Source organism: Sorghum bicolor, chromosome 6, assembly GCF_000003195.3.
Source record: "Sorghum bicolor cultivar BTx623 chromosome 6, Sorghum_bicolor_NCBIv3, whole genome shotgun sequence".
Lineage (NCBI taxonomy): Eukaryota > Viridiplantae > Streptophyta > Magnoliopsida > Poales > Poaceae > Sorghum > Sorghum bicolor.
The window spans coordinates 1,023,126-1,084,073 of record NC_012875.2 but is presented as its reverse complement, the minus strand read 5'-3'; the positions used below and the strand labels follow the sequence as shown (position 1 = coordinate 1,084,073).

Below are 60,948 nucleotides of genomic sequence, written 5' to 3'. Positions count from 1 at the left end.
ATGCAACATGTTTGTTTCTGTCTCCCATCTCTCTAATAATATTCAGACTAGAAATGGTGCTGGAATGGTCACTCAAGACACAACACATACAGCAGTAGTCCCTGGCTAGAAATGGTGTTGGAAAAAAGTACTTTCGGCAAGCCATGAATTCCATATAAATGACAATAGCACATAGGAAGTAGGAGCAATGTTTTTGTTTCAGTAACCACAAAAGGTCATTTCCTCCTCAAGTCTCCTTATCTGTGTACCCGGCCGGATGATCCCCTTTCTCCTTGTTCCGATCTCCATCTCCTAGGGACTATTGTATGCTACTTCATCTGAATCGAGTTATGGGTGAACCACTCTACATGCAACACACGCGTCGTAATAAAAGAATGAAACCAAAAAAAATTGTAAATTTAAGTAGAATTTGATCTCTTGCATTGCATGCTGTAAATGACACATATATATGGACAATTTTGGAAGATATATGCATGTGATGATCTTCGTCGTCTCCTAGCAACCTACAGCTACTATGCATGTTGACAGGTTTGGAGGATGCACCCATGCATATCCAATTGGAGATCGATCGACATTGATAGCCCCTGTATCCATCTCTCGTTTGCTGCTTATAAATACCACCACCTTTTGCATGGAGCGTCACACACCAGCAGCAACGACCAACGAGCTAGTAGTCATCACTCTCTCACACACACACACACGCTCACCATATAAACAAACAAGTCATGGCTTCCGCTGCACAGAAGAAGATGGCCGTTGTTTGCTTGATGCTGCTGGCCGTCGGCCTAATGGTCGATGCTACCGACAAGCCCACCAGCTGCACCGATTCGGTGAAGAATGATAGTCCTCCGGACAGCGACTGCATCTGCTCCAAGAACTGCGCATGTGCCGGTAAGTGCATCCTTATGGAGCCTGCCAGTGTTCAGTCCTGCTTTATCGACTGCGTCCTCAAAAACGACTGCATCTGCGAGGACAAGAAGAACGGCGCTGACCAGCCGCAGTGAACACTAAGAAATCTCAAGTGAGCATGCATGCGTGTGCCCTGCTGCCTGCCTATATATGCATGAATTAATATACATCTAATGCAGGCATGCTCCAACTTGAAGCAATAAACTTATTAAGTATGTGTTCGTCTGTAATAATGCATGCATCATGTGCATGCCGTGTCTTTGTCTGCTATACTTATGATTGTACTCGAAGTTTGTAATAAAGCGCCGCACATGACGGCTGGTATATATGTCTGTATGATGATCGAGCGAGTCTTCCTGTGTACCGCTTGTTTTATTTTCATATATAAAATGTGTGTGCTTGTGTGTCCAAGATAAATGTGATAAATGCAATATGATAATGGTATTACTAGAGAAAGTAGAGACTTAGCAATATGATAAACTCGTGATGATTCAGCTAGAGTGAAGGATTGCCAAGTCATTCCTAAATACTAAGTCTTATACACACTCAAGATTATAAACTCTCACTTATACCATAACCAACTCTGAATATAGCATAGGGAACATCAACTAGGGAGAATTGTGTGACCAGGTTTTACTTGTTCTGCATTCGGTGAGTGGACAACAGAGGACTTAACAGGTCTGTCACACCTGCGATCTACCATGTGACCCGCCATATAGTTAAATAATATCTAAGCACTATGCTTACATAATATGTACCACTGAACCCACTCGAGTACTGGATTAAGCACTCTACAAACATATGCATATACTCATCATCAACTATAACCATATCAAATATATAACTAGAGCAAACTAAGGTTTGATAGAAAATTGGACCACATAAATACATTATGAAATAAACAAAATCATTGTACTATATCCTTCATGCGATATAGTTATTAACTGTGTCAAATCTATTGTCGCTCATACAGGATATGTAAATTTGAGTTCGTAATTACTTATCTAAATCAGTAAATATGTTGGATGAGACGAATAGATTGTGCTAGCAAACTTCGCTGACTAATTTAAATCTATAGATTATTGTGGGTATGCCTCTCTATGATTTTTTATTATTAAAATGGCATAAACTAATTCCTAGTTGGCACGGCTTAGCTTCAATAGTATTACTCAAATAATAAGGGATAAAAATACCCTAATCCCTTAACATTTTCTTTTGTATTATTCATTTTTCTTTCCACTCTATTATTTCTTTGTCTTTTTCCTCATTGTGCCTGAGAGACTACAGTAGGAGGATGCTCTGGTGACTCTGTCCCAATAAGCCGCACCTCGGCCCCACGCCGGTGGCCGAACCATGGCCCCTCGCCAGTAGATATGCCATGGTCCCGTGTCAGTGGCAGCACCTCGACCTAGCGCCCCGGTAGGTGTACCCCAACCATGCACACCCTTTGCAGTGGTAGCATTGGCCCGCGTCCATAGCTCCATGTCTCCCTCGCCGGTCGGCTCTCACCGGCCCCACACCTCCCTCTTTCGATGGGCTCCCCATGGTGGGATCTCTCCACATAATCAGTTGCAACATAATATTGAAATAGAACAAAGTTATAACTATATGATATACAATGACAAATTACTAGTCTCAAGACGAATAGATCCAGAATCCCGAGCAAATTATCCAACTCTACTTGAATCTTGCTTCAAAGCCTATACTAAGAAATTGTAGAACTAGAGCTCTCTCTCTCTCTCTCTGTAATTAATCTCTAGAAACCCTAGTTTGTAGTCTTCTCTTGACAAATGACTTCCGGATCTATGCCTATTGCATATGCCTCCAGGGGTGTCAAGGTCAGATTTTATAGCCCGGTGGAGAAAACATTGGCCCTTAGATCAAACCGATTTAAGGAAAGGTGAAGATGCATCCTAAGAGGCGGTGGAAGAAGCTTCCATAAGTTAGCTATGTTTGGTCACAGGGAGGCCCGATCGGCACCATGGTGGGGCCCGCCGGTCCACATGGAAGCCCCTCAGGCTCTCCTCATGCAGTGTGTATTCTGGTGTCTTCTAGATCCTTCTAATCTAGATTTCATCGCGGTTAAGATTCGTTATATTTGATATTTTAAACCTTCCTCTTTTATATTCTAGCGTAACCCCATAGAAAAATATAATTCACCAGAACTTATGAAAATTATCAGTTAAAACTCCTAAGTTTCTTTTGGTGATTATTTATATACACAAAGTTAACAGTTTATAATATACAATACCTACCGTCAACACTGGGCTTGGTTATTCATGTATTTTATCTTTGAGTATGCAGAATCAACATCATAGAAATATCTTAAGCCAAAACCAATAGCAATCCAACCACTTATACATCACACAGTTTAACAGAGGGGATTAACACTGAACAAAGATATAGAGACCCAGTACCAAACCGAACACTTAACTAACATAGAGTTTAACACAACCTGGAGCCACTTAACTGACATAGAGTTTAACACAGCCAGAAACCATGTAGCAGACACAAAGTTTAACACTGACCCAACCCACTGGATAAAATGCACATATAGTGTAGAAAAATCTAAGAGAAAAATAAAAGGACGGCTGCCCGAAGGACCAAAAGTGCAACTCTAATTCTTCACTCTAAGCAATTTTAGAGGCTTCATTTCTTTGATTTCTTTTTCTGTGCAGCTCCTCTAGGAGCTGGTGGGTTAGCACCATCATCATCTTGAAGGTTAGGATCGTCATCACCAGGCTTCCTGTTCTTCTACGGTTGCTTCTTCACCACCTTGTTGTTGCCCTTTATATATGCTTCTTGTGATATAAGGCACCATCTTCAGCTATATTATTAGAAACATCATTAGCAAACTTCATAATTTCATTTGGAGCCACCATGTTAGATCTCTTCTTCTTTTGATTTAGTGATTCTTCAAATAAAAGACTATCTTCTATTTCATAGAGATCAGTACCCAACTTCTAGATCAAAGGAAGAGAAAGAGTAGGTGGGTTTGGGGTACAAGCCAAGCATTTCTTGCTACTGCAGGTGCTAGGTTTAAAGCCTTTGTTGGCTTCTTTGAGTCTCGGGCTTCTCCTTACTTCACTTTCAACCAATGTGATTTTCTTTTTTTCCTTTTTTGTAGAAGAACTTCCACTCAGCTGATCAACCACAACCGTTTGCTTAGAAGGTAGAGATGAACTATTGTGCTCATTACAAATGCAAAGAGGTGGATGGGTTGGACAGTGATCTATGACTTTGATAAGAGTGGTCTTCAAATTCTGATTGAAGAGGATCCAGCCTTCAGACTCACTAAAGTTTTTTGGCCACTTGTAATTTTTAGGTGAGAGAAGTAGGGATGTAAAACAGGGAGTCCATTGCACTAAAACTTTCACTTTTCTGCCCAGAGTGTTTTCTGAAACTAACAGCCAAAAGTTACTGCAGTCACCTTTGAGATAGTTCTGCTTCTATAAGAACACAGGTTCGGTTGATTGTTCATCCCTTATCAGAACAACACCAACATTCAAAAGGTTGTTTGCTGTATTTTCCGACTGTTGTACATCTGCTTCAGCTTGGTCAAAATCTTCCTCATCCATCAGCATGTGGAGTGGGATTTCCTCATCTATCATGGCCTCAACTGGGAAATTGAGCCATAGACATTGTACGCCCACTTTAATCTATTGTTGTTCTTGGTTTTTCAGGGGATCATATAACTCTAGACTAGTGTTGTGCTCAATCATTGGTATCACCTTTTCTTTAGCAATTTGCATAAAAACATTTAGTTCTAAGAAATTTCCCTTCATGTCACTAGGAGCCGCTACAGGATTAATGATTACTTCCTGCATATCAGGGTTCTACAATGTGTTGTTTAGATCAATCTCCAGGTTTTGTAAGTTCTAAGTAGGAAGGGTTGCTGAACCTAAGGAGCAGGCCATTCATTCCAAGCAATATTTTGAGCATTTTAGCAGCTAGGAAATCCCACTCAGCATTGGGATTGACCTCTTCCACATCCTGGTTATCAATCAGTAGGTTGGTCCACATCAACTTGAACATGGTTTCCACCTGCATTACCCTGTACAAACTGAAATTACTGGTTGTTTTGTTGGCCCTCATTTACAGTCCAGCCCCTAGTTTGACCCAAACCAAAAAAAATGAAATGGTGCAAGATGATGTGTTGTGGAGTTGGATCTTTAGGTGGAGGACCTCCAACAAAGTCATGACTCAATATTTCATACTGCATAGTTCAAGACTCTAAATCATTTACAGCCCCATCACAAAACATAATCCATTGAGGGACACCTCATAGATCAGCAACCCTGGCTCTAACAAGCAACCTAGTGAGACATCATCTATTGTTCACCCAGTTGTCTACTGTACCAAAAGAGCATATTACATCCTGAATGTCATCGGTTTCCCAATAATCTAAAGGAAAACCCATCAACATCAGCCAACATTCATAATTAAGGTTCATCATATGCTAGTTCCTCCCTTGGTTATGCCTAGTGAAAGTCACCTAAACATCTCCATCGATAAAGGGCTATTTATGTTTAGAGCATCTCTATCATTTGTAGTATTGAGATAAACAAGAGCTTGACCAAGATGACTTGGCTAAATATCTATGAAAGCAATGTTTCCTTCAAGAATTCTTCAAGCACTTCTCTAACATTAGGGAAGTGCAAGGCATTACTATGCAAAAGATGAATGTTGACAATGACCATAGTCTCGTTTCTCTACTGGAGCCTTGATCTTGCCACCGGTTGTACCATGGAGACTCTTCCAGGCACATTCAGCTGATGCATTCCATTGGGCATGAATGGAGCAGTGTCCACATGTTGGTAGGACATCTTAGTGCTAGCAGCTAGATGTGTGAGAGTTGTAGAGGTGGATGAACAAGCGATCTGGGGCTTTGATTAGCTTAATCATGCACTAGCACAGTTGAACTATGGTTTATATGTTTGAGAAAAACCTGATCAGATGATGTCTTCGAGTATATATGGGGTAGCTTTGAAGCTGAGCACACACCTCCTAAAGAAAGAGAACAAGAAACCAGTCCACCATAGAAATCGGAGGGGCAATCCAATTTACGATGATAGACTATATCCACGCCAAGGCTGGCTGAAGTGATTTCCCAGCATGAGAAGCTACAAGGTCACTAAAGGATTGAAATACCAAGGGCTTACTAGAGGAAGGCGCATTGGGCTGCCTAGGAATCTGGTAGAACCAAGAGGAGTAAGGGGACAAGGCCACTGAATCGCCTTTTGCCACCAATGGGGCTACTTGTTCCTAGCCAAGGTAGGCAAAGGACTTAATGTCATTATTGCAGCTGCTTCTTGCATGAGATGTAACCAAGCACCTTGAGCACCATGTTAGACCATGGAAGAGCCAGCTTGTTTGGAAACTAGCTTACAGATTGTAAGCATTCAAAGCAGAGATTCTAGGGGAGACAATTCTTTCAAAAACAGATTTTCTAGAAGAAAGCTTTGGGACACCATTGCCTAGCAGGATCAAATTGGCCCTAGAAAGAGGTGAGATCTTGATTGCATCAACAAAAGTGTGGCCATGATGGGTTTGAGCATTGCTTAGAGAGGAATGGCTAATAGAGGTCCAAGATGCAGATTCTTCGTGTTGAAGGCTAGGAACTAGTTATGTCAATTCGGCCCCTCCCCTCTCTAGAAGCTTGTGTGTGGCACACTCGAAAGAGATTAAACAACAAATGAAAACCCCACTTCCTAAGAACTAACAAAGAACATAAACACTCTGAGCGAGATCTAAGAGACATGAAAATGAATGGCCACCCCACCGATGGTGTCCTAAAGTAACAAACTAGCTATCTCATCCGAGAGGAGAAATTTGCATCACCGAAAGGAGACCACTAGAGGAAAGGAGCCAAGAGAGAGCTCAGGGCAAGAAGTTGGAACCACAAACTAGGGCAAAACCTCTTCCTCAATTTTTTGACCCGAAGGAAAAGATATATAGGCCTTGTAGAGCCATGGAGAAAGGCACAGGGGGCGGATTAGAAGGAGATCGAACCTCTGCAAACCATCACCCAAAGCAAGCACTATCAACAACCATACACCGATGGTTGAGGCCAGTAGTCAAAATACCTTAGTAGTCGAACCTTCAAGAGTAGCCAAGCACCAATACATAAGCCACTAGTACATGGCAGGCCTTTCTGAACTGGCCACCAGAACCACCAGAGCTGGTGTGGAAGGCTAGCATGTCCAACGGTGAGGCTTAGCGGATGACGTAGCCTAGAGAAATGCCAACGAGCTTAGGGCTGGGCTAGTGGGAGCAAAGAGTGGTGGTTTAGTCTAGCAGAAGCGACGAGGCGGGTGTATAGCCCGCCCATGGATGGGCAGTGTGCGCAGACAGCCAAAGGCGGCGGGGGCGGCCTGACGCCCAGCGTGAGAGAGTAGCATCTTAACACGAGGCACTAAGGACTCAATGTTCTTGGTGATTTTATTAACGGCCTCGACAGCAATGACCTTCTATATGGGACCCTGGGTGGCTAGATAACTTCAAAGAGATGAAGAAGGCAGCAAAGGATGTGATCAATGAGGACTCTCCAAATGAATTGGCAGTGTGCTGCTGCATTTTGATCTCCAGATGTTGATGTTGATGTCGAATGCTCATTTTGGATGGTATAATGATCTGTTATGTCTCCTTGCATGGTTCTCTGCTTCCTAATGGCAACGAAGAGCCTGCCAATACTTATCAAGTAGAGAAGTTGATTCAACGACTGACGTCGTGGGTTTAGAAGATCCATGCACGGCCGGTTCGGGACCGGCGCTGAGTCTGCCGGTACCTCGATATGGAGTATGGCCCCCGTCTCGATTGCACCTACGGTTCGGAAGGCCATATGGCGTGTTACAGCGAAGGAATCGAAACCTCTTGATCATGGCAGACTGGGCAAATTTTGGGAACCCGACTCCGATTCGGAGTGTGAAGATTTGGGAGAGGTCGAGCCCCCTGTACAAGGTGCTGAGCCATTCCGGCAACAAACGTCATGGAAGCAGCTGATCCAGAAGCAAGCGATGCCGATCAGGCAACACGCAGAAAGCTCCACTGATCGCAAAGCGCCGATCCCTGCTCCATCGCAATCACAATCTAAGACGGCCCGCCCGCCATGGAAGAACATGTGGAAGGGACCGCTGCCCCCGCGCCGCATCACTCCGACGCCTACAATCGGCGACTTCATCATGCCGAGGTTCATGCCCAGTGTTCCAGCCGGCCGGCTGCGCGGCCATACTTCCGGTCGTGGCCGCGGAGGACCAAATCGGCGCGCCGGGAGTGCTGTTGGACCGGCACCAACACGGCTAAGCCCAAGCGGCTTGGGCCCGGTTAGCGGGAAGATCTCAACCCGCCAGGCAAACTCGACCACCCACTCCAACGCCACAGAGCCGCCGCTGCCGAATCGACCTGCTACACAATCCACCGCGCCATCAAAACCTACTCAATCCACCGCGCCATCAAAACCTACCCGCCGTCTGATCTACACCGCAGCCTTCCTCGCCCCCGTACCCTCCTACCAGGAAGCACTCATGGCTGGGAACCAATCGCGCGGAAGGATGAACTTTGGTCGGGGAGCGCAGGACCGCCGCCGGGGTCGTGGTCGCGGACCCCCTCCCGAGGCCCATGGTCGCGGGCACGCCGATCACGTCCGAGGGCGTGGCACAAGGGGCGGGGGAGCGCACCCTGCGGGGGCAGATCGTGGAGCTCCCACTCACCAAGGTCCTGCGGCATCAGAGGGCTAGGGGCGCGACGCTGCTGCTGGTCGTGGGCGCGGGGGTGCCGCGATCGGTTTCCACGCTACCGCGGCTGAGGCTGCAGCAGAAGGCTCCGCTGGTCTCGCTGGCGCCCCTAGCGCTGGGGGTGCCGGACAGCGAACACATGGAGAACGCGGACAAGGGTCTGGAGCTAATACGAACATCCCCATCAACATCAATGATGACGAACAGGGCAAGCAAAAAAGAAAGCGCAAGAAACAGAGTGTGAAGCGGGAGTGTATCATTTGCACTGAGGAACACTTCACAAATCTATGCCCACTACTCAGAGGTCCTAAGCCATCTGTGGCTTACTGCGGTGCTGCAGAGGATGGTGGGGGCTTCTTCCAGATCCAAGCGGCAAGGAATAACCAGATTGTCATGCCCGTTCATTCTGCTGCAACAGCCCTTATCACGGTAGAGGCTGGTGAGGTCTTTGCTCATTTACTTCGGTCTGAATTGTCCAGGATTATTCTGGTACGTTGGGCCTGGGAAGTGCAGAAACAGGGACCCAAATCCTTTGTGGTACCGTTCCCAAGCAAGGAAGAGCTGGAACGGATGTTGGCGATCCGAACAATTACCACGAAGAACAAGGAGGGTACTATTATTTTTGATGAGTTCATCGATGATGTCCAACCCATCAGAGTGCTGGATCAGGTATGGGTCACAGTTACTAAAGTGCCCCGTTTGCTTCGCTCCTTTCTTCCTTTATGGGCTGTCGGTTCCATTATTGGGGCCACCCAGAAGGTTGATATGGCTCACCTCAGGACAACAGGTCAGGTACGCATCCTAGTGGCTGTTCGGGATACAAAAACGATCCCTAAATTTGCTGATGTCTGTGCTCTTAGCAGCATTTATCGGATCTTTTTTACCCCTGATGAAGTTATCCAGAAGGAAACTGGTCCAGTGGATGATGATGATGACCTGTTGAGTGATACTGATAAAGATGCCACTGGAGGAGACCGGGAAATGGCGGATGCGGAGGGACTGGACCCTCAGGCAAATGGAAAAAATAGTGATGGCACATCTGGCAAGACCCCACCTTCTACACAAGACTTGCCACCCCAGCAGCAGGCCGCTCTGACTCAACATGTGGAGGAGTGTTTGAACAGGGTCTGTCATCAGCTCTTAAAGGAGATTAGTGTTAAAGTAATGGTGGAGTCGGAGGACGGGGCAACAAAGTATACCCCGCTAACAGAAGAGGAGTTGGCAGCTTATAATAATCTTGTCTCATCCCCTAACAAGATTCACCATTCTTCTGTTTTTTTGTCCTCCTCCTCAGCGAACGTCGATGACAACGACATCTTCGACAAGGACGACTCCACCGGCCTGACCCTACTCGGCGTGGGGGGCTCTACAACAGCCACTTCCCCCCATGCCGTAGTTGGTTTGGCTGCTCTCCCAGCCGTTCAACCGACTGGGGAGCACGCTGCACCGACCCCGCCTGAGGAGCTCCCAGCCTCCCCACCGACCGGGGAGCACGCAGGGCCTACCTCGCCTCAGCCGACTCCGACAGAGGGCAAAGCTTCCCCACCCATGGACCCGACGCCTGCAGCAACCAAGCCAAAGGGGGCCGTCAAGGAGGGGGATGCGCCCTCTTCCCCCTTGCTGGTTGCTTCGCAACAGGAGGAGGGCACGCCGCTCGCTGCTCCCTCATCTCCTTCGCTGCCTGCTACGCTGGAGGAGGGGGGAATGTCGGACACGGCCCCACCAACGCCCGCGACCTGCTAACCGACGTCGCTAGCGGCTGTGTACGACACGGATTTATCAGTGTCGAGTTTGGGGGGCTCTACTTCACCTCCTGCCTCCCAACCCGATGTGGTGGAGGGCGTCAAGTCGCTGGCGTCCGAGCTGCTCATCCCCCCAGCGCCCACCGAGGAGGTCACTGCTCAGCTGCTTCCTGCTGCAGCAGCGGCACCCGTCGTGGGGGCCGACCTGCACCCTGCTGCAGTAGCGGCTTCCTCAGCAGCACCACCGTCTGCAACCTCCACACCGCCCGCGTCCCTGGCTTCCAAGATAGCTGTGCCGGCTGCACCCAACAAGGAGTTACGCCGGAGCACCAGGATCGCTGCGTTGAATGATGTGCACACGCTACACAAGGCCGAAGGGTTGGCGGCAAAGAAGAACCTCGAACTCCCAGGTAATTCTTTTGCTAGCTTTCCAATTTCAAAAATTTCGTCAAACCTTGGTAGGATAGGCATCAACTTAGATACCTCAGCTGTAGTGAGCATTAAAAACTTAGAGGTAGATAGGTTGGTTTTGTGTGCAAATGAAAAAAACGCTCTATCAAATCTAGACTCTCCAATTTTGAGAGTGATGATGAGCGAGAAAGCCAAATTGATGCGATTCTCAGCCACGCCTGTGGTAATTTAAATGAGAATTTGCTGGAGGACGAGAGTGATCAAATAATCGATCTGTCTCTACTCCCAAGGAAGAAAAAATTCAATAATGCCAAGAAAATTTTGAAAGACAAACTTCCTAAAAAACCAAAAACCCCTTCCAAAATTGTTATAAAATGAAGGGTGTCTTCTGGAATAGCAGAGGTCTGGGAGACTTGGCTAAGCATAGATATTTGGCTGAATTAGTTAAGGAAGAGCAGATTAATTTTATTGCTCTTTCTGAAACAGGGCGGGACTCTTTCCCAGATCACGTTCTTAAAAATCTTTGTGGAGGACATGATTTTCTTTGGCACACGATGGCACCCCACGGCAGGTCCGGAGGTATTTTGCTAGGTGTGGACTTGAATGTCTTTGACATTGGAGCTATTGTGGAGGGAGACTTTTATGTAAAATTCACCCTTAGTGTCAAATCAAATGACTTTAAATTTGTGCATATTCGGTCTATGGACCAGCACAACTCCAGCATAAGCGTGATTTCCTAGTTGAGATGGCTAACACATGCTCTAAAGAATCCCTACCATATATCATAGGAGGAGATTTTAATATAATCCGATGCCGTGAAGATAAAAGTACTGGGGACTTTGACCCTAAATGGCCAGATCTTTTTAATGCTATTATTGAATCTCTATATCTTAAGGAGATTACTATGGCTGGCCGCCAATACACTTGGACTGGCCCAGGGGATAACCCAACTTTTGAGAAGTTAGATAGAGTCCTAGTTACCACAGAAATGGAAATCATGTTTCCTTTAACCACAGTAGAACCAAGGGATGGGAACATTTCAGACCATACTCCCCTGGTATTTAATACAGGTGCTTCGACCCACCAGACCCACAATAGTCCTTTCAAATTTGAGAGAGGATGGTTGATAAGAGATGGATTTTATGATATGGTTGCAAATATTTGACAATCTCCATGCTCTGGGTCAACTCCCCTTGAAAGGTGGCAGTTTAAAATTCGTAGACTCCGCCAATATCTAAGGGGATGGGCGAAACACACAGCAGGGTCATATCGAAAAGAAAAAAAGACTCTGTTAGCTCTTTTAGAGAGAATTGATAAGAAAGCAGAGATCTCTCCTTTATCTGATCAAGAGATCAATCTGAAGCATTATCTAAAAGAGCGTCTGGTCAACCTTCTGAGAGAGGAGGAACTGAAATGGTACCAGAGAGCCAAAGTTAAAACCCTATTGGAAGGGGATGCTAACACTCGGTTCTTTCATTTAGTGGCCAACGGGAAACATCGCAAACAACACATTTATAAACTTGAGAATGATCAAGGTGCTGTGATAGGAGATGATAATCTCAAAAGACATATTACGACTTACTATAAAGATCTCTTTGGACAGCCGGAGAGTCTAGAGATTTCCCTTAGGGAAGACCAAATCCTGGATATTCCACAGATATCTCCGGAGGAAAATGAAATCCTCATTAGCCCTTTCAATGAATCTGAAGTGAGGGATGCGGTCTTCCAGATGGAGCATAATAAAGCTCCAGGACCATATGGTTTTCCAATGGAATTCTATCAGGTGTTTTGGGGAGTGATAAAGGATGATCTGCTTCCCTTATTCTCTGAGCTGCATAGGGAGACTCTTCACTTATACAGTCTCAATTTTGGTATTATTACCTTAATCCCAAAAGTTAATAATGCCATAAAAATTCAGCAATACAGGCCAAGTTGTGTTCTTAATGTGAGTTTTAAAATATTCACTAAAGTGGGCACAAATAGGCTTAACATGGTAGCTAAAACTGTAGTGAGACCAACTCAAACTGCCTTTATGCTACGCAGGAATATAATGGAGGGGGTCGTCATCTTACACGAAACCATAAATGAGCTTCACACAAAAAAGAGAGACGGTGTCATTTTCAAAATTGACTTTGAAAAGGCATATGACAAAGTGAAGTGGTCATTTCTACAACAAACGCTGCGTATGAAAGGTTTCTCCCCCAAGTGGTGTCGATGGGTAGAAACTATGGTCACAGGTGGGAGTGGGGGAATCAAAGTCAATGATGACATAGGGCCCTATTTCCAGACCAAACGTGGTCTCAGACAGGGAGATCCAATGTCACCAATCTTATTCAACATTGTCGCGGATATGCTAGCTCTCCTTATTAACAGAGCAAAAGCCGACGGTCAGATAAGAGGGGTTATACCCCACCTTATAGATGATGGTCTGTCCATATTACAGTATGCGGATGACACCATTATCTTTATTGATCACGATCCCGAACAAGCACAGAATTTGAAACTGTTGCTTTGTGCTTTTGAACAGCTATCAGGGCTGAAAATCAATTTCCACAAGAGCGAAGTCTTCTGCTATGGAGCTGCTAAAGAGATGGAATCCTTTTATACTAGTCTCTTTGGATGCAATACTGGTGTATATCCCTTCCGATATCTTGGGATCCCTATGCATCATAGACAACTCCTTAACTCTGAATGGAGAAAAGTAGAAGATCGTTTCAAACAGAAACTCTCTTGTTGGAAAGCGAAGTACCTGTCTTTTGGGGGAAGACAAGTACTGCTTAATTCAGTCCTAAGCAGTCCGCCTATGTTTATGTTGTCTTTCTTTTTTATCCCCAAGGGAGTCTTAAAGAACCTAGATCATTATAGATCAAGGTTCTTTTGGCAAGGATCCTCAGATAAACATAAATATCGCCTTGCCAAATGGGACATCCTGTGCCGCCCTAAGGATCAAGGAGGATTAGATATCTTAAATTTACAATTGCAAAACAAGTGCCTCCTAGCCAAATGGCTGGTTAATCTTTTGAATACAGAAGGTATATGGCAAACGCCTTTAAGGAATAAATACCTAAACTCCAAAAGCCTATCCCAGGTGACAGCTAAGCCCAATGACTCTCATTTTTGGAGAGGCCTCATGCGTATCAAAGATGAGTGTTGGCAAAAGGTTCCTTTCATATTAAAGATGGAACCGCTGCTAGGTTTTGGGATGATACATGGGCAGGGGATAAGCCTCTGAAAGCTAGTTATCCATCTTTATATAACATAGTGAGAGATCCTCACGCCACTGTCTCAAAAGTTATGAGTACGAACCCTCTTAACATATCTTTTAGGAGGGCCTTGGTGGATAATAAACTTACAGAATGGCTTAGTCTAGTGGCTAAGATATCACATGTCGAATTGGTGGATGGTCCAGATTATTTCAGATGGAGTTTAACCAGATCAGGGTTATTCTCTGTTCGTTCCTTATATCTCAATCTTATAGATACACATACACCCTTTCGGCATAGGAAGATCTAGAAGATAAAGGTACCTCTAAAAATTAAAATTTTTCTTTGGTTCCTGCAAAGGGGTGTCATCCTAACCAAAGACAACCTTGCTAGGAAAAATTGGAAAGGGAGTCAGAAGTGCATTTGCTGTAATGAGAATGAAACTATTCAACACTTATTCCTAGACTGTCCCTTTACCAAAATGATTTGGAGGCTTATCTTCTTTGCTACTAGTTTGACCCAACCTAGATCAATCAGCCACATGTTTGGAACTTGGCTATCTAATCAAAATAAAAAGATTAGAGATTTGATTTGGGTAGGGGTGGCTGCTTTGCTTTGGGCTATCTGGAGATGCCGCAATGATTATGTTTTTAATAAAATGAAAACTAACTCTATTATGCAGGTAATTTTCAGGGGAGCGTACTGGTTATGCTTTTGGGCTCAGCTGCAGCATGATGAGTCAGCCAAGGACGTGCTCTCGATGATAAGCAAGAAATTAGAAGTAATTGCTTTAGAGATTTCCAATAATGGATGGAAACATTTATATTGTTTAAACTAGCGTCCCAGTCCATGTATAGGACTATGACTCTCTTTGTTTATTTCATATAAAACTCTGTAATTTTGGGCTGTGTACATCCTCGGATGTAGAGGCCAGATTTTATATCCATTATCTAAAAAAAAATGTCTAACCACTATATCTTGGTACCAAGCTAAGGAACCCAGTATGAGAGCTTGGATAGATGTCTGAATTATGACGCGAGTCGATAAAATATAGGAATGCCAGATGTCATGTGGATGTGAATGATGAGGGATCCTTGACTGGGCTAAAGAAGAAGGTGTGCAAAAAAGAGTAGTCCAAAGCTGTTCTCTCATGTAGGAGAAGAAGGTTACACACAGAGAGTAGAATTCTTGCCCTAGGTTACACACGGAACCCTAGCACACTGCGGCGGGGCGAGAAAGAGAAATATGCGAGGAAGAAGATGAATATTGTGTGATCTAATCTGGAGCATTCGTTTTGTATCCAATGGTTGTCAATTGTCACCTAAATAGAACACTAAACCAGGCGCCCTGAAGAATAGCAATGCAACTCCCTATTAAAAATCTGAACCAAAGCACCACTCTAAAAATGGGGAAAAGGTTACGAAGTTGTGATACAATAAGTGTTTGGCATGCTCGTATATTCCATGTCTATTCAGGAAGGATGAAAAAAAATGTCACATCTAAAAATGCTGGTGAAGTTGTGCGTATCACCAGCTGCACTAGACGACAAGCACGTAAAAAGCACACAATGAGAAAGTGGCGAGTAAAGTAAAGAAGCGCATGCAATAAAGATGCGATCATCGACAGCTTTGGTCCCGTCAGAGCTTTAGCTTGGCTATTTAAACCCCACCATTCTCGTTCAGCTAGCAATTGAAGAACTGTACTAATCAATCAAATAGCTAGCAAACATGAATTACCCTCCCTCTTCTTGTTCATCATCTCGTATATCCCTGGTGCTTCTCCTAGTGATCACCGTGCTCACAAGGAGTAGCATCGTTTTAGCTACCTCTGATCGTTACTATGCCAATAGTGCTGAATACTATGGTGATGGAGGTGATCATGAGCTGCTGATGATGGAGAGGTTCCATGCCTGGATGGCAGCTCATGGCCGGTCATACCCGACGGCCGAGGAGAAGCTCCGGCGGTTCCAGATATACCGTGACAACGTCAAGTTCATCGAGGCCATAAACAGGGACACCACTAAGACCTTCACCTGCGGCGAGAACCAGTTCACCGACCTCACCCACCAAGAGTTCCTCGCCAGGTACACCATGGCCAGCCATGATTCGGTGCCACTGGACCTCTCGTCATCAGTGATCACCACCCGTGCCGGCGATATCACCGAGAGTGATTCTGGCACGACGATGCAAGTGGAAGACACAGATCTGCCGGAACACGTCGACTGGAGGGAGCAAGACGCGGTTACGCCTGTCCAGAATCAGCTCCAGGGCTGCCGTAAGTAATAATTAATGAGTAACAAGTTCATCTTAGCTAGAGTTTGCAATTAAAATCGCATCGAAGAACACGAAGAATCACAATTTTAATTAAACAACTATATATATATTTATGCATATGCAGATGCTTGCTGGGTGTTCGCGTCGGTGGCAACGATCGAGAGTGCCAACAAGATCAAGAACGGGGATCTCCTAAAGTTGTCGGAGCAGCAAATCGTGGACTGCACCGCCGAAAAATGCGGCGGCGGCACCCTGCAAGAGGCATTCAAATATGTGCAGAAGAACGGAGGAATCGCCACGGAGGAGGAATACGGCGCTTACACGGCGAAGGCCGGCAGCTGCCATGCCGGCAACGTCCGTAAGGCCGTCAGGATTCAGACCTACGATTTCTTGCCGAGAGAGAACGAGACTGCACTGGCTGAGAAGGTTGTCCAGCAGCCTGTCGCCGTCCTGTTCGATGCTCACGATCCAGCCTTCGCATACTATAAAGGAGGCATCTACTCCGGGGGACAGCCACGCACACGCTACGTGCTCAACCACGCCATGGCCATCGTTGGTTATGGGAAGAACGAGAGTACGGGGCAAAAGTACTGGATCGCCAAGAATTCGTGGGGTACCGGCTGGGGAGACGGCGGCTACGTGTACATAGCGAAGGACATGCCTGACAAACCCCAGGGCGTGCAAGGGCTTGTGGCCAAGTATCCCTGGTACCCTATTGTGTAGGAGTGAGTACATACTCGTATAAAAACGACGAAGGGCGTTCGTCATCCATATCTCCGTAGGACATAATACATATTATGTGTCGAGAATAAAAGACAATGGCACATCATGGTGGACACTATAGACATCTCAGGTGTCATTGGAGCTAATATATGAATCAATAAATAAACAAAATGTTCTTATGGTATCTATGTAGTTTTCCATTCCGATCCATGGATATATGTTTTCCATTCCAAGACAAATGACCGAACCGATCAAAGTATCTTACATTCCTCACGGCGTGTGGATTCTTTTGTTTAATTTAACCGTCTTTTGGTCACGCAAAAGAGTTAATTTGACGACTTGTCTTTTAAAATCACTGCTAGAAAATTGAACTTTTTTTAATGCTCTCTTCTTTTTCTTTCTCATTATTCACGCCGTCCATAAAGGACTTTGGCCTCTCAAAATAATTTTGGGCCCCATAGATAAGGTTTATCATATATGTAAAAAATTCATTTTTAGTGGTAGTTCTATGGGAAACTACCTCTGAAAAAACAAGACATTTAATGTGTCATTAGATTTTACGAGCAACGTGCCCATGCGTTCCAATGAAACTAGGTAAATTTCCCGCGCGTTGCTGCGGGATTTTTATAAAAATAAATTATTATATACATAGCATGACTATATGATATTCAATATATTATGTATATATATATATATATATGAATTTGACTTGCATGTATTTTATTGTATCAGATTTAGTAAAAAAATGCTAAGCTAATAGAAGAAAAACTAATTTTTGTTTACACTATAGAGGAATTGGTGATAAAACAAATAGTGTATATACATGACTTGTATGTTAATAGATTAAAGATTTAAAGTATTTCACATGATATAGATGATATGATCATTTTTTGTAATTAATATGGGATGACATGGACTTAGTGGGGAATGATGTGGTAGAATATATAGTGGGCCATTTAGTGGAGAATGATGTGGACACCTTGCATGAAGAGATAATTCATCTAGTGGAGTTTAGCTTTATAAGAGTATATGACGTATAGCTTTAGTTATTTGTCCTAATATACCTTGGAATCAGACTTTATACCGTTATTGGACGCGTGCTATATGCTATCTTTTTCTATAAGCATGTGCCGTGAGTTTTGGATCACAGACATGATACTACTATTATCTCGGCAGTCGGCACAAGTACTATTCAATCTATAAAGGACTTTTATGCTAGAGCGAGTGGAACGACAAAATGACTTGAGAGAGAATGAAGGATCAAAGTTTGGGGGGCTCTTTAATATAAGGGATAGATGTAAATAAATAAACATATTATTGTTATTATTCTAGGGAAAATGGCAGAAAACATGATCTTGCTCTTGTATTGCATCCAAGCAAGTAGTTAGTTTTCTTTTGGCATACATCATTTGCTTGCTTTGTTTGTGTTGTTATCAATCACCAAAAGTGGGAGATTGTAAGGAAAATTTAGCTAGAGCCATTATTGATTTTGGTGATTGAGTGACACACCATGATCTATTAGATTTGATGTTGTGCACTAGTAGTATACAAGGGTTTAGTTCAATGGATGCTATCTAGGATGGACTGGATAAGGCAAGAATGGTGATCAAGTGTTGGAGAAGCTAAGCTGGCTCCGAAGACGTCAGAGGTGATTAAGAGATGTCCTGACCCCATAATTCTGCAAAGGATCGGATATAGAGGTTGCCATTTTCCCATTTATGTCCAGGCGCTTGCACGTGAATCATGGTCAATCCAACAACCACCCCGACAATTTGTTTTGGAAAAAGTAGAGCTTTTTATTCTTGAAAAGTTATAAAGTGATATGCCTAACTTTTTTTATGACAACTCCTCAACATTACTTTTCTACCTTTGTCTAAAAAAGTATTCCCATGGTTTTTGCTTTTTTTTGGACAGTTTTGTAGAGTTGTACGCACAACTTTTCTCTTCGATCAACATTACTTGTGTGCATTTACATTTTTCTCCAAAGCTGGTGTTCTCAGCATCGGAAACTGTTGTTTCTTATTGTTCTTTATAAAAACAAGGGTTATCTCCGTACAAAAAATAACTTATGTGCACATGTTTTTATGTGATAACTCGTCATCACTACTTTTTTATTATTATATTTGCAGATTTGTGATCATGAGACACGTGTAGCTGAGAAAAAGTTTTAAAAAATGATAGGAAAAAAGAAACAGAAAAGGGAAAAAAAGAGCCGGCATCAGAACAAACCCGACTAGCACGCATGGATTCGTCTATTCAATTGATAGTAAAAAAAAAGTACCATGGAACGAGTCTGCACGCACAACACGATTGGCAGAGTCGAGATGCTATACAAATGACTATTATACCCTTGTCATATATCAATGCAAACTCCTTCAAACAAAAGGGGTGAAGTTGTCTATTTACCTAAATGCCCCTATGATTTGCTGTACACACATGAAAAAAAAATACTCCTACAGTATTAACCGTCAGAATGCCCAGTGCCGCCGGACATGCATATTCGGATAGAAACAAGAAGGTTCGCGATCAGCCGATTACTCGGAGTTGTACCCTTTTTTATGGGCAAGATTTCTCTTTTTTTTATTATTTTATACAAGAGTAGGATACGTGTCGTGCTGTGGTTTCATTAGTGGAAGAGTGCAGGCCTATCCGGCTACTGTTTTGAGCATTCGTTGCTGGACAAAATTCAAATGCTAGGATTGCGTTATTTTTTGGACGGAGGGAGTACATCATACTATCTTATCAAATAATCAAATTTGCTTCAGTCACAGTTGTTTTCGCAATCTTATCGAGTCCTCTTTTAGTCTTGTGCATTTCACGAAGTCGGAATTCCATCTTCACTGCCTTTGCCCTTTCCGCTTCTTTTGAGCTAAGTCCATATTTTCCTCTTCACCTTTGGTAATCGACTCCAAAGTTACAGGGCTGTGATTTCTAAGCGAAGTCAAATCCCCAACAGTGCCCAATAGTCATATTTTGTTGCTGGTGCTGCCCGCCAAAACCACTATGTGACTATTAATATTTAAATATTTTAAAAGCTTTTTCCCAAAAGTAACATTGTTGTGTTTTTTTTTCAAAATTAACATGTTTGGCCGCGCTAATCTTTCTAGCGCAGCCAAACCACCCTAACATGCCACCTTGTCTGGCTCGGCAGTGGCACCGTAGCAGTGTGTCACCACACCGTGCAATGCTATTCCACTTAGCGTGGTAGTGGTGGTACAAAGACGTCGTGCGGTCTCGCCTCTCTCTCTCTCTCTCTCTCTTCCTCCCTTCTTCCCTTCCATTTTTCTCAAAGCGCTCTCGGATAGGATAGTTTATTAATAGAGGTGGTCACAAAATTTATGTCTTCTAAAATTCATGAGGATTTTTGGAGGCAGTTATTTTATTTACAACTGTGACAAAAATTTGACCGTCTCTCAAAATCAATTTACTGAGACGCTGGTAATGAGATCTATTTGCAGCTCATGGGTCTCTTATATGACACCCGCCTCTACTAATGCATCCGGCCCAATGAAAAGAGCAATAAGCTTAATGAAACCCTAAATAGATAACCCACTTCTCTCCATTCTCTCGATGTCCCTCTCCCCACACTATCCTCTCCTCATCTCTCTCGAGCTCCTGCATCCTCTCCCCAATTTAGGCTGTTGGTGGCAAACGTGCAGGTCACACGATCGGAGTCGATGGACCCGAGTGATGCAGCTACGTGTCCAGATTCAGCAGATTTGGAGCCAAACGACTAGAGTTGATGCGGGCAGAGGAGCCATGCAAAAAGAGTGTGGAGCCTGCAACCGGAGTTTTCATCTGCGGCTGAGGAGTCCTTGGTAGAAGGATCCACGATGATGACCTCGCCGCCCTTCTCTGTCATTCCAACCCCTAGTTTCGGTGAGCTATGGACTCTGTGGTGTTGGATCGAAATGACGCTAGAACGTCGTGGAACGTCGAGTTCACCGGCGACGTGGTGATTGCGATCACCACTTAACAGATTGAAACTAGAGAAGCAAAAACACAGGCAAGTATGGTATGGTTTTACTGCCTAACTCGCAGCCCCTCATGATATCTTTATTTGATATATATAGCCATGAGGCTCCCACGCCGTGCCGCATAGGAACAGGATACCGTTTCCTTGCGATCCCCGTTACAAGTGCCTAACACGCCACGACGTGGCAAATAGAGATTCCAACTCAAGCTTGACGTACCCAAGCATGACTTTGGTACATCTAACTCTAACCACGCTAGGACTCCTCTAGCATGACACCCTGATCTAACTAACACGAGATTACAAAGCTTGATTGCAACACTTAAGTCTAACAAATCACCCCCTAAGTTGTTGCACATCACCAACATCGAGAGCAGTCCGTAACTCAACAAATTTGACACGACTGAGCGGCTTCGTGAAAATGTCTGCCAACTGTCCAGCTGTCCCAACATGTTCAACTTCAACCCTGCCTTCCTCAATACACTCATGTATGAAGTGATACCTTGTGTCAATATGTTTACTACGATCATGATGAACCGGATTCCTGCTCAACGCAATTGCTGACATGTTATCCATCAACAGTTTCACCGGTGTCTCCTTCGTTCCTAGTAGATCAGCCATGAGTCTACTCAACCAAACGCCTTGACAGGCTGCTGCCGCTGCTGCCACATACTCAGCCTCACACGAGGATAGAGCAATGATTTTTTGTTTCTGAGATGTCCAAGTCACCAAGCTATTGCCGAGAAAGTAGATCACGCCAGTGGTGCTCTTCCTATCCTCTGAATCTCCAGCAAAATCACTGTCACTGAAACCTAGCAAGATCGATTTCAAATATGTTCCTTTCTCATAACTACATCCATAGCCTGTGGTGCCCTTTATATATCTCAACACTTGTTTGACTGCAGCCCAGTGTGCTTTTCCAAGAGCTTCCATGTACCTGCTTACCACCCCAACCGCATAATCTAGGTCTGGTCTGGTGTTTACCAGGTACCTGAGACTTCCAATTAAACTCATGTATGCCGTCACATTCATAGCTACAGATTCTTTTCCCTTTGTGAGTTTGAACCGTGGCTCCATCGGCGTGTCACAAGGATTACAGTGCTCCCTGCCTGCATTATCAAGTATCCTGACCGCATAAGCTACTTGGCTCAATGTTATTCCTCCTTTTCCCTGTTTACTTCAATTCCCAAGTAATAACTGAGAAGACCGAGATCACTCATGTTGAACTTCAATTTCATCTCTACCTTGAATCGATTAATGTCTTCAATCTTTGGCCCCAAGATGATAAGATCATCAACATACACAATCACAATTAGAAGAGAATCCTTGCTACTTCGCTTATATACGGTATTATCAAGTTTACTCCTGACAAAACCAAGAGCAGACAACTCCTTATCAAGCTTGAAGTTCCATGCACGCGGTGCTTGTCGTAAGCCATACAGTGCTTTTCTCAATCTCACCTTATCTCCCTTGCCAACAATGAAACCCGGAGGCTGTTGCACATAGACGGTTTCCCAGAGGTCTCCATTCAAGAATGCAGACTTGACGTCCATATGATGCACCTCCCATCCACTGTGCGCTGCAAGAGCCAACAATACCTTCACTGTCTCTATTCTGGCAACAGGTGCAAAGACTTCATCAAAATCCAGACCATGGCGCTGTGCATAGCCCTTTGCGACCAACCTTGCCTTATATTTCACAACATTGCCCTCTGGGTCCTTCTTTACCTTGAACACCCATTTGAGACCAATCGCCTTGTGATTCCTTGGGAGCTCACTGACTTCCCAAGTCTGGTTTGCCTCTATTGCCTGTATCTCGGTCTGCATTGCATCTCTCCAGCAATTCTCGGTTAGAGACTGCTCCACTGAATTTGGTTCCTCAGTTGCAATGAGACACAAGCCACTATACTCCAACTAAAAGGGCACAGTTGACTCTAGCAAATCTGGTACTGGACGATACCAGAGTGGTACTCCTTCTAAATCTTCCTTAGCTCCAGTGGGTGGCGTGGCCCATTGTATTTGTGCCGGTGCCCCACTTGCCGAGGTTCCAGGTGTGCCACCCGTCGATGATGAAGTACCAAGAGATGGAGTTGGTGGAACAGGTGAACCGGGTACCACAGCAGCTCTAGCAGAATCGCTCGCAGCTCCTGCTTCTAAACTTCCACTGTCTGAATCAGCCGCCCCGTCTATTGTCGGATCGGCAACAGTAATGTTTTCAGGCCAACTGAACACTGCTTCCTCTGATTCTTGTACGTCCGATGCTGTGTTTGTTCCACTCACCCCCCAAGTCCAGCTCTTCTTCTCATCGAAAATAACATCCCTTGAGATCATGAGTCGTTGTTTCACCGGATCATAAACCCGATACGCTTTTGAATATGGTTCGTACCCAAGGAAAATACCAGGTACTGTCCTGTCTTCGAGCTTGGTCACACCCGGTCCAACCTTCTTTGCATAGGCCATGCAACCAAAGGTCTTCATATGTCGCGCACTTGGTTTCTTCCCATACCAAGCTTCATAGGGTGTCATTTTATTTGGGCTTTTAGTAGGTGCTCGGTTCAGCAAATATACTGCTTCACCCCAGAAACGCCCCGGCACTTGTTTTGATTTGAGCAAACATCATGTCATTTCCACCACAGACTGATTCCTTCTCTCGACAACGTCGTTTTGCTGTGGTGTATAGGGTGCAGTAGTATTGTGTCTTATGCCATGAGCATTGGAATAAACTATAAACGCACCTAAATTAAATTCCCCTCCTCAGTCTGTTCTGAGCGCTCTCAGTTTCAGACCTGATTCCATCTCTGCTGCTACTTGTATCTTCTTGAAACTCTCAAATGCCTTATCTTTTGTTTTCAAGAATTCCACCCACATGTAGCGACTAAAATCATCAACTACCAGCAAGAAGTATAACTTGCCACCCGGGGTTGACGGTGTCACCGGCCCGCAGAGATCTCCATGCACCAGCTCGAGCCCCTTGGTTGCCCGATATGCAGTCGCCAGTGGAAACGGTTTGCGATGATGTTTGCCAAGAGCACAACCATCACAGACCTGTTCACCTTGCTGTATCAAAGGAATACCATCCACCATCTTCTTGGAGCCTAGGTCATGAAGTGACCTGAAGTTAAGATGCCCAAACTGAGCATGCCACAACCATCCGGCTTCATCCATCTTCGATAGTAAACAAATCGGGGACGTCATATTTACTGACATGACATACAGCCGGTTTTTCCTTTTAGCCTTGATCAGCAAGTTCAATTGCCCTTTACTTCACTCATATATCGTCATCACACCTCTATCGATTTCTACTCGACATCCAGCCTCCTCCAACTGACTGAGACTAACTATGTTACATCGGAGTGAAGGTATATAATATACTTCGGTGAGAACACGGTGATCTGTATGTTTCCCGGCGATTGTGACTGCCCCCATCTCACAGATTTCCACCCTTGAGCCATCCCCAAATCTGACAACTCCTTTCGCTGATTCATCCAAAGATGCCAGAGACTCTCGACAACCTGTCATATGGTTGGTGGCTCCAGTATCAAGCACCCAGGTTCTTACATCATAGGTGGATGGAAATACACGTTCTTGATTTAAAAACACGTTGTTTCCTCCTACCGCGGTGGTGCGCACCACGTTGCACACCTGAGCAACCAATAGTGCTCCATTATCCCCTTCATTGTTCACGTGATGAGCTACCTCCTGCTTGTCCCCTTGTGCTTTACGCCTTGGGCACTCCTTGTGCCAGTGTCCATAAGCCCCACACTTCCCGCACTTGCCCCTCCTCTTTGGCGTGTTCTGAGAAGAGGATCCAGAGTCCCTCGCCACACCATCGCCACCTTTGTTGGAACGCTTCCGGTGCTTCTTGTCATGGGCCTGATGACCTCCACCACCACCCTTGAAACCTGATCCAGATGATTCAGATATCATCCGAGCTTTGTTTCGCGCAGCCCACTTCTCCTTCATCAACAAAAGCTTTGTAGCCTTCTCTGCAACCTGATCAACGGATGATTCAAGTCTTTCCTCAGCCGCCCTAAGATGCGCCACCAAATCTTCAATGGTGAGAGTTTTGAGATCTTTTACCATCTCAACAGCCACTGCCACCTGAGAATACTTTGATGGCACAACACGTAAGAACTTCTTCACCATCCTTGTATCAGTCACGCTCTCCTCACCGAGACCGCGCAGATCAGTAACCAGCTTGGTTATGCGAAGCGCAAAATCGTCAATAGACTCTCCGGGTTTGAATGTCATCGCCTCAAACTCGCCTAAGAGCTTTTGTGCATTGACTTTCTTCAAGCGATCCGTCCCAAGACGCATAGTCTTGATAGCCTCCCAAGCTTCTTTAGCCGTCTTCTTGTTGGGCAGCATGGAGTGCATCGCTGTTGGCACGCCCCGGAGCATAGAACCCAACGCCAACCGATCTTGACGTCTCTCTGCCTTCTCACCCATCTCGATGGCATCCCAAAGATTTAACCCTTCAAGATTACACTGAATATGAGACGCCCAATTTTGATAATTTGATCGGGTTAGGACTGGCCACGTCAAATTTTCAGTCGGGGTTAACGTCTTGTCAATGTCAGCCTTGCCGTCGCCCATGGTGATCACGCTTCGTTCTGCCTAGCCCCTTGCGCTTCGAGATGAATGGCTTGCTTCTGCCTCCTCTACAACCTCTCGCCTCCAATGAACGTCCCCCTTTGGCTCTGATACCAATTGTTGGATCGAAACGATGCTAGAACGTCGAGTTCACCGGCGACGTGGTGACTGCGATCACCACTTAACAGATTGAAACTAGAGAAGCAAAAACACAGGCAAGTATGGTATGGTTTTACTGCCTAACCGCAGCCCCTCATGATATCTTTATTTGATATATATAGCCACGAGGCTCCCACGCCGTGCCGTATAGGAACAGGATACCGTTTCCTTACTATCCCCGTTACATGCGCCTAACACGCCACGATGTGGCAAATACAGACTCCAACTCAAGCTTGACATACCCAGCATGACTTTGGCTACATGTAACTCTAACCACGCTAGGACTCCTCTAGCATGACACCCTGATCTAACTAACACGAGATTACAAAGCTTGATTGCAACACTTAAAGTCTAACAGGTGGCTGTGGATCTCATGCCATATTGATATGATGAGGACATGGCGGCGGTGCGGGCCGATTCAACGCTAGGGGAGCCGCAGGTGACGCTGTGGCGCTAGAGCCATGTCTACGGGCCATGGCGGCGGGGATGCGCATGCGTGCACAATGAAGATCCGCCACCGACGAGCTTCTCACGGATCCCACACAATGAAGACAGGGCACAACATCACGGGTGAGGAGATAGCTTCAGTACGGCAGTGGCTTCCAACAGTGTGGTAATGCCTGCAGCAGAAATGAGGCGCCGACAGCGCTGTGGCTTCTCCAACTGGGATGGACTCGGTGGGTTAGGCAATGGGCTTTGTATTTGTTGTCAATTTGATCTTAACAAATAACGGCACCTATTTTTGACACAACATACTCCCTCAATATATCCCAAAATAACTACACGTCTAGATTTTTAAAAAATGTTAACTTCTAAAATTTGACCAAATATATATATATGAAATTATATTAATATTTATGATACATAATAAATATTGGTTTAATTGTGGGAATATATTTTTATAAGAGTAAAATACACTGGCGGCTCTTTAACTTGTCAGTCTGTGCCACTTTGGTCCATGAACTTGCAAACTCGAAAAAGTGACTCCTGAACTTGTCCGTCTGTGCCACTTTGGTCTATGAACTTGCAAACGCAAAACAGTAGCCCCTGAACTTGTCGGCCTGTGCCACTTTGGTCCATAAACGTGTAAAGGCTCATTCAGCGCGTCAACAAATATTTATTTATTTCATAACTAATTATTAATGAAATGCTAAATTCATGAAATATTTTGTGTAGCCTCTTCATGTGTACTTTTCCCGAGAAAAATATGAAACCTAGAAAACGAATAATTTTTGCTTGTTTTAAAATTATCTCTTTTAATTAATAAATTCAACGAATTGATATATTATTTGATATATTTGACGCTACGAATAAAAATATATCAATTTCGTAAATTAAAAAAGAAGTGCTGACATCATCGCTGACGTCAGCACCATAAACGGTGCCTGCATGACCTACCAGAGGCAGTCACATGGCAGAACAGTGCCATGCAGCCGGTGTTATTTTCGTATTTGCATGTTCATGGACCAAAGTGGCACACGTCGACAAGTTTAGGGGGCACATTTTCGCGTTTGCAAGTTCATGGACCAAAGTGGCACATGATGACAAGTTTAGGGGCCTGTTTTTCGCGTTTGCAAGTTCATGGACCAAAGTGGCACAAGACGACAAGTTAAAAGGGCGCCGATGTATTTTACTCTTTTTATAATAAACATATTTGGACATACAACTGTTAATAATAGTTTATATAAATTTAGTCCAAATTTAAAAAGTTTTGACTTCTTAAAGAGTGAGATGTGCAATTATTTTTGGTCAAAGCATGTAGCCTACAAAGTTGGTACAGTTCAAGTTGATAGCCAATTATAAGGACATGTTTGAAACTACGCTATTAACAATGGTGCTTCTGCAAACTATGACATTTATAATAGGATGTTTTGAATTAACCCTACAAATTACCCTTAATTAATGATGGGAGAGTTTCAACGAATTTAAGTACTCAAAATTATACAGACATAAATAAAGCCTGATATGTTTCGTGCATTAACTTCTTATTATCTACTGTGATGCATATAGGCTTAATTTATTTCCTTTATAAAAAAATAGGGAGCATTTAATTTTACTCTTGGAATGTTATTCAGGCAGCAACAAATGTAATTAAAGTTTTACTGATTTAGATTTGGCTGGCCACATATTATATAAACAAATCCAGGGCCAGCTCTGACATCTAAACTCTCTTTGGTTCGACTTGATCACATCACTAGAGCCTAATAAGCTCGATCCAGCCATGGCGAAGCAACTCCTCATTCTTGTGGCCACCATCATTGCTTTGATGCTCCGAGCCACTTATGCAAGAATCATACAGATTAACCCTGCCGGGTCAGTATATCACCTGTTGGAGCTGAACAACTTGCCGCAGGGCCTCCTACCACTTGGTGTGCAATCCTATGTGCTTGGTGCCGGTGGAGCTTTGGATGTGAAATTGTCCAGTGAGTGTAACGCATTTGTCACATTCTCCGGTAGGAAATTCGAGTTTGTGTACGCTACCGAAGTAAACGGGGTTATCAAGTCAGGATCCATTAGCAGTGTATCTGGGGTGAGTGTGCAGGTGGAATTTGTTTGGCACGTTTTGCACGAAGTCACTCGTGCAGGCAAGCAGCTCAAGATCCAGCTAGGGAACAACACTCTGTCATTCCCAGTCAGTGCCTTCACTGAGATCCCCAGCTGCAACCGAGGCATCGAATCCTCGACTGATGCGTTCGCCTAGAGCCATGTCGATTAGAGATGAATATACATGATACTTTTTGTCGATTAGAGATGAATAATATACAGGTTTACTTGGTGATATGTAGTCTCTTGAAGCCTTTTTGTCAGATGTTCTGTATCCTGCCTATTATATTTTTCATCATATTTTCTATTAAAATGGTACTAGACATTAATTATATCCATGGACCTTCAACAACCAGGGTAGAGCAAGCATGCGAGAGGAATCCACATAAGTATATGCAGCTCTAAGAAGGCCATTCTCTGATGAATAGCATTATCATATCAGAGGCCATTTTGATTGAAAGAATCGGTCCAAAGCTGATACAAAATAAACGAGAAAGAGCGGTCAAACAAGTTTATTAAGTAAAAAAGGATGGCCGCAAAAATGAATGATAAAGTCTAAATTCACTGAACAAATGCCTATCAATGTGTTGCAAACTTTGGCTAATAATATCAAGAGCATAGATAATGTAGTTATTGATAATTTAATAAGATGCTAAATCTGAAATAAAAGAATTGGAGTTACCAAAAATCTAGGCAGAATTGCCGCTGTCCACAATCAATATGCCAAAAGAGAAAGCTATAGAAGCTTAGTGCATAAAAGATCAAAGAGAGAAATATGGATTGGGTTCCTCAAGGAAGTATTTGAGTTCAAGACAAAAGTGCAATCAAGCAAGAGGTGCTAGCCAAGGAAAATAGAAGACACCAGAAACAATAATCGATGCTGGTTACTTTGGAACCGTTACTGTACTTCATTACTACCAGAAACCGGCAGGGACGATAGCCTGTCATGGTACATCACTGTTGATTTTTGGCTTCAACTGGCAGTGATAGGTCCAACCGATAGTGATATTCGGGTCTTCACTGTCGGTTCACAACACCATCGGTTTAGCCAAGAACCTGCGGTGATAATGGGTCATCATTTCCAGTTTAGCCAAGAACCAACATTGATACTATCACTGTCGGTTCATGGATTGAACCAACGGTGATGCTGCAAGAAAATTTTATATGTTTTTCATATGTCGCCCGATAAAGATGAACTTTATCTCAAAGTTGTAGTACTCGACGAGATCTACAACTTTATAGTTTAAAGAGATAATTTAGATGTTCAGATGTTTTATTTGTAATCATTTTTCTAACAATAATTAATTTCGATATCTTAAATTTAAAATCTGAATTTTCAAAACAACCTCGAATAGATAAACACCCGAAACAAAAATTGTAGACCCCAAAAATTTATGCAAGTCTGTAGTTGATAATATTTCCATTTGAAATCACCTTGTCATGGGAAGCTACATCTGAATGTCTCAAATTGAAAATTGAAATTTTATAAATTACCTCGAATGGAGAAAGTACCAAAATAAAAGTTAAAGATCTCTAAAAGTTACAAAACTTTGTAGTTGATAACTTTTTTATTTGAATTCATCCAAGATTCTAAGTATTCGTTTTGAAATAAAATGAACATAAAATGGCTAGGACGAAAATCTCATTTGGAGATAAATAGGTTATAGGTGGAATGGTTAGGGGTTCAAGACATGAAGGAGGATTACGGGGGTTCAAGCACCGGTGGCCATGAAGCGTGCGTTTTTAGCTAAAAAATCGAGTAAACTGAGGCTTGGGTGCTCATTGAAGAAAAAAGAAGAAGAAAGAAAAAAAGAGGACAAAGTCCCAATTAAAAAAAAGAAAAGAGAGATTGAGAGATTGTGAGCAACCTAGGTTCTCCCAAAGTCTTCAAGTTCAAAAGAGAGGTACGTATTTCTTTAAGGAGCAAAAGTAGAATTAGGGCTTCACCATTACCATCATATACACCCCTTCATAACCACTTACACCTACCATTACCACCATCCACCGTATCCCACATACATGCACATCTTAATTTGATTGTATGACTTGTTTCTCTGGATCCATTGTTTGACTTAACAATACATGTTTGCAAGTATGTATAAGTTGTCTTCCCACATATGAGCTCCACATAAGCTTATTAGTTATAGGGTGAGAGAGAGGGCACAATGCTACTATGCCTAATGCCAAAAATACCACATATCTTGAGAGATAAGAGAAGGCATACATCATTAATGCCTTGGTAAGGATCCACAAATACCACATATGAGAGACTTGAGAGGGTTATACATAGGAATCTCAGAGTTTTATTTGAAAATCCACAAAAACTCTAGAATGAAGGTTGATCGATGAGCTAGAGACATAGTGCTTGACTTAACCGTTCTATCTTTCAACTGCTCAAAACCTACGTAACGTCTACAAGCCCCATGGTAGAAGGTAAAATGGGTAAGTTTGAAGTCAAAATAGTTTACTCTAATCCTAAGGAGAATTCTTGTTTGAACGCATGTGTACTTTTAAGGCGTGAAAGCATTGCAGCAACTCCTAATCCATCACCGAGTTTATCTTTGCTTAGGGACGAGCAAAGGGTAAGCTTGGGGGAGATTGTTGATAGTAGATAACTATCATTTTTTATATCAACAAGAGAATGAAATAAGGGCATAAAAGCAATCACCAACATAGAACTAGGGGTACACTGACAGAATTCCACGAGTTTTGGTGAATATCTATTTTTGTAGGGGGTGATCGGAAAATAACCAAAGGAGGTCTACATGTTATGATTACAAAGAGATAAATGAGATATCTACGCAACATATGAAAAAGAATAGTCTAGACGGGTCAGGAAGGCACCCGAATGAAGGAGAAAGCGAGAGGGTCCACATTCAGAGCACCCACTCTAGGCCCCTAGGGCGGGAGCCCTCCCCCTTGACCAATTAGAAAAAAAGTTCGTGGATCGAGGATAAACCAACTTTGAGGAGTAATAATCTTCGTCCATTAACATCATTTGATCGATCCGACGGCTACGGTTCATCCCACCGGCCTATATCAGCAAGGTCCTCAGAACTAGAACGGGATTTGCGCAGAGCAAAAGCAGGTTGAGGAAGGGACTATGGGTGAGGGTGGGTATAGGGAGGGAAATGAGAGTCCATACCCTTGACCAGGGATAGAGTCTGGGACTCGAGCACTCAGTGATGGTGTTCAACATCGTGCCCAACAAATGATCCAGTAACCTTGGGACCAGCGGAGGACAATGCCCCGGCTGCTGTCACAACCGGAGGAGGCATGTCAAATAGTGTCCCGGCCGCGGTAACCACCGGAGGGGCTTCTCGAACGGTGCGCCAGCCGCAGCCAACACGGGTGGGTGTAGGATGCCAGTCGCGGCGCCTGGAACCATTTCTAGGGCCGTGCGGCTCACCGTCTTACGAAGGGCCATCATCTCCTCCCGCAGCTTCTCCACGGCCTCCTCCGACTTGGGGATTATTGCACCGATCTCGGCGCAGAGTTCCTGTACGGACGAGTAGATGGCAGGCTTCCAATCGCTGAACACCCTCGCCACATCCTTGAGGCGACCAAATAGGCCGGCGATGGAGCGCTCTACTGCCCCAATGCGGTCGCCCAGCGATGAACTGACCTTTGCGATGCTGGCTTCGAGGGGCGTCTTCATCGATTTCATCTCATCGAGCATCAGTTTGAATTTGGGTTCCATTGCTCCCCGATCTCTGAGGAAACGTGTAAAGTTGTCGTAATCTATTTGGTGGGGCTCCAGGTAGGGTTGAGTGGACAACAAACTTCAGTTCACGCCGACCAGATCGGACCTATGGTTCGCGCGATTCCTCACCGGAGCGAGGACTCAGCGATCCGCTGCTGACGGGGGCTACGATCCTAGATCAACGCAAGAACAAGAAGCAGTGCCGAGGCGAGGATGGATGCCAATTGTTAATAGCAGTGGCTAGGGAAGAAGCTAGGAATCAGAGTTTGGGGAGGGATGCAGCGAATGCGGACGACGAACAGATGAGTTCAGTATAGTAGGAAAATGGGTTTATACAAGTTTATAGCCAACTCAGGCACTCTCGCCACTTAAGAGCATCTCCAAGAGACTAGGTAAAATTATATTCTAAATTATAAGATTTAGCCATTGTGTAAAATAAAAAACTCACTCAAAGCGTAAAATTCTACAACAGCCTTTGTATAGGATAGCTAGTGAGGACGATATACTATATATGACAAGCGAAAATTTAGGAATAGAAAACTTGCTATTTTAGCAAACCAGATAACACACTTGTTGGACTTTAATTTTTGCTTTAAAAATATAAAAATAGCCTAATTAACATGGATAGCTTGGAGTTGCTCTAAGCATAGAAACACAACACGCTACTCCTAGCCAACAGGTCACACGTTCCATTCTGGGCCACATAGGCGCACGTTCCTATTCTTGGGCCTGGGCTTCCGGCCCACATCGTCTCTAGCTGTGCCACTGTCCTTACCATCAGCAGCAGTGTCGTTGCTGACAAGTTCTGATGATTATGGGTGGGTTTAATAATTATACATGGTAATGATGCTACCATCCGATCAAATTTTTTTTTTGAAAAGAGGATTGACCTCTGCTTTTTAGAAAGCATAACAGTACGATACAAGCGTTCCACAAGAAAGAATATCCAAGATAACAAGCCTAATCCAACTAGAGGAAACTAGATCTCCTGCTACCATCCGATCAATGGTCCTGAGAGCAAGTAATGTATAACAGAAGAAGAGTAAATATGATCTAGTAGAGTAGTTGGCCAATGCAAGAAGATGTGGTGAACCTATGTGATGTCTCAGTCTCACTGAGGTAGTAGCGCACTAGCTAGAGCAGGCACTGTTGCGTGTGATCGGTCTGGTACTGCTGGAGCCACAGCCACACATCGCATGGTCGATGCCCACAGCTGCAGGCTTGCAGTTGCAGCACATGCATGCACTTGATGTCTCATCTCATCTACTACTTTTGCCGTGGCATATAGATGCTCAACAAATGGTGCAGTAATTCTGCGATCGAACAACGTGAGTGAGCTCACCGCCATCGGCAAGCGAGTACTCATCTACAAACCGACGGATCGAAGTGAGTGTGAGTCTGCTGCTTTGCTTGTATAGTAGTTGTATTGGTCTACTGATCTGATCTCTCTCTCTCTGCAAGACTGCAGCCGCCTGCTGCAAAGCAGGAAGAACGTGGGCTCCAAACTGCCTGAACAAGGACGGTCAAAAGAGAGATGCTCTGGCAGTTAAAGAGCATCATACACGGTTCTCGCATGAGCCAACCACAGACAAGCTCCAATGCAAGATGCATTTATCTGCCAAGTTCTCGGCAAATATATATGCACTGCTTGCTCCATCAGTTGCTCATACCGTAGTGGAGGCCGGACTGACCCATAGCTCTCTCATCGATCAGTAGTCACTAGCAGTAGCTCGATCAATCGCTGACAGTGTGTTCAGTTCAGCATGGAGGGTGGTCGACGTTCTTCCACCGCGCTGGTCCTCCTGGCGCTTATGCTCGCCGTCAGCAGCGCTACCACTGCAGCGGCGGCGGCACAACGCCGGCAGCCGCCGGGACCCCGGAGCTACAAGCTCATCACTGTTATGACCAGTCTCGGTGACCGGGCCAGGTTAGCCGTGAGGGACGACGACTCGCCGATCGCCGGCTTCGCCAACGGGAAAAACGACTGGTTCAACATACAAGGAAGCGAGGACCTCCTGCAGCCCTTCCGGAACAGGTACGGCGGCGGCGGCGACAACGACATCCCCGGCCATGGCCTAGTCAATCTGCTGGGGGCGCTGGTGAAGAAGAATGCCACATCGTAGGCCGGGCATCTGCTCTTACTAGCTAGCTCACTATGTAATAAGCTACAATTGTGTAGCCAGTCACTGTCGTGCTAGAATTCTCGTTCGTGCCTGTGTAAGCTTTTGTTTCATTATGTTCTTAACCTTTTTAGTCTGCTGGTCTTCTTTCATTATCGTTCAAGTGCCTGTGTAAAGTTTTATTGATCACTATGCTGTGAAACTTTGTGTTGAGCTCCAGTTTGGTGTTAATTACATACATTTTTCTTGTATTATAGAACCTTGGCGAAGCTAGAGTAAAACGAGGAGATGATAAACTTTTTACTGAAATGAAGATGTTTTGACTCGCAAAAAAATTGAAATGACTTATATATAATTTTGGATGGATCGGAGGCAGTAGTTATATATGGTCCGATGATTGAATCATGCAATTCCTTTCCAAAAGTGAATGTGAGTGTTTATATATACTTCTGACAGTAGTAGAAAAATACAAACAAGCCCTAATTAAACAACCCCCAAACTGTCACAGCCTTCTCATGCCATTTGTGTGTCCATCGACTAGTCCGTACTCCTTAGGGAGGAAATTCAGCATTAAAGCCGATTGGGGGGCCCTAGCTAATTAATCCTCGATGCAATGTGGTTTTGGCCAAAATATATAAAAAAACATTTTTATAAAAAGGCTACATACAAATGGATTTGGCCCCTAGGCTATCCTAGTAGTGCTGCAAAACAAACAACATTGCAAAAGACAGGGCACACTACCATGCATGCAAATGCACTAGCTACTTGAACCGGAGTAATTCTTATGAGCACTCATGTACAAATGGTTTTACAAATGTCCTTGATTTTTTAGGAATGGTTCATGTTGCAATGTAGTTTTCAAACCGTCCCTAGAAATCAAATTTCGAGAAGCAGTTGGCTTAGTGACAATCACCTCTAGAAATCAAATTTCTCTTATATGCAAACTGCCTATCGAAATGATTAGCCTCAACCACCCTTAAAAATAGCTATCGAGCATGTAACTTAATAACTTTTTAAATCATGTTTGACAAACCCAAACTTTATATATATATATATATATATATATATATATATATATATATATATATATATATATATATATATATATATATATATATTCAGGAGTTCAAATATACAATTTATGTTTTCAAAATTAGAAAATCAAATTTATTTTATTTCAAACAACCTCATATATATGTAAACAAGCCGGCAATACCAAAGTTGTAGAACTTGACAATATCTAGAGTTTTATAGTTGAGCCTTTTTTTATATTTAGGGATCATCTAGGGGTTAAATATTAAATACAATATATAGGGGTAAAATAATAACTTTTTTTTTAGAAAACCAAATTTTATAGTTGGCATGCAGTTGCACTGATCGGTCCTGTACCTCAATACAAGCGTCTCCTGCAAAGGGTAAAAGCGTTGGCATTGCGCTATAAAGAATTAGGAAGAACATTGGAACGTGGCCGCCAGAGAGACTCCCCGAGCAGGGGACGGTCAACAAAGCCGCTAGCTTCTACCATGTTCACCCACCTTGCTTGCATGCACTTGATGTACGTACTATAGCCACTACGGTACTAGCTAGTTGTGCAATGCAATCCTTGTGATTCTGCGCGTTTCCATGCACCATGTATGTATAGTGGCCTCCGTTGTTGTTTCCACTCGACCAGGCCAGTTGCTGTCGATCCTGCAGCGATATTCCACCACCATTCGAGATGGAGCATCCTTCTCTTTCCATGGCGATATTCCTCCTTGCTCTCTCTCTCCTACCCAGCAACAACATCGACCAAGCACAGGCATCACCCGCAGCAGGTGAAAAACCAAACCACGGCGGCACGGCGCCGGCGGAGCTGATCCCTATCAAGCTGGTGGGACGCGACGGCGACAGGATCACCCTAGCCCTGCAGCCCCACGACCTCTCCCTCGCCGGCTTCGCCAACGGGAGCCACCACTGGTTCATCTTCCCCGGCAACGAGCACCTGATCCGCAACGGCACCACGCTCCCGTTCGGCAACACCTACCGCGACCTCATCGGCGGGCTGGCCAACCTGCCGAGCCTGCCGCTAGGGCGGGAGCCCGCGCTGCGCGCCATCAGCGCCATCTCCGCGTGCGACGTCGACGACGAGCTGGGCGCGCTCAAGCGCGGGCTGGCCACGCTCACGGTGACCAAGTGCGAGGCGCTGCGGCTGGCGCCGGTCAGGGACACGGTCTCCGGCGGCTGGGAGAGCGGCGACGCGCGCCTCACCGAGCAGCACCTCCGGTACATCGAGCACTGGGACACCATCTCCTTTGAGATCGTCCGCGCGCACAAGACGGGGGAGTGGAACGGGCCGTTCACCGAGCTGCTCAGGAAGAAGGCCGACATCCACAGCAAGGAGGAGGCGCTCGCCGTCGTCAGTGTGGTTGCCAATCCTACCTTGGCTCAGGTTCTCATGGCGCACGCTCGCAGTGCCTGACTGCCAATTGATCTGACGACGTAGCAATTGATCTTGAGTTCTTCACTGTTGGTTTTGCTTCTCAGAATAATAGGCTACTAATTAATAACGTACGTAGAATCATCTGTAGCTTAGCTTGCTTTTTATCGGTCTCGTGAGTGTTTTAATGTGTGTCCCAGTTCGGAGTTTCCAACAACAACACTAGATGTTTTTGTTTATTGAAAGGTTTCAGCAGTACTTGTTTAAAATCTTAGATAGATTGCGCTTTGAGTTCATCGGCTGGGGTGCGTTCTACTTTTCCTCCTACGGTCATGCTCATGTAAAACAAAACAGAACGAGAAGAGAGGTTGCAAGCGTGTTGGAAACAAACTCCTTCACATAAAAACTGTACATGATCTTATTAACTTCTCAAAATACATCTTTTAAACATGAAGATATCCTACGGTAAAGTTTTCTTTGCCCTTGAGGGCATGTGCCCTCACTCTCCTACCCATTGGATTCGCGAATCTGCTTTGAGATGTGTGTTTGCACACTTCTCAATGCGAATCCAATGGGCGGGAGAGTGAGGGCATATGCCCTTAAGGGCAAAAAAACCGCGTTCGATATCCTACACTAAAGCTGGATAAAATATGTTTTTAAACATGAAGATATACCCTACACACAAGTGCAGGATAAAATCTGAATTTTATCATGTTGTCATAGCTTGAGTTGAAAAAACATGTAACAATGGTTGTTATACATTCTTTTAGGTTTTAGCCCTACGTAAACTCAATTTTGAATATACCATAAACTTTTCATTGTGTGCATTTCCCTCACAGCCCGTCTGGATGTATGAAATAGGCATGGAATTATATTGGGACGTTTGGTATTGGGCCAGCTCATGCCACACGATTAGGTGTCCACAGAGTTACAGTTTGGAAACCAATCTTATATTACTAATGATGTAACAATATTTTCTCAAACCGTATTCGTGACCAGAACATAATTTATATAGGTTGTTATTTTATTTATATTTATATAGTTTAAATCAATATTTTACACATCTATATTGATACTATATAACCATAATTGCACGTATAATTTCTTGATAGGACAATTCAATCATATATCTTAAGAACCGTGGGAGACGACAGATGACTATATTCTTTTAGTTTAGGCCCTTTGACATTACTCTAGATCGTAATTTGATCATTATAAGACTTAATAAGATTTAAAATCCTCTTAAGATTAGCACTACTAACCAGATCATAGATCTCATTTCAAGCTCTATCACTTATCTTATGTGACATGGTGCATGTTTCAACTTATTGCGTATGCTATTGTAGTGTTTAGGAATGTACGACCTGAAATGCTTATTTTAATATAGTCCAAATCAGAGCTGATAATAAAAGATATAATAAGCATAAAAGTTTTAACTTGAGGAAAATACCTATATATATCAAAAAATTCTGATTTATGACTTACACTACCTTTGGACGATTGCCAAAATCGCCAATAGTTTCGGCAGTTTCGGTCCCCGAGATTAAAGGCACCTTTAGTCCCGGTCCGTAACACGGTCCGGGACTAAAGGGTCCCGCCCAACGGCTACTGCTCAGAGCTGTCAAGGCAGGGGACCTTTAGTCCCGGTCCGTAAAACGGCCCGGGACTAAAGGGTCCCGCCCAACGGCTACTGCGCAGAGCTGTCGGGGCAGGGGACCTTTAGTCCCAGCTCGTGTTACGTGCCGGGACTAAATAGGGGACTTTAGTCCCGTTTGGTCCCACCCGTCGGGACTAAAGCTTTAGGCCCGGTTGGTGGCTTGCCCCGGGACAAAATTGTCTCTTTTTAGTCTCTGTTTTTACTTCCAGCTAGAACTAAAGGTCCCTTCTTCCTCCCTGAGACCGAGCCTATTTAAAATTCAGTGAGCTTTATTCCCTCTCTTCTTGCTTGGCATTGCTTCTTCTTGCTTGTTCTTCGTCTCCGGGCCTATTGGTGATCTTCTTCGACTCCGTCATCGACTCTTCATGTTTAGAGGTAACTAGCTTCATCCTTCCATGTCATTTTAATATTGTTTTTGTCCTTGTGATTTCTCCACCACTTTGAGCTAAAATTTACTTGTTAGTTTGAATTCATAGCTTAAATTAGTATTCATAGCTTAAATTAGTAACCATATATATAATATTTCATGGTTTGCTATAAATTAAAGAATTATAGTGTCTTTTTTAATCTTTCTTCTATATATAATTGAGATCATAAAAGAAATTTAATTAATATTGTTCATCAAATCGACTTGTTAGCTAGACTTGTTAGTTTGACCATGTATAAAGATTTTGAGCATAGAGTTCATCAAATTGACTTGATATTTTTTTTATTGCTAGATAGTATCCATTATATTTTTCATGGTTGAAACAAGACAAGTAAAGAATTTTATTATTAGTGTCTTTTTAATTACTTTTCTTTAGAAAATATTGTGTTTATAATAGTTTGCAACAATGAATATAGAGAATAGACAAAAATTAAAATAAAATCATGCATAGTTGAAAGAAATGAGTATGGATATAGTAGACAGCAACCGTGACCGGGTCCTCAGTCTCTCATCACCTGGATCCAAAGCGTCTGCAGCCGAATCTTCCTCTCATTGCTTGCGGCGAGTGTAAGCAGAAGATTGTGAATGAGCACCGAGTGAAAAAGGAGGGAATCAACAAGGGTCGTATATTCTACAAGTGTCCGGACCATGAGGTCGGTTCTTATTTTCCCGCATTTGATTAATATGGTTAATTTATACCGATTTTGCTTGATGATGTTGTTGAAATTCCTTATTCTTTGTTCTATTGCAGTGGAAGGGCACCGGCGGATGTAAAGGTTGGTACTGGAAGGAAGAGTACGTTCAGCACGTACGAAATTCTGTTGCACAGAAGGTTGCCGCTGAAGGTGATGAGGTAGTGAGCCAGCGGAAGAAGTCCATCGATGTTGATCCAGCGGATGTACAGTTGTCTGTTTTAGTTGGGACAGGACGAGAACTAATTATACTCCTTAAGTGCATTTTAGTTCTACTATTTTTATTGCTAGCTGCGAATGTCTTTATTGTACTTGCTTGAATTAATCAATCATGTGATGTCATACATGTTGTGCAATAATATGAGGAACTAACTGCATGGTTGTAATATTCAATACAGATATCATCACGCAATTGGATGTATAATGCCGACTACTGTTCCAAAGAGTTCATTGCTATCATGCACTATTTCTTAGGTGTGGCTAAGGCAAACAAGCAGAATGGTTTCATGTGTTCTCCATGCGCCGTCTGTAAGAATTTGAAGAAATATTCATGCTCAAAGACTCTTCATGCGCACTTGTTCAAGTTGGATTTTGTACCCAACTATATTTGTTGGACGAAGCACGGAGAAAGAGGGTTGTAATGGATGATGGTGAAGAAGATGAAGAATTGGACCACACCGATATTATTAGTCAGCATGGTGCCTTTGATGATGATGCAATGGAGGCAGATGATGAAGAAGATGCGGCAGCGGCAGAAGACGTGGCAGCTGATGTTGATGCTCTTGGTGATGCCATTCGCGATGGACAAAGAGTGTGTGAAAGTGAGAAGGAGAAGGCCAAGTTCAAGCGCATGTTAGAGGATCACTACCTTGGGCCATCTGATTCGGCAACACTACCCTGGCAGAGGATGCGGGACATGTTGAGCTTCATGAGGAGCCTTCAGGCCTTGCTAGGTGTGGTCGTTCCCCGAGTCGCTGCCGCTCCAGTTTTGCCTCCTACTCCTCGTGTAGGGACTCCGGTGAGTATGTATGGTTGTTTATTCCTTTATCTTGTGTGGCCCTCCTGCAGATACTCATGAATTCGCTTCTCCTTTGTGCAACCACAATCAGCGGGTTCAAACCCGACTCCTCAAGGTGACCCTTCTCCATAGTCCGAGTGGCCAAGTGCCCCTCCTCCACCGCATGGGTCACAGCCTGCCACTTCACGCTCTGGGTGGGGAGGATGGCAGTAGGTACCGTTCTTTGTCTATTTTCATGTTCCTCGGGCTTGTATTAGACTTAGACTTGAGACATATTATTATGTATGTGATGGATTCCGAACACAATATGTTTATGTGATGGATTATGGACAATATATGTGTATATGATGGATTATGGATGATGGATGTGTATGTGATATATCCTGTGTTGTTGTTGTTCGTGATGATATGTATGTGATTATTAGTTTGAGTTGCTGGAAAGAAAAAAACAAAAAAAATTCCCAGCTTTGCCAAGTTTGGCACTCGACAAAGAGACCTTTGCCGAGTGCCATGACCTCTTTGTCGAGTGCCACGACCATGGCACTCGGCAAAGCTCGGAGCAAAGAACCTAGTTCCCAACTTTGCAAAACCCTGGCACTCGGCATAGAGTTTTTTGTAAAAAATGTTCTTCGCCGAGTGCAAAACCCTGGCACTCAGCAACGAATTTTTTTAAAAAAATATAAAATCTTTGTCGAGTGCCACATATCGGGCACTCAGCAAAGACTGGCGGCGGATTTTTTTTGCCGAGTGCTGACTTGGCACTTGGCAAAGGCTTTATCGAGTGTCCGATATGTGGCACTTGGCAAAGAAACCTTTGTCTACATGTTCTTTGCCGAATGCTCTTTGCCAAGTGCCCTAAGCACTCGACAAAGCAGCAGGATCCAATAGTGAGTGTCAATAAGTAATATTTACATACCAAGCATATGGCAAACATGCATGTGGACTACCAAAATAGATCAGCTTCTCTAGTACCATTACAAGAGGAAAACAAGGCTCTCATCACGAATATAATATCTACTACGGCCATATGTCCCCGAGCTAGCACACGCAATACTATGGAGGATCATAAAACAATGTTGCAACTACATAGCAAACAAAATATATTTGCACATGGCCAGCACAGCCACGCTGTAGGTTATAGTCGTCCATGTGGGACCAGAGGGCTCCAAGGATCGTTTTGGTGGTATCCTTGGGGAGATGAATAAGGATGGCTCTTGCATGCTATGCAGAGGCAGGACCAAGTACCGTATGTCGGAATCGTTGGAGAACTTGAACAGTTGCGGAGGATCCTTAGCAGAGTTGTCGTCGCAGCATTTGGTGCAAGGTTTTGCGTCGGAGCAGCAGTAGAGCAGCGAGCATATGATCATGAGTAGGAAGAAGCTACATGGAACTAGGGGTAGTGGAAGAAGCTTATGAACTCGGAAGCAGGCCATATCTCCTTAGTACTCAGCTTATTGCCAATTCCTTTTGTGATGTGTTTTAGCTGCCTCCCATGGCAATGGCCATATCTCCTTAGTGTACTCAGCTTATATGGTAGACGTACGGGTGAGTGCGGTGGAGTATCCTTCCTTCCGGGAAATTGTTAGGAATTGATTGGTTGAGCATGCTGCAGATATCTAGACGTGTACAACGGGAGCATTAATGTGTTGTTCTACCGTGTTCCACGGCGTCTGACCGCTTCGAAAATTCCACAAAAATCTCTGCTCTGAGTGCGTCGTGCATGGACCGTAACCCACGTAAATTGTTGGAGTATAGTGGAGTGCTGGTGCGTATCTGTATCTTCAAACAATTGACCACTAGTACATTGGCACACTATACAGACGGTTGGTAACATATTTCTACAGGCGTTTTTCTGATCCGCCTGCGCTGGAGGCCAGTACAAATCGTCCATTTCCACAGGCGGCCACTTCAGAGCCGCCAGTATAGACCTTTTACACATACACAGGCGGTTTCCTAAGAGAGCCGCCTGTGTAAATCTATTAAAATATGTATTATTTATTTATTTTTTAATTTATCTATTTATTTATTTATTATTTTATTGTTATTATTTAAATATATTGATATTGGTTGGTCTTCTAACATAGCAACATGTAATTTAAATACTTCATCTCATACATACATACATTTGTATACATCAAAGTTTGGTGCTCAAAGACATAAAGTTAATTACAAGAGTATATCCATCACCACACATCATATGTATATACATCAAAGTTTGTTTCTGTCCTCTAATAACCCTCTTTAGTAAGTTTGAGCTTACTAATCTCTGTTAGCACTCGAAACTCTGGCCTGGATAATTGGCTTTCATCATCATGATATTTGCCTTCACGTGGAATGACATGCTTCATGATGAACGAGCAGATGTCCTCAACTATGTTGTCTAAAGCACGTTCGTCCATGCGCTCCGCCGTCCCTTGCTTATATACCTGCAAAGAAAGTTTATAAACATTATATATTTTATGACTTCCAACTTTAATAGACTATTACTTATATTACCTTGTCAGGGTTCCTTGCATATCGTCCGTTTTCTCTCATGTTCTCGCACACGTAGTAGCCACAGAGGACAGATAACAGTGGTTGCTTCATGCACTGTATAACAGGAGAGTGGTTATTTAATTATAGTTGCAACTGTGGTCGTATGTCTATGATTTGTATTCATAATAGTAAATTTCTATACGTACCGGCCAGTTATGTATAACCTCCAATGGTTGCCCTGGTCTCTTGGACTCGCACTTTCCATGATTTATCTTATAGAACCTGTATGCCCTATGATCTCAAATAGAATCACCATGTTATTGTCAAATTCTCACTATACATATACACTACTACATATATAAGCAGATTAAATTTACATACACTAATATATACACTAATATATACATAATATATCATACACTAATATATTAAATGATTTACATATACACTACTACATATATAAACACATTAAATTTACAGACTAATATTCCCTGATTTTATTTTTATTTACATATATAAACACATTAAATAATAACTATGAATAAAATCACATGTAAAAGACATAATAATATTTCCTGATTTTATTTTTATTTTATCTAATTTTTATGATTTTCTGCTGTTTTTTACTGTTTTATTCAATTTTTTCAAAAAAAATTTGTTAAAGAAAAAAAAACCCAGCCCAACAGGCCCAGCAGGCCGTCACTCCCTCTCCCTCTCTCCCTCTCTCTGGCAGGTGGGCCCCACGTGTCGGGGCCATCCCTAACCTCGCGCCTCGCGATGCCCGCACGCCGCCCGCACGCCGCCTCGCGCCGCGCGCTCGCCTCGGTGCCCGCGCGGCCACGCGCCCGCCTAACCTCTTCCCTGCCGCCGCCGCGAGCGCCTAACTCCGTCCGGCCCCACCACCACCGCCGGCGCCCTACCGCCGCCGCCGCCGCGCGCACACACGCAGAGAGAGGGAGAGAGAGAGAGAGAGGGAGGCGCGGAAGCTCACCGCAGTGGTCTAGGAAGGGCGCGAGCGAGGGAGATGGAGGAAGACGGCGGCGTTGGATTTTTCGGCACCCTGCCGGCGTCGGAGAGGAAACGGGAGCGCCAAGGACTTACACAAAATTTTGGAAGCGGAGCGCGGGATATATATTGAAACCATTTGTACAGGCGGTTGTCTTAGCCAACCGCCAGTACTAATGCATTAGTAGTGGCGGTTGGCTAAGACAACCGCCTGTACAGATGCATTTGTACAGGCGGTTGGCTTAGCCAACCGCCTGTACAAATGCATTTTCAATTTATTTAAAGTTTTTCTTATATATATTTTTAGAAATTATTTAAATGATTCAAAAAATCATATCTTCAAAAATATTTGTCCTAAATTAGTGAAAAAAAATTTGTTGTGTTCCTCTTGACCAGAGACACATGTTAAAAATATGAAATTTCATGTTTGAGGTACTTTTATATGCAACTTTATTTAAAATGATTTAAATTGAATATGTGCCTCATATCTTGTTTAATACATAAATAATTCTAGGAATACCAGAAAAATGTAAATCCAATTTTGTTAGCTTTATTGTAGTGTGTAAATGCTATGAAAAATATATTCCTTTGTGTAATTTATCGTTGACAATATAAATGTGAGGAACCCATATGTTTGAGCATAGTTCGGTGGAATGACTCTTATACGTTTGTGAAGCATGTATGTTATGCCTATCTCCAAATGTCTTGAATTTTTTTTGGCAAGCTTCTACACTCAAATGATAACCCCACACAAGATCTTAGGATTTTCTGGTCATGCAAGCTATTATTACATTTTTTGTGCTAAATGAGATGAAAAATGGTGGACTACACCTAGATCCCACTAGGTTTTTCCACCAACCACAAGGAAGTTTTATTTCCTATGGTATATAAGACCTTGTGGAGAAGTTTGGCACCATTTGGAGTCATTTCAGGGGTAGACTTAGTTCAAGCGCTAATTAGTGGGTGACGTCGCACGGAAATTCAATTAAACCGGATAAAGTAACAAACCACATCAGAAAATGCCAAACTTGGTGGATTGAACATCAATGGCACTAGTAACCCTTAGTAAAAGTTTGAGACCAATACGACATCAATGGCACTAGTAACCCTTACATGTAGAAATAGAAAAGGGCACATAGCATAAGGTACACATTTTATCATAAATAGATTACATGGCAAATGACCATCACTGCGAATTCCTTAAGAGACGCCAACTCATCACGTTCAATCACCTTCTGTAAGATCCTGTTGAAAAAGTAGCACAACCGTGTAACTGCAACCTTTATCCACACTGGGTTTATAGCCCTAATGGCAATAGGGAGAAAAGTAGTTAATATGACATGACAATCATGTGAGTTGTAGTTGGTGAGTGTAAGGTCTTTCATTGACACAATACTCCGTATGCTAGAGCAGAATCCAGATGGGACTTTCAATTTCTTCAACCACACACACATCTCATGTTTCTCTTCATTGTTGAGGTTGTAGCTTGCTGTCGGAAGGTGGTACTTCCCATTTTCTAGCCTAACAGGGTGAAGTTCTTTTTTTATGCATAACTGTACCATGTCCAAGCGTGAATTTAATCCTTCCTTTGTCTTGCCCTTCATGTCCAACAAGGTGCCAATTACGCTTTCGAACACGTTCTTCTGAACGTGCATACCATCGATCGCGTGGCGGACGTCTAACTCTGGCCAGTATTCCAAATACTCGAAGAAAATTGACTTCTTCTTGAATGTAGCCCCTGGAGCTGGCTTGACATTCTTTCTTGGTTTTCCATCTTTTGTCTTCTTCCCAAAAACAAATTTGAGTTTGCTGACTATGCTGAAAACTCTTTGGCCTTTACTGTTACCTGATGGAGCAGTAGTCTGTAGTTCACTATTATTGTCAAAGTACTTATCCATCTTTTTCAGCCGGTACCTGTGTCCTTTTGATAAGAAGCGTATGTGCCTCATGTACACTATCTTCTTAGATGCAGTTAGGGACACGTAAGCGGTGTCATCTATGCATACCACACAACCAAACTTTCCCTTGAACTGCCCTGATAATGTAAAGAGAGCTGGGTAGTCATTGATCGTAACAAAGATAATTGCTCTCAGTGTGAATGATTGTTTGCGGTACTCGTCGAATATTTGAACACCTGTTTCCCATAGTATCTTCATGTCTTGCATTAAGGGCTCCAAGAAAACATCCATATCAACTCCAGGTTGTGTAGGTCCAGAGATAAGGATGGTTAGTAAAAGGTACTTTCGCTTCTGCATCAACCATGGAGGGAGGTTGTAGATGGTGAGGATCACTGGCCATGTGTTGTGCTTGCTGCTCCTCTCAGCAAATGGATTCATTCCGTCAGTACTCAGTGCGAACCTAACATTCCTTGGTTCATTAGCAAAGTCCTTGTGGTTTTCATTGAAATCTTTCCACTGCTGGCCATCGGCTGGGTGCCGAAGCTTCCCATCGTCTTTGTGCTCATCAGAAGCATGCCAGCTCATAAGTTGGGCATCCTCTGGGTTAGCAAACAAGCACCTCAATCGATCGATCACAGGAAGGTACCACATCACCAAAGCAGGAATCTTGTTCTGCGCATAATAGTCTACTTCTTCCTTTTCTTTGCCGGTGGGTTTCGAACTACTCTTCTGGGTCTTTTGTTGGGCCTTCTTTCGTTTTTTGCCCTTAGGCACAGAGGCAACACACTCTTCCTCTATGTAGTCTTTATTTGTCTTTACCTACTTGCACCACACTTGGGACAGCTGTCCAAGTCTCTATAATCATCGCCTCGATATAGGATACAATGATTTCTACAAGCGTGGATCTTCTCAACACCCATTGTGAGTGGGCTGATTAGCTTCTTTGCATAATATGTGTTACCAGGCACTTTGTTATCCTTAGGAAGCATGTCTGCAATAATGCTTAAGAACGCATCAAAGCCAGCATCAGAAAGACCATAAATAGCTTTGCAAAACAATAATTTTAGCACAGACCGCAGCGTCGTGAACTCTTTGGTGCAACCCTTGGACTCATCATACAAAGGCTCTTCTGCTGCCTTCATTAGGGCCTCCATACCTTTCATGAAGAACACTGATGGATCTTCCGCATGACGACGCAACATTGCCTCTAGAAATTCTGCATCTTCCACAGCCATGTTAGTTTCGGTGCCATCTTCATTTCCTCCAATAAAACCATGATCAGGAACATTTGGCACAACATGTTCAGTGGCTAGACCATCGTTATTAGGTTGTTGTGTCTCGTGTACGAACTCAAACCCGTCAACAATTCCAGTTGTATAAGGCGCAGAGCTACCCTCTCCATGCTTTGTCCAAATCAAGTAATCTTTCATAAATCCTCGACGGACCAGATGAGTAAGGATTTGTTGAATGTCATCAGATACAACAAGATTTCTACAATCCATGCATGGACAATGTATGTGCGTCTTTCTTGTTCTTGAAGCATGGTTTTGTGCAGCATCAATAAACCTCTGGACCTCAGTTATGTATTATGGATCTAGTCTTGATAAATTATACATCCAAAATGACCTCTCCATCACTACCTGTAAAACACCATTCATATGATCTAAGGGTTTACAAAGGATTTATCTAGGGTTTATTAGCTAGGGTTTATGGTTAAGCTTGAGATTAAAGGAAAAAACCTAAGTTACATAATTAAAAAATAATCTAAGTATAGCATAACTATATAAATACATCATTCATTATAAATAGATAGATGATGCGGAAGGTGATAATAAAAAACCTAACTACCATATAATTAAAAAAAATCCACAATTATCTCTCTACATAAATATACAAAGAACACACCATTGGTTTAATCTTGTAAAAACTAGCTAAATTGAGAAGCAAACATGTTGAGAGGCATTATCCAACCATATTAAGCAACCCCATCTAACCATATCAACAAATAAAGACAAGAAGCTAGCTATTCTTCTCTCTCACTCATAAAACATACATACATGTTGATAAATAAATTGAAAAAATTATAAAGAGAGAGAGAGACATAAAATAGAAAACCTAAGTATAGCATAACTATATAAATACATCATTCATTATAAATAGATAGATGATGTGGAAGGTGACAATAAAAAACCTAACTATCATATAATTAAAAAAAATCAACAATTATCTCTCTACATAAATATACTAGAACACACCATTGGTTTAATCTTGTAAAAACTAGCTAAATTGAGAAGCAAACATGTTGAGAGACATTATCCAACCATATTAAACAACCCCATCTAACCATATCAACAAAACAAGACAAAAAGCTAGCAATTCTTCTCTCTCACTCATGGTAAAACCCTAGATCCAAAAAGTGGCTCAAATTGAGCTAGAATGAGCAAATTGAGGCAATGGGGACATAAACTAACCTCTTTTAGCAACCTCCTTCCTAGAAATGAAGATCAAAACCTCCCCCTTGTATTTTGAGAAATCTGGAACTCCAAAATCGCCCCCAATGGAAGGTGGGTGCGAAATACTGTGTTCTGGTCGGGGAGGAAGAAGGGGTATTTATACAGAGATAACACAGGCGGTTGACATAAGCCAACCGCCAGTGTAAATACTCTATTTACACTGGCGGTTGGCTTAAGTCAACCGCCTGTGATAAACGTTTCCACAGGCGGCCGAAAATCTCTGACACCGCCCGATTTATGCCAGAGGCGCGTCGTAACTGGAACCGCCTGTGGTATAAAAAGGGGGCGCCAGCAATGACCCTCTTTCTACTAGTGGACTAACGTATAAGTGGGTCTGATGTTGAGATATCTTTCAAGTTAATATATAGACTAAAGCTTGTCAGACACCGCCTGCTGACACTTTTGTGCCCCTCTAAAAACTGCATTTTGAGAGGTAGTTCGACTTGCTACGTATTTCTAGAGGCGGTTGGCAAATTTTCTTCGGCTCTAAAATTAGTGTAACACTATAAAATTTATAACTTCTTCAAACATGCAAAGTCAAATGAAGGTATATATTATAACAAAAAATGTATATATCAAGAATATATATATATATATATATATATCAAAGGGATCTACAACTTTGTAATTGACGATGTTTTTATTTAAAATCAATTAATTAGATCCCATAAATGCTATTTGAAGTTCTCATATTTGGAAATTTATTATTTTTTAAATAACCTCGGATGCAGAAATGACTAAAATCAAATTTATAGATCTCGAGAAGATCAAAAACATTGCAGTTGATAACTTTTTAATTTAAAATAATCTACACTAGTAGAAAATAGTATAACGCTGACGCCTCCTTTTTATAGCAGTTTTAGTTATCACGCGCCAGTGGTATAAAAAGGACGGTGTCAGCATTGCCAACCGCATGTAGTAATGTATCTTCATAGGCGGTTTTCCAAACAAAACCGCCTGTAGAAATCATGTATTTCTACATGTGGTTTTCCTAAGGAACCGCCTTTCCTGGGAATAAATTTTTTTCCTATTTTTAAAATGTGATTTCGTATTTTTTATAAAAAAATTCCACAGGCGGTTCACTAAGAGAGTTGCCTGCGGAAATATTTTCTACAGGCGGCTCACAAGGAACCGTCTGTGGAAGTGGCCCATTTCTACTGGCCTCCAACGCAGGCGGTGCTGGAAAACGCCAGTAGAAATAGGTTACCAACCACCTATATATATAGTATGCCGTGTACTAAAGCTATGGTCCAAAATTTAGTTTGAGGGCCTCGCATTTTGAAATTTCAAATTTTTTAACGGTTTCGGGTGATAAACCAATAAAAACTAAAGTTGTAGATTTGGCAGAGCTATCAACTTTGTAGTGGATGTTGATTTCATTTGAAACCACTTATCTAGGGAATTTCTATTTAAAGTTCTCACGGTAGTACGTAAATCTTATTAGAGACGGGCAGAATGATTTAATAGAGGCGTGCAGTGGCAACCACCTCCAATCAATAGTCACCGTTAATCACAGAACTACCGAGGCGGTTGATATACCTGCCTCAGGAAATAAATAAAAAACAAAAAAATCAGTGAGACCATTGCTGGAGCCCGTTGAGCCCATCAACGAAGCCCGCCAATCCAATTTGAGCGTCGCCACCGCCGCCGCTCATCAGATCCGGACGGCTGCGAGCGCCAACTGTCGTGTCATTGCAAGCACGGGCAGTTGCAAGTCCCTGCCATCGTGAGCACATCAAGGCACCGTCGGATCTACGCCACCGTTTATTTTGAGATCTGGATTTCTGCCACCGCATAAAGATCTGCATTTCTGCCACCGCAGCTCATTGGGGTTGCCGTTGCGGTGGAGGGTGCTCGGCGCTGAAGGGAGAAGAGCTCCCTGGCCGTCTCGTCTGAGCCGCCATCCCGCCTGCCGCAAGGAGGTGGCGCCCGCTCACCACCAGGATGAGCCGCCGCTCACACCATCGACCCGCTCACCTGTAGGAGCCGCCAATGTCACCTTTAGGATGTCGCCTGCAGGGCCTGCGCGTCCATGACTTCGTGCTGGAACACCACCGGACTAACCCCTGAGCCGCCAGAGGTAGGAGAGAGAGGGGAGAGGAGAGGGAGGGCATTGCGCTATGAGGGAGAGGAGAGGGAGTGGCGCTAGGACGGGAGGTGTATTGCACTCGATCAACTTGGGAGCAGAGGGAGCGGTGCTGGGGAGGAGCAATGTGAGGCCAGGGGTTCACTTAAGTGCTGCTTACATACGAGCCCAGTCGAATGGTGGAGATGGGCTTTTTTTGGGCTATAACATAGACCACTATTTTTGGAGGCGGCCTTATAGTGTGCTCGCCTTAGGAAATGGAATTATGGAGACAGTTGCTTAAGATGGTCGCCTTTAGAAATAGAGGATTTTTTGAGGCGGGCGAACATGACCGTCTTGGTAAAGGAAAAATGCCCGGCTCCGTTAATCGTAGGAGTTAACAAAGGCGGTTGAATTTTGTGACCGCCTCCGTTAATAAAAGGGCATCATCTTGCAAAATTATTTGTGTAATAGTGTCAAATTTTGATATTCAAATTTTAAATGACATAAGACGGAGAAACGACTAAAGTTAGACCATTGGTACTCATCAATGTCAATATCTTTCCTATTAAAATACTTTCTATTTGAGGTCCAAATTATTTGTTTCAAATATATAGTAAAGTGAATATAAAAGGATGTATCTACGCTACGCCTTAGTTACAAATGACTTTTGAGATGGAGTGTTATGAGCTATGACGTGTGGTTGCCTGGTAGGGGTTTCTCGGATTATAATGAATCATTCTGACCCTATTTATGATTTCCGAAAACCAATTTCTAGAAGAGCCTTGACACCTACCTCTATAAATCGTTGATTTGTATAGACAGATAAGTCTACCGCCTTCTACAAGTCTTAGCACTAGTAATATTATAGATGATTGCTACAATGAGATTATGATTGCAAGCGTTGATTTTATCGACATGAGTTCAATTTGTGGCCATTATTCTCCATGAGGGTGGCAACTCTAGGTCATCGATCTGCAATCCATGTTTTATCCAATAAATTCTAGAAGTTGCCATGATTTCTGAAAACCAATTTCTAGAAGTTACTAGTGTTTTATTACTAATTAGAAACACTAGGAGAATTCCATGGGTTAGATTTGCAATCCATGTTGTATCCAATAATGTAACTGTTGATGTTCTTTCACCGTTTCATATGCATTGTTGTGGCAATGTGGCTGCTTTCAGAAAGATCGAGGTTGTCGTGGCGCTTCTAGGACAGTGAACCAGTAAAGTAATTGACAACCTCGTGCCTTTAATTTTGGCGTCAACAGCGGCATGACCAATATTTTAGATTTGATCATTGAGGATAACAATTTTGTTTCTGTTTTCAACAAGGCTCCGTTATGCATAAAAAAAGCAACTAGAGAACAAAGATGATCACGGAAGAATCTGGATAAAAGCAGACTCATGCTTTGTCCATAATACCTGACATGTCCATAAAAACAGTTGGACATAAAAACCCGATCAAATAGCGCGTATACGGTACTGTTGACTTCTCAAAAGCATATGGGATATGCCTTGTTTAGTTCACCTAAAAAAGCAAAAAGTTTTCAAGATTTCCTGTCACATCGAATCTTGTGGCACATGCATAAAGCATTAAATATAGACGAAAGCAAAAACTAATTACACAGTTTAGTTGGAAATCGCGAGACGAATCTTTTGATCCTAGTTAGTCCACAATTAGATAATATTTATCACAAACAAACGAAAGTGCTACAGTACCGAAATCCGAAATCTTTTCGGAACTGAACAAGGCCATATTTTGGAATGTCTAACACGCTCCGTCGCGCATTAATGCATAGGTCCTTATCAAAAGGGAAAGAACAAACCTCCGTTACTTAGAGTTGCACGAGAAGAGACGTTAAAAAAATGACCTTCAGATGTTTAGTTCCAAAAATTTTTTGGTTTTTGGTACTATAGTACTTTCATTTTTATTTGATAATTATTATCTAATCATAGACTAAGTAGATTTAAAAGATTCATCTCATGATTTACAGACAAACTGTGTAATTAGTTTTTATTTTCGTCTATATTTAATACTCTATGTATGTACCGTAAGATTCGATGTAACGAAAAATCTTGAAAAACTTTTTGGTTTTTAAGGTGAACTAAATAAGGCCTAAGCTGAAAAGGTACGTGCGTCTGCGAGCTTGTGAACATTAATTAATTCAACCATACCCCTTGGTGTACTTCATTATTAATGTACGTGTTACAAGACTCGATTTATAACATTTATATCTTCAAATATATTTATTAAAAACTAGACTTAAAAAATTTTTCTAATAGTACTAATTAAACACCATAAATACTACTATTTCTAGACGTAAAAAAATAAATATTAATATTTTTAATATATACGTAGTTAAAATTGTTTCTCGGAAAGCACAAATGCCTAAAACTTGTATACAGACAGAAAGTGGGCCTTGTTTAGTTTTAAAATTTTTTGCAAAATCGACACTGTAGCATTTTGTTTGTATTTGACAAAAATTGTCTAATCATGGACTAACTAGGTTCAAAAGATTCGTCTCGTCAATTTCGACCAAACTGTGCAATTAGTTTTTATTTTTATCTACATTTAATACTCCATGCATGCGTCTAAAGATTCGATGTGACGGGGAATCTGAAAAATTTTGCAAAATTTTTTGGGACTCTAAGGCCTTGTTTAGTTTCAAAAAATTTCAAGATTCCCCGTCACATCGAATCTTGTGACACATGCATGGAGTATTAAATGTAGACAAAACCAAATACTAATTACACAGTTTACCTGTAATTCGCGAGCTGAATCTTTTGAGTCTAGTTAGTCTATGATTGGACAATATTTATCACAAACAAACGAAAGTGCTACAGTAGCCAAAACCAAAAATTTTCCTCAACTGAAAAGTTGTCGGGTTCTCATCACTGCCTGTGCACTCTTGTCGACAAGTCCACGAACGAACCAGTTTCAGGTCAAACAAGAAAGCAACACTTCAGTGCTTGACTGACCCTGTTGGTAGACTTGACTGAAATAGATCATTGTCAAAAAGGTTTACAAAAAAAAAAAAAAAAAAAACAGGTGAGAGATTTAATGGTTCAAGGGTACCTGCTAGTAAATGAAAAATTTTACCAAATCCTTTGCCCAGTAAAAAAAAAGTCATATGTTTTCCTTGAAAAAAAGTGATATTTTTTATGTATAAAAAAGTGATATTTTGATATTTCCCACAGTCAACAATTCTAAATTAGAAAACTGTACAGATTAACTAAGGAAAAAGTCAAACAGTCCGATCGAGGAACTTTAGGTTCTTGGAGACATGATAGTCGATAAATCATCATTTTGTACACTAACCCATGGAGATCATGATGCTGCAACCAATTTCGCTGATTCCTTGAGATCTTGGAAAATAGGGAAATTTTAAAAACCTCCTAGATCAGACAGTGCTCATGCAAAAAAAAAGATAAAAAGAATATTATTTAAGGTTTTGTTTCGTTGTGGACCAATCCACTCCAATCCACGTGGGTAGTACTCACTCCGTCCCAAAAAGAGTGTCGTTTTAGGTTTTCGTGCCACAAGTTTGACTCAATTTGTAGAAAATACGTGTAATATTTATATCTCTAAATAAATTTGTTAAAAAACTAGACTTAAAGATCTTTCCAATAATATTAATTATGAATTATAAATATTAATATTTTTTACTATATATTTAGTTAAAGTTATTTCTTGGGAAGCGAAAACAACACTTATTTTGGGACGGAGGGAGTAAGGTATTAGGTTGGCCAAGAAAATTGCCTCATATCAGAACCATATATCCAGTAAGTTTTCTATAGTAGTAGTAGTAGTAGGTGAAAGACCATATATACACTCGACACATCTCTATACAGAAAAATATTTAGACTTCATCATGCCACATAAAAGTGGGAGAGAGTAATTATAGTGAAACAAAAAGTGGAGCCTTTGTGAACAACAATTGTAGCTCAAAACTACAATTTATTTTACAGTAATTTAATTTGCTCTCCCTATTTGAAAACAATTATTCGATACTAATCAAGAACAATTATGCTACTTCATGCCACATAACAACAAAGACACTAATTACAAAAAAAATCCTAAAATGGAGACTTAATCATGAACAACAATATAGCTTCAAATAATGTGTTGGTAGGTGTCACATGGATTTGCTCATCAAAATGAAATTGGCAGCCCTATGGACAAAAATCTACTCTATTTCATAGATAAACCTTTTGGAATATGGATTCACCACAATTTGGATGTCTTCCTAAAAATCCAATTGAGGAATGCTCTCTAAAATGGAGAAACAACTAGAATGAGATTCAAGAAATCTAACCATCAAAACAATTATAAAGCTACAAATTCAAAGGAGTAGATGCTTGTTACTAACCTTAAAGCAAGAGATCATGGCCATGCTTGAAAATCAACGACCTTCATTGAGCATTTCGATGAAGAACGACCACAACAATGGTGAAGAACTTTGGCCCCAACAATGAGTGTGCTCAAGATGGAAGATAGGATTACAACTTCTGTACTACGTCTATCACTGTCGGCTCAGGACAAAAACAGTTAGCAATAGCACGACATCAATGTCAGTTTGTGGCTAGAACGGATAGTGATATTTCACAATCAGTCTAGTGCCACTGTTTTGTGGGACACTAATCATTTTCTGATTTTAAAGCTAATAATCAACAGAGAAAATTCATAACTGCCAGTATAATAGTGGTTTCACTACGGGATACTCATGCTTTGCTGAGTGTCATTGGCACTCGGCAAAGGCCCAAATACACTTGGCAAAGCCTTTGCCGAGTGCCACACTTAGCAAAGTCCACACGGCAAAATTTTAGCTGACAAAGAGGTCTTTGTCGAGTGCTATTTTTCGGGCACTCGACAAAGGCTTTGCCGAGTGTCGACACTCAGCAAAGATAAAAAACGAAAAAAATCCAAAAAAATCCGAAATAAAAGAGAATTTTTTTTTGCAGGAGGTCGTTTACAAATTTTGAATTTCAAATTTAAAAAATTCAAATGTAGTTTTTGCATGACAAGATGATTCTAAAACAAAAAATTGTCAACTACAAAGTTTCATTACTTTTTGAGATCTACAAAGTTTATTTAAAGAGTTTTTCCATCCGAGGTTGTTTAAAAGTTAAAATTTTAAAAATTTCAATTAAAAACGCGGTTTTGCATGACAAGATAAACTCGAATGAAAAAGTTACCAAATACAAAATTTCATAACTTCTCAAGATTTACAGAGTTTATTTTGGTTATTTTGTCATATGTTCATCCGATATGGTGATTCTAATATTTTTCTAAAATCTTATATATCTCTCTTTGTAGTTTCATAAACTATAAGAGAGAGATGTAAAATTTGTAAACAAATTTATTTTGGCTTTCTCAAATGAAGAAATGATCAAAATAAATGTTGTAGACCTTGAGAAGTTATACAACCTTGTAGTTAAAAACTTTTTGATTAAAATTTGTTTAGGGCTTCAAAATTTGATTTGAAATTTTCTTTGTCAAGTGTTTTTTTGGCACAGTGTCAAATAAAAACACTCAGCAAGTGTTTTTATTTGACACTCGGCAAAGAGCTTCTTTGTCGAGTGTCCGAAAATAAACACTCGGCAAAGTATTTAACACTCAGTAAAAAGATGCGGATTCCGGTAGTGTTTCCATTAATGCCCTTCTTGGCCAGACTTGAGGTTTAGTGTTTTGCTTCTTATGGGAAAACTGTTACCCCTGCTTGGTTATAAATCATTTGAAATATCACACTCTTAGTTATGAGCAAGCTCTTACCATTTAGCATCGTATCGTCATGGAAGATTCAAGTTGTTCATGTTAGCACCATACTATTATTATATAGTAAATATGGATATAAGTCCTGTGATTATGCGCCCGTACTCATGGTTGTAAGGAAAATGGACCAAGTGGCCCATTTAGTTTTGATTTTAGTGTTTGATGAATAACATGACAATTTCATCTAATGTTGTTTGCGGATATACAACATATAAAATGGATGCACGGTGGACATTGGCTTAGGCAAACAAGTGATCCGGATTATCAGCACCACACAAGCAATATATTAGAAGCTTTTTGAAGACCTGCAAGACAAGGTAGAAGTCAAAGACACCAAGAAGTAGAAGCGCGGACACAAATATACAAACAGAGTTGAAGCCACTCAAGTCGAGACAAATAGGTCACACTAGGGCAGAGAAACTTGCGGGTAACCCACTTCTACAAATATTTTTTTTAGAACCGCTAGTGCTAGGGGCCAGTGAAAATTGATCTTTCCACTAGCGGTTAACTGAGAACCGCATGTGGAAAATGATTTCCACCGGCGGTTTAGTTAAGACAAGCGCATGTGGAAATCGATTTCCGTAGACGGTTCAGTTAAGCTAACCGCCAATAAAAATATTTATCCAGAAAGATATAAAATTGGGTTTTAAAAAATAGCGAAAAAAATTGATCCCAGCGAAGGCTCACTAGGCCAACCACTCCACCCATCACTCACTTGTATCTACACTAGTATAGTGCCCGTGCTAACGCTACGGCTTAATTTTGGAATGCTTGTAAAAACAAAAATTATAGTTCGAAAAATATTTTTTCATGTAACAAGGCATAATAGAGGTATTTGTCTTATTATGAGCATCTATGTTACATTTTGTCTAACTCTTTAATCATGTACTGGACATCTTCGGGGATGTTGTCGAAACATTCGTTTGCTTTGCTCACCAAAATGTCCACCAAAAATTCCATCCTCAGCGAAGTTGAGTGCTGTGCATGGCAAATGATAATTAGTTATTATTATATTTGTAGCGTAAGATATATATTATTATAGGCTATATATGCTTACACTGTTGATTTGTGGCAAATTTTTGCCGTCCCACAACTTCATAAAGTTGTATACAAGAAAGCCTCCCAATTTCCTGGACAAGAGTAGTTGTTATTGATGTGCACAATGAATGAATGAAATAACCTTTTTACTGACAAATGTGAAATGTATTACGAGTGGTTACCAGTATTTATTATTATCTGTAACCTTTGTTACAAGTGGATATTCTCGCTTCCATTTATAAATATTGCCGCTCCACTTTGCATTTGTCAGTCCCATGGCGAGACCGAGTCTTCTAGCAATAGTGTGTAATGTAGGTATATATGCCATTTTTTGATTATAACCTCCCAAACATGTCTCATCTTGAAGGGGGTCCATAATAAACACGGTTTTGTTTTGCATATCCAATATAAATAAAATGAAAGTTCCGTCCTTATAATATGGTAGTAGAATCTAAAAACAAACATAGAAACTATTAGTGGTAAACAGAATGAATTAATTTTGTAGAGCAATACACATAACATAACTTACATGGCTACAATCTTTAATTTTGTACTCCATGTTTGGCCAACACTCTAGTACTTTTCTTAGTTTTTCATGGTATTCCTTATCAATCTTACCACAACATCGCTGATCTCGTCCGAACCTAGTTATTTCCTGATGATTTTGCAAAAAAATCAAACATCTTAAGTAATTATTATACAACTAAATATTGTAAGTATTTGATAAATTATAATTTTTATTTCAACTTACAGCAAATTTGAGGTCCATGAAGTGATATTTTTGTTTCTTCAGCATCATGTATTGGTTGCACACAGCTATCCGAATAGCCATATTTAAGCATTCGTGATCCATCTCTTGATCCTCATTTAAAATATTTTTAATCTTCGTAAGACCTAAAGAAATTGGGTACGGTCTTGTACTCCGTATCCAGTCTTTGCTAAATAAACAATGACAAAGATTAAATTAATTTTATAGGAAATCTAGGACAGACAACAGAAATATTTAGAATGACTTACTCAAAAGTTTCATCAATCCCAATCAAATGGATGATTGTGTAAATTGCTGATAATAGATCTTCTCTACTTTTCCACTTTAATGTACGTGTTAATTTGATGTCACCTGACATTAAAATATCCAGATCATCGAGCTCTGTGATGTCATCATCCTCAATATTGTCAGTCTCATATTGATCTCCATCATCCGGTAAGCCTCTTGCTTCATTTAATGGGGAGTTATACAAGATAGCAGGTAGTTTATACCTGAAGTTACTTATATCTCTCTGAAATTATGAGCAAGTTCTAGAATTAATAACCAATAAAAAAGTAATGACTATGTTTAGAAATTATTTTTTTAAAGAATTACGTGGCTGATTTGGTCAGATAAAGCAGTTCCTGTCCAATATTCCATGTAATTAATGAGCCATAATCCACAGCTACAACTGTTCATATCCAAAACAATTTTAAAAAAATATATGAGATATAAATATGAGATATAGAGATATTGTAGCTGGTTAGGACACGATAGAAAGATATTTTACCCATCTTTTTGCATTTGTTCGGTGATCTTATGTTTAATCTCCCAAGTTGACACTTCGACACCGTGTTTCCATTTTGTTTGGTCCAGTGGTGTAGAGAGCAGTGCATGCTTTATGAGTCTTTCCATTCCTATTAACTGGATTGATCGACACATCAAAATTATTTAAGAAAGAGATATCGAAGAGTTGTAAACATGTATGTGCCTCAGTCGTTTTTTTGTTTACCGTATATTTGAGATCTGTCCAGTTTGTCATATTTTCTCCAAATGAATCCAAAACATGTATTTCACCTTCTGAAGCATTCACGACTGCTAGGTACCAGTGAAACTTTGTAATGTTGATCGGAAGAAAGACCTGCAGTAATATAGATTTATCTAAATTATTTATGTACTTTTGAAAGGGTTTAAAAATTTGCATGACATTTTATATAGTGAAGCCTACCATATCAACATCTAAATAATTTTGAACCCTTGTCTCAACCACGTCGTCTTGAGTATAGCTCAATTTCGACTCATCTTGCTCTCCGTCACCTCGTAGCAATTGAGAAAACCATGTATTCTCCAAATAAACAGATCCACCTTCTCTATGAAGAAGGTGCTCTTCATTCCGCATCAATTGTATATAAAGACTTATAACCTGCAAGTTTTTTATTTTTTCATTAATTGATTAGCAGATATTTGACATGGACATTATTAGTTAATATAGAATCAGGTGTTAAACATGCTTACAGCGCCATTTACTTCCTCATTCCCAGAAAAAAGGCAATCCATGTCATTTCTTTCTCCCCAGCAATCACCAATTCTAACAAGCAGATGCTTTTGACTTTTTTCTTTCATATATTGAATTACCTCAAGATCCTGTGGCGTACACTCATAATCTACAAAGATATTAGTAGAGAGTAGAGATAATTAATTAATTACCAAATTTAAAGAGAATTGTTTGAATTGATGATGAATTACCTTGAGGCATGACTTGTGCCATGTTTGATTTCTTTGGCTTGTTATACTGAGGCAATACCAACAAATTATTTGCAGGATGCATGAGCTCTTTGTCTTTTTGTATACGTGGCGTTTTAACGTCGTTATCATTGAGCTGTACCTTATCAGGCTCAATTGTAATGACCTGCATATGCAATATAATAAACATATATATTATTTATATAATATTAGAGATAATAAAGATTTTGTACGCAGTGGTCGACATGGCTCAAATATTTGAGGTTATTTGAGTTGCTGGAGGAATTTGTTGCGTACGTCATCCTCGTGAGCACGCTTCCGCTTCTTTTCTCCATCCTTTTCTTGATGAACTATTTTTTTGCTCTCGCCTTTTGTTTGGACATCTACATCACTTTTACCCCGCTCTGGTACTTTTTGTTCTGCAATTATTTTAAAATAAACACGGTAACATACATCTAACCAGTCCTTATTTTTTTTATTAAAGTAGCATGAGTGTGTTGTGCTAATATAACTCACCAGAAATAGGCATTGGATCAATATGGACTGTCCGTTGGCCTCGACATCCTGGAACATAATTATCATTTCTGTGTAGCCAATCTATGGGCTCAACGGACTCATCGGTATCCATTGTTGTCGATATTTCAGCATCATTCTTGTTCTGTATTTCTTGGCTAGAGTCTTGTTTAGAGACTGATCGCATTTCCTTCTCGAGAACTATCTGATCATTCTCGACAGGTTCGGTTTTTGCCTCAGTGTCTATATCTTTTTTAATAAATTCTGCATTCAGATTGGCAAAACATAAATTAATTTAAATTTGAAAACTAAACTTATGACTATGTGGGATGATTAATATTGAATTATTGCAATGAAGATTCAATGAGAATAATAATTATTATAGCATTGATTGAAGAGTGGTTCACCTGCGTGCATGGGCATGGTACCTTTTTCTTCGGGTGTTACCTCACTTGTCATCAAGTTTGGACTATTTACCACCTCAGGCACCTCCACAGATTTGTCTATATCTTTTTTAATAGATTCTGCATTTGGATTGGCAAAACATAAATTAATTTAAATTTGGAAATCAAACTTATGACTATGTGGGATGATTACTAATGAATTATTGCAGTGCAGATTCAGTGAGACTAATAATTATAGTATTGATTGAAGAGTGGTTCACCTGAGTGCATGAGCATGATACTTTTTTCTTCGGCTGTTACCTCACTTGTCATCAAGTTTGGACTATTTACCACATCAGGCACCTCCACAGATTTGTCAACAAAGGCATGATTATGCTCCATTTTTTTCTCCTATGACTCCAAAAGAATATGATTGTCAACGTACAATATAGAGAAATTATGGTTTAGGATCTTTAGATGGGTGACCATACCTTAC

The 60,948-nt window shown here is 41.9% G+C and overlaps 5 protein-coding genes across 5 annotated transcripts; 4 read left to right on the top strand and 1 right to left on the bottom strand.

Annotated features, from left to right (window-relative positions):
* LOC8080256 lies at positions 642-1,292 on the top strand. The gene has a single exon (XM_002447377.2). The coding sequence runs from the start codon at positions 726-728 to the stop codon at positions 1,002-1,004; it is 279 nt and encodes a 92-aa protein (XP_002447422.1). The 5' UTR covers positions 642-725; the 3' UTR covers positions 1,005-1,292.
* Positions 15,683-17,180, top strand: LOC8080254 (zingipain-2). Its single transcript, XM_002447375.2, has 2 exons — positions 15,683-16,272; positions 16,396-17,180. Exons 1-2 carry the CDS (start codon positions 15,726-15,728, stop codon positions 16,992-16,994), a joined length of 1,146 nt encoding a protein of 381 aa, XP_002447420.1. The 5' UTR covers positions 15,683-15,725; the 3' UTR covers positions 16,995-17,180.
* On the bottom strand, positions 23,721-25,562 carry LOC110436288. Its single transcript, XM_021462949.1, has 2 exons — positions 24,339-25,562; positions 23,721-24,131 (listed from the first exon to the last, which is right to left on the bottom strand). The coding sequence occupies exons 1-2, from the start codon at positions 25,560-25,562 to the stop codon at positions 23,721-23,723; spliced, it is 1,635 nt and encodes a 544-aa protein (XP_021318624.1).
* Positions 27,940-28,419, top strand: LOC8080253. Its single transcript, XM_002447374.1, has one exon. It carries the CDS (start codon positions 27,940-27,942, stop codon positions 28,417-28,419), a length of 480 nt encoding a protein of 159 aa, XP_002447419.1.
* LOC8065959 (60 kDa jasmonate-induced protein) lies at positions 35,803-36,788 on the top strand. Its single transcript, XM_002447373.2, has one exon. It carries the CDS (start codon positions 35,803-35,805, stop codon positions 36,541-36,543), a length of 741 nt encoding a protein of 246 aa, XP_002447418.1. The 3' UTR covers positions 36,544-36,788.

Excerpts from the sequence above, each read along its gene's own strand:
- LOC8080254 (XM_002447375.2), top strand. The coding sequence starts at position 15,726 with ATGAATTACCCTCCCTCTTCTTGTTCATCATCTCGTATATCCCTGGTG. Across the intron at positions 16,273-16,395 it reads GAATCAGCTCCAGGGCTGCC|ATGCTTGCTGGGTGTTCGCG; the intron begins GTAAGTAATAAT and ends ATGCATATGCAG.
- LOC110436288 (XM_021462949.1), bottom strand. The coding sequence starts at position 25,562 with ATGGGCGACGGCAAGGCTGACATTGACAAGACGTTAACCCCGACTGAA. Across the intron at positions 24,132-24,338 it reads ATCACCGTGTTCTCACCGAA|ATGGATGAAGCCGGATGGTT; the intron begins GTATATTATATA and ends TTACTATCGAAG.
- LOC8080256 (XM_002447377.2), top strand. The coding sequence starts at position 726 with ATGGCTTCCGCTGCACAGAAGAAGATGGCCGTTGTTTGCTTGATGCTG.
- LOC8065959 (XM_002447373.2), top strand. The coding sequence starts at position 35,803 with ATGGAGCATCCTTCTCTTTCCATGGCGATATTCCTCCTTGCTCTCTCT.
- LOC8080253 (XM_002447374.1), top strand. The coding sequence starts at position 27,940 with ATGGCGAAGCAACTCCTCATTCTTGTGGCCACCATCATTGCTTTGATG.